Source organism: Lampris incognitus, chromosome 9 (assembly GCF_029633865.1).
Source record: "Lampris incognitus isolate fLamInc1 chromosome 9, fLamInc1.hap2, whole genome shotgun sequence".
Classification (NCBI taxonomy): Eukaryota; Metazoa; Chordata; class Actinopteri; order Lampriformes; family Lampridae; genus Lampris; species Lampris incognitus.
Window position 1 is genome coordinate 31,752,240 of NC_079219.1, and position 72,089 is coordinate 31,824,328.

At 44.2% G+C, this 72,089-nt stretch overlaps 1 protein-coding gene across 1 annotated transcript; it reads right to left on the reverse strand.

Moving 5' to 3' along the window:
• Positions 1-15,435: 15,435 nt before the first annotated feature.
• LOC130118069 (galanin receptor type 1-like) lies at positions 15,436-58,215 on the reverse strand. Its single transcript, XM_056286381.1, has 3 exons — positions 57,411-58,215; positions 57,234-57,299; positions 15,436-17,389 (listed from the first exon to the last, which is right to left on the reverse strand). The coding sequence occupies exons 1-3, from the start codon at positions 58,074-58,076 to the stop codon at positions 17,072-17,074; spliced, it is 1,050 nt and encodes a 349-aa protein (XP_056142356.1). The 5' UTR covers positions 58,077-58,215; the 3' UTR covers positions 15,436-17,071.
• Between the last annotated feature and the right edge of the window lie 13,874 nt (positions 58,216-72,089).

Here is a 72,089-nt window from a genome sequence, read left to right on the forward strand (position 1 = left end):
ATTAAAACATATCTACAAAATAATTGTGTAAAGAGCAATTAATAATGATGTGAAATAACGAGTGTGTGCAGCTGATAGGGAAGGCGTTTCAGCGATGGCTGTCTAGTCGATGCAGAACAGCATTCTATAAAAAAGTAAAAATTTTGAGAATAAAGTCTCCCCGCGACCCTGAGAGCAGGATAAGCGGTTTGGATAATGGATGGATGGATGGATGGATATATATGTTAACTTGTGCTTCGAAAGGCGCCCACAAATAAAATGTATCATTATTATTACTACTACATGAAAAACACCTTTACATATTACTTTAACACACGCCTCGAGCATAAAAGCGCAAAATTAATGGCTTACCTTCACTTGAAGATGAAGTCCATTCGCCTGTCTTCCTCCACGAATCACTCCGTGACGTGACCTTGTTGGCTCTGATTGGCTCGCACTCCCGCCATAAGCAGGGCCTTCAGTGCTTTTTCTTTTTTTTTTTAGCAGTACCTTTCCTCGTCCATTGATTTCCTGAAAAAAAAAAGAGCCTACCCTTCTGGTTGGAAAAAATAGGCAAGCTTGTGCACTGTTAGCGTTGCAGGATAAACACAGCTGAGGCTAATAGCATTAATATTGGATTTACTGGATGTGGGTGTACCAAAGAAACAACATTGACAATATTGACAATTGTTAGTGCTGGCTCTGTCTGTCTGTCTGTCTGTCTGTCTGTCTGTCTGTCAATGCTGATAGATGTGCCAACACACCTAAATCAAGCATTATTCATGTTTTTAGCTGCAGCTGTGTTTATCCTGCTATGCTAACATCATAGAATACCAAGACCAGCCTGCCACATTTTTAAAGACCACATAAAAGGAAAAATGTTTTCTACTGCTTTTATCTGCACCAAGTTTTCAATCGTCTTTCATCTGCGGGAAAAAAATGCACAAAAAACATTGCCTTTTTTATTTGCATCTACATAGTCCAGTGTTTTCTTTCCCTGGAGAAGACATCAAATTCGAGGTTACAATACTTTGCAAGTGTGCGCGACAATCAAGAAATATTATGTCTAGTTCTTATTTGATTTGAACTTCCCCACCCCTCCTCCAATTTATAAAAATCTGAATGGCCACACTCTTGTACTATGAGGGACACAGTTGAGTCTTCAGCTGTTCCCATTGAAAAACATTCTTTCCTTCAAACACTATGGCTACAAAAACAATGGTTGGCATTCATTCACCTAGAGGAGGGGGAGGCATTTATGCCCTCCCCTTGTTCAATCCCACCCCAACTGTTCCGTTTCTTCCGGAAATATATCATGTAACAGAAGTTCGCAACATCCTGAAGCCATTTCATGTTGTCTTTTTTTTTTTTTGTGGATCTCCCTCTTCTCCCAATTGTAGTTGGCTAATTACCCCACTCTTCCAAGCCGTCCCGGTCGCTGCTCCGTCCCCTCTGCCGATCCGGGGAGGGCTGCAGACTACCACATGCCTCCTCCAATACGTGTGGAGTCACCAGCCGCTTCTTTTCACCTGACAGTCGCCAGGGGACCGTAGCATATGGGAGGATCACGCTATTCCCCGCAGTTCCCCCTCCCCCCTAAACGGGCGCCCCGACCGACTGACCAGAGGAGGCGCTAGTGCAGCGACCAGGACACATACCCACATCCGGCTTCCCACCCGCAGACACAGCCAGTTGTGTCTGTAGGGACGCCAGAGCAAGCCGGAGGTGACACGGGGATTCGAACCGACGATCCATGTGTTGGTAGGCAACGGAATAGACTGCTACGCTACCCGGACGCCCCATTTCTTGTTGTCTTTAACCTTTACATGGTTTTAACCTGTAGATATCAGCAAACTCACTAAAATGGTCGAGGGTTAATTACTCTTTAATATGTCTTCTTGAATACATCATGGCTTATTCCTCATCCTCTCATTTTTGGGGGTCGCTGGGAGGGATATTTTTTGTTTTTACAAATTGAATTGTCCTCTGTCATAAAAACGTGTTTGTCCTTAAGTTGAATATTCCCTTTATGATACAGTCATGTTATTTCTTACATTCTATTGGCTTGCACTGTTTGTACTCTACACCAATGTAATTACTTACCGTTATGAGACGTTAAGACTTGTTTATATTATAGCCACATGTTCACATGTTCAGCCCTGACCAGCAGCATAGTGGTAAATCCATTTGTGTCAATAGGAGGTCTGGCCCCAGTTGGTCATGATGCCTCAAGTATCATCATTGCATTAGTATTCTTCTGTTTGCTTGCAGGCAGTATATATAGTAGGAACCCATATACTGGCTCAGGAGGCTTTACTTATAGCTTTTAGTCAAAGGCAGAGGGGCAAAGGAGCTAAACCTATTGTTGTATTGGACCTTTTATTGTCAGGATTATTTTTATAATTTTAATATTGTCAGGATTATTTTTAAAAATATCTTAGGTAGCCTATCAGAAGAAAAAACAAAGCTGGAGCTGAGACACCCAGAAGAACAAAGGCTGATTCAGTTAATTACTATATGTACAAACAAATCCCTTGTGTTTTGCAGTTTTTTTTTCTCCTGTGACAGTGAAATATGACAATTCTGAAAATCCTGGTAGGTAATGGGGGAGTATTTAATACAACAACAAAAACAAGAATAATAAATAAAAGAAACACCACGATATTTCATGAGACCAGTTTCTGAACCATTTTAAAACCTTTTTTTAATCCGTTTTCTTTCATTTATTAGTTATTGATTGTCAGGGGACACAAAAGAGTGCCATATTGTCATATTTCTCTGACCTGAAGATGAAGGTGGTAGTTGTTTTGGAGAAGAAAAAAACCCCTTTCATGATCTGGGTTCTGTTGTTCATTATGTTACAAGAAGAAAAAGGACAATAATGCTGTTGCTGTGGTAGTGAGGTCACTTGTGCCACTATTCTGAGGGTTATTATGCATTTGCAAGTCTGCATGTGCTCTCCTGTTAGAACACCCCATGCTGTTCCCCTAATGCCTTTCTGGGAATAGACACTCAGTCGAGGTAATTGGTTTTTTCACCCCAGAACCTTTTTGTAGTGTTCAGTGTGTTGCACAATTACAGCAAGGCCACAGCCTGAACTTGGAACGAGTAAGAAATGTGAAATAAGAAATTTAAAAACATAAAAAACCCTTCTTTTTTCAATATCATTTCATCACAGTGTTGACTAGAATTGAAAAAAAAATTACCAAAATGTTGCTTTGCAATTCACCCCTCACTGCTCCAAATCTGTCTCCAGATACCTGGATAAGGTTGTCCCCCCCCCCCCCAAAAAAAAAACACTGGTACTGATTCCCCCGAATACCATATGTAATTATCATTAGCAGAGGGTGAAGAAATTGATTACAAATAAAATAGTAACATGAATACATGAAGTATCATGAGGTTTTTCAGAGACGTGTTCAAGGAATATAATCCACACGAGAAGAACCCCGTTACAATGTAGCGGTTTGGTTATCCACCTGTCTAAATCTCCCCCCTCTTCATCCTGCCAGCTAACGCCTTCCCCCTGCCCCTAACCCCCCCCACTCAACTCCCTCCCCCCAAATGCTCAGAATCATCTGAAATGCCGAGAAAAGTGGTTTTTAGCCATTTTTAGAAAAATGCATATTTTGCATAATTATGCATAATTTTTATTTTCTGGGACTTTTCCCTTACTCTCTGAGACAATACCTACCACCTCCAAAAAGAATTAGGATCATCAGTGCTTTAGTTTTCGGTCCCACTATCTACCCTAACTAACACCACACACACACACATTACGAAAATATATGAGTAGATTATACACTGCTATTTCCTGAAAATAAATAGCTGTTCTCCAAGCCTCTATCGGTGAACAGCAGAGAAATGGATACAACGTTTTTTAACAGATACGTTTCATCAATCAGCTAAGTGACCTCTTCAGTCTAAATGACTGCAGGTCACCCGCAGCGTATTCTGTGGAAATGAGGCCAAGGGGGTCCGTATGTGGTTAGAGCAAACAATGTGTTTATATGAGACCGTTCGTATCAGAGCAGTGGGCAAGTTTGCCGCCTGGTGTTTTTTGGCAAGAGAGTATTATTTATCTGGGAGATTTTGGGGGATACAGGCCAAAAAACAAAACAAAAAAAGTGAGAAATCGAGAAAATCTGGCTATGACTAAGAGTTGAAAGTAATTTTAAGATATTGAGTTATAGCTACTGTATCCACAAACAGTATTCACAAGAAAGTGTCTTTAAAATTGAGAATGATAATGCTGTGGCAGGATGAGGAAAAACACAGGAGATGAAGGCGAGTTTGAACTTTATTCCTCAGCTCCAAAACCAAACTGAAACAGGAACCACCTTGCACCAGAGAGCCCGGGAACGTAAACCACGCCCCCAGCTCACAGCCCTGCTGGGTGAGAGGCGTAGTGTCCGCCACAATGCCATGAAATATACTGTAGCGTTGCAGGGTAGCTAGGTGGATGGAGGAGGAGGAGGTGATCCTACTGTTCGATAGCTTAACGGAGCCCAGATTTATTCCCTTGCTGCGGCAACAGCTAACGCGGGGCTCTTGTGTCCCCGCTAAAACAATAGAACAGGGTGGCTAACCCGCTGGCTCTCTGAGCTTGTACTCCTCGTTAGCTAATTCTCCAAACATGTTCCCCTAGTTAGCTAATTTTTTTTTCCAAACGATAAATTTGCAAGGCAAGCATTATAATTGAAAACTTTTCATTCTCTAGAAAACAATGAGCAGATGTAAAACATGTACACAAACATGTACACAAACAATACAAAAAGGCATAAAATACATCAATTAAGCAAAATAAAACGTAAAATAACCATAAAATAAATCAACCAAGCAGAATAAAACGTAAAATAATAAATTCACTAAATCGTAAATAAAAATTGTAGCGGTCTCAGAAAGTGAGACACTTTTTGTCGTGATTTTTGTTTTAGGTTCTGTTAAAAATTATACATAATTATTTTTGTTTAAGGCTTTTCAAACGTGATGACACTAATATTGGTTAAAAAAGTATAGGTCACTTGATTTCACAGTGAGTTCAGAGTTCATCTACATAATGCATTATGGGTAAATATCATTGGCGGAACAAGCTAAATTAAACAATCTCCAATCCCAATTGGATAATATATATTTGGAAAAAGCAAAGGGGTCATTTATTCGTTCAAGAGCTTGATGGATTGAAGAAGGGGGGGCGTCATATTTCTTTAGTCTGGAAAAACAAAGACAAACCAAAAAGAAAATTCAAAAGTTGCTTATAAATGGTGTTACTATTGAAAATCAAGACCAAGTCCGCGGTGGTGTAGCGATCTAAGCATCGGCTTTGTGTCGATGCAGTTGCCCACTGGGGTCTCGTCAGATCCGACTATGGCCGGACTCGATAAAGCAGCAATAATTGGCAACGCTGTCTTCGGGAGGGGGGCGAATTCGCCTTATCACGAAAGTGGCGAGGCGTCTCCTTCGAGACTGCCGGCCGGAGAGATGCAGTTGGCGAACGCATACTGTACGAGGGTGGGCGTTTGAACTAAAATAGGGATCGCTTGGTTACTAAATTGGGAGAAAAAGTGAAAAATCAGAATAAATGTATGTAAAAAAAGAAAATCAAGACCAAGTAAATGAGGAAATAGCTTTTTATTGTAACCTGTACAAATCCAACTTTTCCAAGGAAAATTGTCTGTTGCTTTTTGAAAAAATAAGAGAATTTAATAAAGTGATGGATGATGGATTTAAACAACATATGGCGGATAAGCTTAAGATTAAAGAGTTGGATAGAGCAATTCTACGGCTGTCTACTAGGAAGTCACCAGGACTTGACGGTTTAACTGTGGAGTTGCACACTTTTTTTGGAGGGATATAAGAGAACAGTTCTATAATGCCTTTTTAGAATGTATTTCAGCAAAAAAAAAAAAAAATTCTTCCCACTATGAAGCAAGGTATTATCACCCTAATTCCAAAACCCAACAAAGATAAACTTTCATTAGACAATTGGAGACCGATAACCTTATTAGGTAATGATTACAAACACTTGGCACATGTTAATAATCGATTAAATGAGGGCTTAACACAAATAGTTGATGAATGTCAACCAGCCTTTATAAAAGGTAGAAGTATACATGACCATACTAGGCTCTTACTTGATATGCTTGATTATCAAGACTTAATTTATACAGATAGTTTTGTGTTATTTCTTGATTTTTATAAGGCATTTGATATCATTGTGCTGACAAGTGAGGAGAGTGTGCTAAGAAGGTGGAAGGAATACTTTGAGGGGCTGATGAATGAAGAAAATGAGAGAGAGAGAGAGATGGTTGGATGATGTAGAGATAGTGAATCAGGAAGTTCAGTGGATTAACAAGGAGGAAGTGAGGGCAGCTATGAAGAGGAATGAGAGTGGAAAGGCAGTTGGTCCTGATGACATACCTGTGGAGGCATGGAGATGTTTAGGAGAGATGGCAGTGGAGTTTTTAACTAGATTGTTTAACACAATCCTGGAAAGTGAGAGGATGCCTGAGGAGTGGAGAAGAAGCATACTGGTACCGATTTTCAAGAACAAGGGCGATGTGCAGAACTGTAACAACTGCAGAGGTATAAAGTTGATCCGCCACAGCATGAAGATTTGGGAAAGAGTAATAGAAGCTAGGTTAAGAGGAGAGGTGACGATCAGCGAGCAGCAGTATGGTTTCATGCCACAAAAGAGCACCACAGATGCGATGTTTGCTTTGAGAATGTTGATTGAGAAGTATAGAGAAGGCCAGAAAGAGTTGCATTGTGTCTTTGTAGATTTAGAGAAAGCTTATGACAGAGTGCCGAGAGAGGAGGTGTGGTATTGTATGAGGAAGTCAGGAGTTGCAGAGAAGTATGTAGGAGTGGTGCAGGATACGTATGAGGGAAGTGTGACAATGGTGAGGTGTGCGGTTGGAATGACAGATGGGTTCAAGGTGGAGGTCGGATTACATCAAGGATCGGCTCTGAGCCCTTTCTTGTTTGCAATGGTGATGGACAGGTTGACGGACAAGATCAGGCAGGAGTCTCCATGGACGATGATGTTCGCGGATGACATTGTGATCTGTAGCGAGAGTAGGGTGCAGGTTTAGGAGAGCCTGGAGAGGTGGAGGTATGCACTGGAGAGAAGAGGAATGAAAGTCAGTAGGAGCAAGACGGAATACCTATGCGTGAATGAGAGAGAGGACAGTGGAATGGTCAGGATGCAAGGAGTGGAGGTGACAAAGGCATTTGAGTTTAAATATTTGGGGTCAACCGTCCAAAGTAACGGGGAGTGCAGTAGAGAGGTGAAAAAGAGAGTGCAGGCAGGGTGGAGTGGGTGGAGAAGTGTGTCAGGAGTGATTTGCGACAGAAGGGTACCAGCAAGAGTTAAAGGGAAAGTTTACAAGATGGTTGTGAGACCAGCTATGTTATATGGTTTGGAGACAGTGGCACTGACGAAAAGACAGGAGGCGGAGCTGGAGGTGGCAGAGTTGAAGATGCTAAGATTTTCACTGGGAGTAACGAAGAAGGACAGGATTAGGAACGATTATATTAGAGGGACCGCTCAGGTTGGACAGTTTGGAGACAAAGCAAGAGAGGCAAGATTGAGATGGCTTGGACATGTGTGGAGGAGAGATGCTGAGTATATTGGGAGAAGGATGCTGAATATGGAGCTGCCAGGGAAGAGGAGAAGAGGAAGGCCAAAGAGGAGGTTTATGGATGTGGTGAGGGAAGACATGCAGGTGGCTGGTGTGACAGAGGAAGACGCAGAAGACAGGAAGAAATGGAAACGGATGATCCACTGTGGCGACCCCTAACGGGAGCAGCCGAAAGTAGTAGTAGTAGATTTGATACCATTGAACATTCCTTTTTACTGGAAGCGCTACACTTTCTGGGTTTTGGAGAACATTTTGCAACGTAATTGAGATGTTTTACACTGACATATATAGTTCTGTATCTTTGAACACTGGAATGACCCCTAGAGTCAAGGTACAACGTGGTATTTGTCAAGGATGCCCAATATCTCCGAAATTATTTATTTTAACCACTCAGTTACTAATAATTCTTATTAATAACAATCCCGAAATTCAAGATATTACTATTTTTGACAAGGAATTTAGAATTAGTCAATTCGCAGATGACACATCAGTTTTCTTAAGAAATTATTCTATTGTAGGGAAAGCCCTTAACACAATTTCATTGTTCTCTAAGTTATCAGGATTATCCCTTAATATTAAAAAAAAATGTGAATTACTTCCCATTCATTCATGCACAGATTCTCAAATTGCTTCAATTAGAGTTGAGTCTGATGTTAAATATCTAGGAATAACAATTTCTAAAAATGTCATTAGAAGAGAAGACATTAATATTTCTAATCGCATAACTGATATGAAGAAATCTGTCAGTCACTGGCTAACCAGACATCTTACTATTTTTGGTAGAGCCATCTTATCTAAAGCAGAAGGTATCTCCAAATTAATTTATCCGTGTCACTCCCTATATGTTTCTTCCAATAATACTAAAAAAGGCAACTCAGTTATATTCCGATTCATATGGAAAAATAAAACCCATTATATAAAAAGATCACAACTAGTTAAAGAGCATGATAAGGGTGGTATTAAAGCTTTAGAATTTGAGTCAATGGTTTGAACTCTTAAGATTAAATGGCTAAAAGCATACTTGACACAACCAACTTCTATGTGGTTTACCATACCAAGGTCCTTGTTTAAACAATTGTTGGGCTTGATTTTGTTTTAAAATGTGATTTTGAGGTTAGCAAGATTCCTATCAAGTTGTCAGATTTCCATAGACAAATTCTTCAGTTTTGGAAAATTATATTTAGCCATAATTTCTTTCCTCATGGTTCAACTTTATGGAACAATAGAGTGATTACAATAAATAGGAAATCTATATTTAAGAGTAATTGGTATGATGAAGGGATTTTGTTTGTAACTGATCTATTGGATTGCAACGATAACCTTTTGAACTGTATGGCCTTTTTAAGTAAATACAATTTCAATTGTACTCACAGGGAGTACAGTAGGATTTGCAAAGCAATCCCTTTATCACTGATTCAGTTAATCCAAAACACCTAACATACGCAAATGTTAAATCGATATTGCCAAATTTAGTGATTAACGATTGTACTTTATGTGATAAAAAATTTAATATTAAGGTGATCAGTGCTATTCTGAAATCCAAAGTGTTTCATTATTATAATAGAGAGCTGTATGTACATGGTCCTAATGTGGAGATCTTGTCTATTATGGTGAATGCATATTCTAAATTTATTAAATAGCCCATTTCCTCAAACGTAAAAGAAACCCACTTTAAAATAATTCATAAGGTCTACCCAGTTGCAGATTTTCTTAAGAAAAGGTTTAAATGTGAAGTGGATCCCTGTACATTTTGTAATGCAACAGATGAAACTTAAGAGAACATGCTCTTCTATTGCCTCGTGTCTAAAAGATTTTGGGTCAATTTAAAAATTGGATATCAGTTAAGGTAAAAGACATTCCTTTCTTTGACATTTCTCATATTTTGTTTTACATGGATAAACTAAACTCATCTGTTCTTGATATGATTAATATCATTATTCCTCTTGGTAAATATTATATTCATTGTAGTAAATGGAGAAATAGTAAGCCCTCTTTTGTTTGGTTCATAAATGATTTCAAATTATTTTTCTCATCTCTTAAAAGAATGTATTCAAACAAAATGCCAAGAGATATTTATGGGGATATATCTCATTTATTGTTGTTTTGATTTGTGTCCCCATGGTTTAAGCCTTTTGCTTCTTTGCCCAGTGATTTAGAAATTATTTTTGTCTATAAACTTGTATATGTACCTTTGTAGACCCCCCCCCCTATTTTGTTTTGTTTTGTTTTGTTTGTGTATTCTGTCACCATTTGTTTTGATGGTAGAAATATTGTGATGTGTTATATGGCTTATGTTTCCTCTGCGAGTAGTTGTATTTTTATTTTTTTTTGAATGTGTCAAAAACAAAACAAAACAAGACAAACAAAAAACCAAAACACACCTGCTAGCTTCAGTTATGCAACAACTAAAGTGGTGTATATTAACAATGACCACTAGAGGCGCTCAACATCATGAAATTATACCTGGAGTTGGACAAATTATATGAATTACCAGCACACTAAACGATTGTTAGTTTTAAGATATTATGTCGGTCAGATCATTTTCTAGTAATCCATAGAGATCTTTAGCACATTTTGATTTCATTGATTTCAGGGACTTAATATAGAGTTGAGTTTCATTACAGTAGCACATGAAGATGGGTGGAGTCTTAATACATTTAGCCTTATGAATAAAACATTTTGCTAAATTAATTTAAAACATTGATCAGCAGGTCCAATCGTTTATCTTCTAATAACACACCAAAATAATACTATCATGATCTATAATATGCATTGTTGTGTTTTTTCTTCTTAACCAAGTCTCATAATTTTGCCGCGAAATGTAGCACATTACACGCCCACCCCTTTGCCCCGCCCTGCACCACCTCTCAGCCAATCACACTACGGTGGACACCTCCACCAATAAAACCTCTGCAAAGCAACGGCACATGGAAGTTATACCCAGCGTTACAATACCAATGAAAGCTCAAAAACTCACAGAAAAGACAATGAACTGTCGTTTGTGACAAAATTTTGTTTGCGACTGCAGTTGGAAAGCAGGTCAACGATCGTCTTATATTTTTCTTCCTCAACTCATTGCATTGAATGTATGGCGATGATGCAATGCCTCTTACAGTGTGTGCTTACAAATGGGGGTTGAATTAACTTGTTACGCAATGACAGCAATGGGCAAGTCTCACCATGTTAGATAGGCGGTATGAGCTTTGGTTACACTTAAGGTTTTCAGCAAGTCTATATTCTACTGTAGTATTATATTACACAGTAGGGTATGTTAAGATTTTCCAAGGCTTTTTGGGAGAAGTGTTTTTTGATTAACTTAATGTCAGGAAATGTACTCCATCGTGATATACAACCACCACAGCTTAACTCAGGATGTAGCACCTTTTTCGGGTGTCCTCAGCCCATAACGCGAACATGGACTGTGCAGTACATTTTCATTTTATTTTTGTTTGTTTTGTTGTTGTTTCTATCTTAGATTAAAATGTTTCCCTAAAACAGACTTCAGTTAGGGCCTGAGGTTAAAAAAGAACAAGATAAAATCTTTCAAAGAAAACCATTTCTTTCTTGGGACAATGTTTTATAAGATAACATCAATGAATTAAATATCTTCTGATTATTTAGAGAACCAACATATTTAATTAGTGAAATTAAACAATGTTTTAATATCCAAAATTAGTGCTGCATAAGGACACAGCCAAAGCAGACTTTCTTCAAACTAACATATCAACATGCAATACAGAAATGAAACAAGTCGGTCAATGGGAGGAAAAAGGAGAGGCTCGTTCTTTTTCCTCATCTGTAAATTATTTTAATTCAAGCAACCCTACTGACTGAGTTGTTGCAGGGTTTTAGAAGACAGGCTCAGCATTGCATTTCAGGCACTGAAACAAGGCTTCAAAAACAATACACTCTACATGACAGGATATACAAGTAAAATGTCTACTGTAAACAATTTTTTTTCAAAATATTATCGGAAACTCCTATTTTGTGCATGTAGTCATATTTAGTATAATGCAGAAATATCTATGTTTGTGTGTGAATTTGAAAAATCTGCTGGTGGATGCTAATTTGTAATCAGTTTTGAGGGAGATGTGATTTTATTTTGCTGAACCAACAGCCAACTAAAAGGTCACTTCAGCAAGTTAGTGCCACACCAACATTCCAGGGTATCCATTCTGTTGGCATAAACGATTGCTTATGTTGTCCCTACATAGGTTAAAGACACACACACACACACGCACACACACACATGTTGATATATTGATATATTGATCTCATTTGCTGAGACCTCACCATTGTCACCAATACATGCACTGTACAACAAGATTAGGACATAAAGGTAGCCTGCAGTTGATACACCTATGAAGCAGTCTGGGTTTCTGTATCATCCCTGTGGTCTAACCTCATGGCAAAAAGGCCAGGTCCCTTGCCATTCATGCCTTTCTTGCCAGTAGCTGAATTTCATCCTTTGACATTTTGATTTCTATCTCAGATGGGTATAAAAGGGCGCCTCTGTCTACCCTATCATCCAATAAAGTCGTTTATACTGCAGCAGTTTCTGCAGTGAACAAACACAATGATTCTGTAGTGCTGTCTTATGTGAAAATATAATCCTTGATTCTTATATCTGAGATCCCCGAATGCTTTAAATGGTTGATAGAGGAGTTATGAGGAGTTTTGAATCCAAATGTTTATTTGAAAGCCCACAACCCTCACAAATTTGATGCAGCAACATTTGTAAGCAAGAGCAAGAAGTCGATACAGTTCAATATTTCATGAACTGAAGTTGACACATCACAGTTTGGCACACCATATTATACTGTTATTTATTTTCAAAGGACCATCCATCAGATTTTTTTTTTTTATGTCAAGTGAGATGGGAATGGTACTGGTACAACGGAAAAAGGAGCAATGCGTCAATAACAACCAATCTTAGGAGTAGTTTCAACACACATCACATCTCAACCCGGATGGCTCAGTGAATAGCTTTTTACATTGTACACACTCTTAAAAGCTTTTAAGGCTAGCAATAGTAAAATAAGCTGGAGGTTTTTCCAGATTAATATAATTACCAGTTTTCATCAGAATGCCATTGCCAAGTGAAAGATGCAAACGACATACTTTGCATGTATAGTGTACATATGTTTACAACAATATGTACAAGCTTTCTTACATTGAAGTCTCTATTGTAGCAATCACAAGATGTGCACCTGTGATTATTTTTCTGACGGAAAAATTTGCACTTTACAGTCCAGTAAATAAATTATATACAACTTTAACAAATACATTTTTGACAAGATAACAATTAACAATAACTTACCCAATTAAACATTGTGGAAAAGCCTTTGCTTCTTCAGCACAGATATTTTAAGTCTCTTTTTTTAACGTCCAACATACACGGAAAGACACAAGTCAATATCAGGATTTTAATACGTTGGTTTTTTATCAATAACTAGAATTTCAAATCAACCATAAGATGGTGCATGAAAGACGATGATGGGCAGCAATCAATGAATGTACAACTAAAATATCAAAATTACTTTCAAACGAGAGTGCAAACTCGTTTCCAAAGTTTCACTCAGCAGACTTTTTGAATGAGAAATATGAATTGAAAAGACGGAGACTCATTACAGAGGTTCTCTGTCCCCGACCAGTGGCTTCGGTATTGGCGGGAAGACCCCAAGGCTTGTCTCACGATGTGAGACAAGTGGGCTACATTTGGATTTTAGCTTGGCACGATGGCTAACTTTAGAAACCGGGCATGCTGCCATGCTTATACGTATAAGCAGCATGGCTAACATGCTCTGAAGCAGGTTATGTTTAGGCTAACACTCTTCTTCACCAATCGAGTTTTATCCCACCAAGATGGGGGACAGATGATGTGATGAAAAAAGATCAATGTAACATTCACCTGCGGTCAACAACATCAATATTCTAGTTAAATATTGACCATGTAAGCATAAGCATACTGTGTTTATTCCTGTTAGCTGTTCTTGCTTTTAGCATTCTTCCTGTTTGCTTTTCTTACTAGTGCAGCTCATACATAGTAAACCTATATATCTGCACATTTTTTCCTGTATGTTTAATTCATTTTTATAATTGTAGCGCTATCTATCCCTTTTAACTGTCAAGGACAACGCTCCCGAGTTCTCTGTACAACTCGGTATCCAATAAACTATTGAAGTATGCTAACTTCGCTTCTTATGTGTTTAAAGTATGTTCTAAAGGCTCTAAATGTCTTACAGTGTCATCTGGTAACTCCAACTAAAAAGGTTGACTACCCCTTTAAGGCGCTTAAATATAGCATATGACCCCTTTAAGGCAATCTAACATGGTCTAGACACCTCAAAGTGTCACCGAGTAACTTATATTAAAACGGTGGACTAGCCCTTTAAGGTTCTAAAATATGCTGTATTAGCCCTTTAAGGTTATATACTATGGTCTACACATCTCTGGGTGTCGCTAGGTTACTTCCAGTAAAAAGGTCGACTAGCCCTTTAAGGTTGTAAAAATATGGTGGACGGCCCCTTTAAGGCTAACTCAACAAGTCACTTGCCATAGCCTAGACACCACAGGAATAAACACACATGAACAATCCACACTCACACAGGTACATAGAATTATATATACAAATGTATTATGAGTAATAATTATTAGAATGAATGAAAGTAATAAGCCTCAATGGCTAACAAGCATCTGCATTCATATACACACAAATGAATCAGACCAACACATTAGCATACAGCTCAACAACCCTATAACTAAGCCGGCAATAAAAATAAAAGAAAGTCAACCCCCAGTTGGAGGCCTGTTTCTTTATCGGGTACGTTGGGGCCCTAAACAGCCCTCTTCGCTCCCCTTGGGAGCCCGCACATCCAGCTTATACTCACAATGAATGAATGCTCCTCTTCGTCTCGCGCTTCCCGCCGCAGCGCAGCAGCGAACGTCAGGCCGGCAGCCCTCCTAGCTAACTGGCTAGTTAGCCGTTAGCACCATCTCACGGTCGAACCGTGCGCTCGCCTCGGCAGCACAACACGGCAACAGACGACTCCTTCTGCGTTCCTCGATGGTCGCATGAACACAACACTACACTGTAAATGATAACGTTACTTCGCTAAACAAGAAACGGCCCGACTCACTGTGGGGCAAGCCCCTTACCGCATCCGGTCCATTCGCGCGTCTTGCTGTGCTAGCAACGAACACCGACTGGCTAGCTCGCTCCGTAACGTCACTGACGAGTAGTCAGTTTGTCTCCCAGGTCCACACAAACAGTTCCCGGGATGGGTCTCGGTCAGACACCCGCACACATCACTGTTCACTGAACTTCAATTACATTTCTCTCACCGCAAAATAGCATATAACAACTCGACATCAAACTGCTCCGTTTTGCTCACACAAGGGACGAGTGACCTCCTTTCTCTCCAGTTCAGTCTGCTCGCGCTGATGTTCCCCGCTGCCCTCTCAACCAATCACATTCAAGGTAAGTTATTCTCTCAACAGCCAACCAACCACAACAATGGTAAGTTTTCAACAATAAAAGTAAATGCATTTCACATTGGTAAACAACTGTTTTGCAGAACAATATCAACAATATAATATATTGATATTCAAAAGGTAAACAAAATAACAAACATAGGCCAAACTCTTATCTAATAATGCAATATAATATATCTAAGGCCTATAATTTAACCACAGGGTTACATAATGAACATGAATAGTTATTTCATGTTTTCCTCCCTAAATTCCTTTTCTAACTTGACAACAAATCTTAGATATTCCTCTTGAATGAATGAATGAATGATTTATTTCAGTCATATATTTGTGTTCATATGTGACAGACAGAAAAAAAGAAAAATATCATCGTACATATTTACGTCAGTCCATCTCACACAACAAAACTCAATCAATCAATGACCAAAAAAGGAATAGGTTGAAGATCAAGGCTTATTGTTGCCTATCCTATACAGTTCTTAAGTTGATATAGAATATCAGAGTTACAAAAGGAAGAAAAAAAATATATACTAAGTTGTAATCCTTAATTATTTCACTTTTTAAAGATTTTCTGAAACTCAACAGCGAGCGACACAATTTCAACTCATTAAGACCATTCCATAGCTTGACTCCTAAAACTGAAACACATCTGTATTTTACATTGGTTCTCACTTAGCATGTTTCAAAAACACACAACCCTCTTAAATTATAGTTATAGTTATAATTATAGTTTCTCTTGTATGGTTGAGAAGTTTCCATGTGTTCCAGATGAGCCTCCCACCAAAGTGTATTTTGACTTATTGTGCAAACTTGACTGAAAAAAGGTTTCCGATTCTGATTTCTAGATCTGACTTTCATACTGTTCTCCTCCTGTTCATGGTCTTTAGAAAGGGATAAGGATATAGCTGAAAAGAAAGGAAGCTCTTATCCTTTAAAAAGCTGATGGAAAATACAATCTTTTGTTTAAACATCTAGCTGTTTAAACAAAATATTCTATTTTCCATGAAAAGATTAAGGACAATAACAAAAGAGAAAGCTTTCTCTTTTGTTCTTGTCCTTAATCTTTTCAATGAGCTTCTTTCATTGAGCTTCTAACTAATGTTTAAGTTTCATTTAAGCTGTTAAATGTTAATATTACATGCCCAAATTGTAATTTTTGACCATATACATCTGAGGTATGTTTGCATATATAATGGAAGATTTGAAGTAATAGATGAAAATAAAAAATGTGTCTCATTCTCAACCAATCATAATTGAAAATAACAGCCTGTTTTACTCCAGTGGTTACAAACATTACTGATGTGAGCAAACCTTTTACAGCATTGGAAAACATTAGAAACCCAGATTAATTGTTGTCTAGCATTAGTCCAGAAATGTGTCAATCAATTTGTGTTGTAAAAAGTTTCCAGTCCTGTGTTTTCAATTACCCTTTGGTTTATATTTAGATTACAGATTGTGCCTTTATTATCACATGAAATACAAAACACTTATCTGGATTTGTTGCTGTGGAGCTGCTATAATGTTCAACCAGATAGCTTCATCAGTTCTAATTTCCAGTGGGAAATGTGCTGATAGCTAGATTAAGAAAGTCAAGGTTGGCAGAGTAAGATAATAACCCCCATCATGAGACAGGTTACTGTGACTACCAGTGCTAGCTTTTGTGTAGCTAGCTACAGCAGGATAACCTGACAGGTTTGAACACCCTTCGTGAAACAGTCCCCCAGGTTCAGCAACAGTACAAAAGAGTGTATCTGGACTGGTTCATCTGTAGCTCATAGGCCAGTTTTTCCCACTAATTTTGTTATTTCATTAATCACCTGTTTGTACAGACTGTCTCAATTGTCAGTTTTGTACGCTGTTGTATAGTCTATAAATATTCTAGCTAATAACCATCAGAAACACAACACCTTGTCATAATTTATTAGTCACTGTAACATCTCCTGTCCATACCTTGTCAGTCAGACATTGATGCAGTTAGTAGAAGGTGGCATGTCCGCCTTGCTGCGGATCTCCTTGACATCATTGAGCGGCAAGGCTGCTCTGATTTGGCACTTGAACACTTGCTTGTAGGCCTTCCTGAAGTTCTCTGACAAGAAGGCGTAGATGACTGGATTGACGGAGGAGTTGCTGTAAGCCAGGCAGTGGGCAGCCACCCGCAACACAAAGGAGGCCTGGGTCAGTGGGAAGGTCCCAAATTCAGCCCAAAGATGGACGACATGATCAGGCAGCCAAGACAGGCAGAACACTACCACCACTACCAACACTGTCTGAGCAGTCTGGGATTCAAAGAGAGAAAGGGAGGAAACAGGAAATCAAGAAAGTAAAGCACAAAGGGTAAAAGAGTGAAACAGAATCAAGACAGAGGGCCCTCAAGGACGATTATTGATAAATTTCCATCTCCCTCTTTTCTGATGAGGAGGACCTTGCACTGAACTCCCCTCTTTGCCCTACATGAAAGAGGGCAGAGCTGTCTTTAATTAAAGTGTAACTAAATCCTAGAACATTTTGGTGAGTTCTCTGATATTTACAGGTTAAAATCCATATAAAGGTTAAAGACATGGCTAGTCTTGGTACACTGTGATGTTAGCATAGCAGTATAAAGACAGCTGCAGAAAATAGCATTAATAATGGATCTGTGGGATGTAGGTGTACCAAAGTAGCAGCATCGACAGTATTATTGACAATCATTAATTTTGGCTGTCCATCTGTCTGTCTGTCTGTCTGTCAATGCTGATAGATGTGCCAACATACCTAAAACAAACAGATCCATTATTAATGTTATTATATGCAGCTGTGTTTATCCTGCTATCCTAACACCATAGAGTACCAAGACCAGACTGCCATGTTTTTAACCTGTAGATGTCAGCAAACTCACTAAAATGGTCACAGGTTTAGTGAAAGACCGTTACCCTTGTTGCCATCAACATCTGCCAACAATACTTGCAAATCAAAAATGTTCTCGAGATTTTCATTCAGATAAACTGTCAAGAAGGAGGTAAGGCCTGGTTTGCACATCAGGTAGAGGCCAGCAGCACAGGATTGGCTCTACTGCCAGACCTTCATGCTGGTAATTAAAGCACAGAGAGTAAAAGTTGTTTTAATGGTGTGGTTTCAGCTGGGTGATGAGTCTTGAGACGTGATACCTGGCACACACACACATGGACGTGCACGCACACACACACGTGCACACGCACACACACGTGCACACACACACACACAAAAAGGAGCTATAACTCCAGTCCAAAAGTAGAGCTTGAAAGAAGCTGATAGTGACCTATGGACATTTTATGTAGAAATACAAAGCCTTTGTGTGTATCAAACCTAGTCTCTCCATCTAAACGTCCCTGCATTCCCTAAAGGTTTTGCCACAGATGGTTTTATCAAACCCCTGTATTCAATTTCTAGAAGGGTAAAGGAAAACATAATTCTTTCCCTAGAGCAGGCAACTAATTAAAGTCAAATCTTAGGCTGAAAAGTGGGATGGAAAAAGCTGACTAAATGCCCCCTGAGCTCATTTGCCTCTTTCCCGCATTTCTAGGTATCATAGCCAAGTTCATTACTATGACATATGTAAAACCCAATATCGCAGAACTCAGTTAATTGGAAAAATGCCATGATAAATTGCATTGACATTCAAAAGTGAGAATAATCAATAGACACAGAAGTGAGGTGGCACTTAATAAGCAGAGAGACCCCCCCCCCAAACACACACACACACACACACAAAATGAGGCAGTAGCTAGATAAATGTTGACACTTTGACTAAGAAAACATACAAACACTTTGATAGCCATTAGTTTGCCTGGTGTTGCAATAGAAAGAAAGAACCAAAGCCATGTCTTTCAACTGCTCTCCTCATCAGGGCTGTCATGGGGGGGGGGGGTGTGAACTTGATGTGCGAGGCCCTGCATGTTGACATGTATGCACATGAGTCAGTCACACACAGCTATTCTAGTTCTACTATATGTCTATATGTGTAATCTCAATATATTTTAACAAGTAGAATAATACAGCATCGTCATGCATCCTATTCAACAGACAACAATGTGTCATGTTCAATGGAACTTTATCAAGTAATAAGACACTAAAATGCAGCGTTCCTCACCTTTACTATACTCAATATTTGTAAATGATATGCCACATATTTTAAAAAATGCTCACATGGCAGTTTACGCAGATGATACTACAATACATGCTTCCGCAAAGAATGCCACAGACTCGAACAGTCTACTTCAAGATGAGTTAATGCAGATTTCTGATTGCGTCACTGAAAATAAGCTGAAACAATATATCCAAAACGAAATGTCTCGTTATTTGCTCAAATCATGCTCAAAGAAAGGAACACAGACTATGTATTTCTTTGCAATGTGCTGATATTGAACAGGTTAAGGGGGCCAGATTGCTGGGAGTTACAATAGATGAAACACTCTCTTGGGCTACTCACATTGATATTGTAACAAAAATTAGCAGAAGTATTTCAATTATTAGAAGGAGTGCCTACTTTCTACCTAACACAACTACTAAGCAAGTCATACAATCCCTGGTCTTGTCACATCTTGACTACTGCCCAGCAATCTGGTCAAATGCACCTAAACAAGAACTAAATAAAATCTAGCATACCCAGAATAGAGCTGCAAGACTCGCTCTGCGTTGCTCAATTAGAAAAAGTGTTGAAAAAATGCATAAAGAATTGTCATGGATGAGAGTCAATGAGAGACAGGCTTGTAGCCTGATTCTGTTTATGAAAAACATTTATACGCTACATAAACCTGCTTGCCTCTCCTCTCAGCTGTTGCTTACTAGTGATGGTCATGACTATGGCACTAGACATGCCTTGAGGGGTCATTTCACCTTGCTTAAACCCAGAACTGATGCCTTAAAGAAAGACTGTAATGTACAGGGCAATTACCTACTGGAAAGGACTTCCGCAACATTTGGTTTCAATTACCAGCAGAGTTGGATTCAACAAGAGGCTGAGAAAATATATAAATCAAAAAGAGATTGTTTTTAGATTAGGTCTGTTTTTTATGTCTGTTTACTGTATTCTGTTATGAGTTATGTCTGCTTTATTTAATTAATCTTTTTTCTCATTTACAGTAATTGTTTTTTGTTTTTGTCTAATTGGGTATGATGGGTATACAGAATTTCGTGTAGTGCTCGAAGCTGTTTGATGAGTTTAATCTTGTGTGATATTTCTGTTTATTGCTGTTGTATTGATATATGTTCCTTTTTTGCTTGTTGACTTTTAAATTAACTGTTGTACTGTTAGACCCCAGGATGAATAGTCGCTGCTGAGGCAGTGATTAATGGGGATCTGAAAAAGAGAATAAAGAATGCACATAGTCTAAGCTATGACATTTCGCTATTAGAGTCTTTCAAAGGAAAAAAAATCCACTGTAAAACTATTGGTTTTACATCATCAAGTCAGCTTAGCTGTCCCTTTTATTTTGGCATGTTGAAGTATGACAGTATGTTCAGTTCAATTTGTCTTCAGCAGCTTCTCTGGGGTAGGGTTGCGGTGGCAGCAAGCTAAATATGGCACTCCAGACGTCCCTCTGCCCAGTAACTCCTTCCAGCTCCTCCTGGGGGATCCCAAAGCGTTCCCAGGCCAGATTGGACATGTAGTCCCTCCAGCGAGTTCTGGGTCTACTATCTTCAGTTGGAAGATAGTATTTGTGATGGTGAGGCCATGTTCTGAACAGAGGCCAAAGAGAAGGCTTCCGTTTGAGTTGCATTTACCGACTCCATGCTTCCCAATGATGTTGCTCCACGTTGTACTGTCTCTGCCAATGTGAGCGCTGAGGTCACCCATAAGGATGAGCTTGTCAGCTGCTGGAACAGTGGAAATATAGTTCTTGATAGGGTGTTGTAGAAAGCTATTTTCGCCTCATCATCAGCATCAAAAGTCAGAGTATAAGCGCTGATGGCAGTCAGGAAGTATCCATTTTGGAGTGGTAATCTGATGGCGATGATGTGTTCGTTAATACAGACAGGTGTTAGATTCAGGTCACGGACAAGTTTGGATCTGATCGCAAAGCCAACTCCATGAATTCGGCGGTCCGTTTCTGGTAATCCTTTCCATATGAACGTATATCCGAGACCTTTTTCTTCGAGTTGGCCTTCATCTGCAAGTCTTGTCTCTTGGAGCGCTGCAAGATCGACGTTGAAGCGACAGAGTTGTTGTGCAATAAGGGCAGTTCGTCATTTTGGTCTATCAGAGTCATTCTGATCAAGAAGAGTCCTAATCATCCAGGTTCCAAAAGTCAGTAGTGTAAAAACTTCCTTATTTCGCCTGCAAGAAATGGGATTTCCCACTGGACGCAGTATTCCAGTCAGAAGACGTGGGAAACAGCTGTTTTTAGCTCACATTTTTTTAGGGGCTTCCCCTGAGTGGGGAGAGCAGCAGTGTCCCTAAAAAGGGCTGCTCCGTCACAAGGTTGCTGCCAAATCCACACAAAGTTTCCCGGGTTCATGTAGCGATGGCCATCATATCCTTGCCGCCAGTTGTGTGCCTTTGGAACTAGGAGCTTCCAGGATGATCAGTTCCTGCTCCCGTCGCTCCGCTGCATCGCCAATGGACTTCATGTGTGTGTGTGGGGGGGGGTGAGGGGGGGTAAAGCACGGTCCTCGAAAAACTCACGGAGCCATTCGTTAAAGCCTTGATTAAAGTGGTGATCAGGTCGCGATGTTGGTCCACACTGTTTGGCCTGGGAGGATCTAGTTCCATAGCAACACAAGAGTGAAGATGATAGGATCCACCACAGGTTGTACCCAAGTAATGGTCGGATTGGGAGTCTGGACTGCCCATTTGTTAGGCACTTACAAGCCAGGGATGTGTGGGATTTTTATAACCGCCAGTCCGTGGTCCCATTAGGCTTTAGCCAGCTGAGTGCTGCCCAGGTTGCGCCAACTCCACGAGTGAAGTCTGGTCACCATGCAGGAATCGGTAGCCTGTACCTTTCGGCCTACATCAGAAGACGCTTCAGCAACCCCGTAAATTTTATAATTCCATTATAATTCTGGTATCCTCTTTCAATGTTGTATTCTGTAAATTGTGTAAACCCAACATTAATTGCACATTGTCTGTCTGGGAGAGAGATCCCGCCTCTGTTGCTCTCCCTGAGGTTTCCTCCTATTTTTTTCTCCGTCAAAGGTTTTAATTTGGGAGTTGTTCCTAATCCGACGTGAGGGTCTAAGCACAACATGTTGTGTTGCTGTAAAGCCCCTTGAGGCAAATTTGTAATTTGTGATACTGGGCTATACAAATAAAATTGACCTGACTTGACTTGACTTGACTTGACTCCTCCATAGCCTCGCCAAACTCCTCCCACACCCAAGTTTTTGATTCCGTGACCGCCGAAGCTGCAGCCCTTCTGGCCTCCCGGTACTTGTCTGCTGCTTCAGCGGACCCCTGTGCCAACCAAGCCTGCAAGCCAAGCCTCCTTCAGCCTGATGGCTTCCCTCACCGCCGGTGTCCACCAGCGGGTTCTTATGTTGCCACCCCGGCAGGCACCAATGACTTTGACCACAGCTCCTGTCTGCCACATCTACAATAGAGGTGTAACCCCTCCCATGTGGGCGGGGCCTGAGTTCTTCTAATGAATACTGGGCGCTATTACCAGAAGTGATAAACTATGTAAATCTGACGCTTAGTGCCTCCATCCACTAGAGGAAGTGGTTAGAATAACTTCCTTATGTACCTTTAATATAACGTGTACCTTTAATACACCATGTGTACCTTTAATATACCTTGTGTACCTTTAATGTAATTATATTTTAGGATCTTATCTATTTAATTAAGGATGCAACACTTTTGCTTTAAATACAAATACCAATGGCGAATATTTATTAACCACACAAAGGTTAATAAAGAAAGTATTTGTATTAATTAGTGAATGAACATAATAATAGAAAGATCACAATAATTTACAATATACAAAGTCCAATTAAACAAATAGGCTACAAGCCTATTCCAATTCTAATCAATAATCAAAGTAATTCCCAAAATCAAGTCAACTCAATGTACAATCAATATGTGCATGTATCACAAATAAAAGAAAATGGCCGGCCCATTCACGCACACACTCACACACTGTAACAGTCCGTCACCGCGGTTACCGTTGCAGGCATGTTGTTGTTGAAAGTGAACGCTGGCCTAAAAACTGTCCGGGCCACTTCGCTTGTTTACTGACCGACCAAGCATAAATAAAAGCACGTGCAGACTTGGGATGGGTACCGGTACTCACGGAACCCGGGCCAGGGTGATGAGTAGCCAAAGCAGGCTGGGAGAAGAGAAGAGAGCTGAAAAGAGGCAGAGATGAGGGGGGGAATGGCGACAGGCGTATTAAGTTTAGAAATCACGTCAGGGCACAGCGCTGTCGCTCGACACAACCTCTCCGTGGCATTCTTTATTTAGACTGACACAGCATCAAAGGCAGACCCGATCAAACAACCCAGAGCCTGCAGGCATCACCAATCGATCCCAGCACAATAGAACAGCACCAAATCAAATGCAGCACTGTCGATGTGTGCATACATAACATTCCCCCCCCCCCCGGCAGGATTTCAAACATGAAAGGTTGACACAAAGTCCTCTAGGTGGCCAGGGCGTAAACGTGTGCGAACAGGTCGCGGGGCGGCCTGAGGCTGGGCAGGCCGAGGTGGGGAGGGAGATGGCAGGGGGAGCTGAGGCCCAGGAATGTCTGGGGCCCGTGTAGGAGCTGCATGAAGCCCCGGGGCGTCTCGCCATGCTGAGGGAATGGCTATGGTTGTGTCACCAGCTGTGTGTGGCGGAGCTGACACCTTCCGTAGACGACTGGAGTGCCACCGAGTGCCATCGCTGAGGAGGTAAGTGGCTGGGCCCAGCTGACGGGTGACTTGGAGAGGAGAGGACCAGTATGAAGCCATTTTATTGTCCCTGTGGGGCCTGCGGACCCTGACCCAGTCTGACACATTGATGTCTGGCACCCTGGTTCGTTTTGACTGGTCAAACCGTTGCTTCATCCGCGTCTGCTGACGAGTGACTGAGGCTCTGACCCCAGCGGGAGGTGCCTGAGGTGTGGAGGGGCGGAGCCTGTCAAGGGGCATGCACAGTTCCCGGCCTAGCATGAGAGAGGCTGGGGAGACGCCTGTGGTCGAGTGCTGTGTGGCCCGATAGTGTAGCAGAGTGTGACGGATGGCCTGCGTGAAAGAGCACCCTTGGGCCATGTGTGCTCTGAGGCCGTTCTTCAGTGACTGGTGAAAACGTTCAACGCCGCCATTGGCCTGGGGGTGGTAGTACGCAGTGCGTATATGACGGATGCCCTTGCTTTCGAGATAAGCAGTGAACTCAGCAGAGACCAGCTGAGGGCCGTTGTCAGTGGTGATGGCCTTTGGGAGGCCCCAACGAGAGAAAAGAGAGTCCAGGAAGTCGATGATGATCTGTGAGGTCACAGTGCCGGAAGTGGTGAGTTCAGGCCATTTTGAGTGTAGATCGTAGGCGACCACCATGAAGCGTTGGTGGTGGGGAACTCCATGGATCTCACCACAAATGTCCAACTGCAGGTGTTCCCAGGGCTGAGAGGGCCAGGCGAGAGGTTGCAGGGGTGGGGGAGCCTGGTGGCCGGTTTTGCCACTCACAAGGCAGGCAGAACAGTCCTTCACCAGAGCCTCAATATCTCTGTCTATCCCCGGCCACCACACCAGGTCTCGGCAGCGCTGTTTCAGTTTCACAATGCCCAGGTGGCCTTCATGCGCCGTATTCAAAACACGTGCACGGAGAGCAGCTGGGACCACTGTGCAAAACCCACGTGCCACGCAGGTGTTGTTCCAGCAGGAGAGCTCCTGTCTGACTCGGGCGAACGCAGCCAGCTCCTCTGGGACCTTGTGAGGCCAGCCGTTCTGGATGTAGGTGCGGAGCTGGGAGAGGACAGGGTCCTGTTCGGAGGCTGCCCTCAGCTCCTGCAGAGAGACAGTGGCCTGGAGGGGTGTGTGTAGCATTTGGACAATGTCCTTTTCCACACAGTCAGTGTCCGTCTGTGGAGCTGGGGTGGAGACAGAGCGAGAGAGCAGGTCGGCGACAACATTGTCTCTGCCTGGGGTGAACTGCAGGCTGAAGTTGTACTGGCGGAGGCGGTCAGACCAGCGGTGCAGCCTCAGGGGTTTGTGGCCTGTCCCAGATGTGGACAGCAGCGCTGTCAGGGCCTGGTGATCTGTCCTGAGGGTGAAGGAGCGGCCATAGAGGTAGAGGTGCCACCTTTCACAAGCCCAGATACAGGCTAACGCCTCACGCTCACCCACGGAGTACCGCTGCTCGGTCAGGTTGAGGGCACGGGAGGCGAAGGCAATGGGCTTCTCCACACCGTTCTGGGTTTGAGACAGCACGGCCCCTATCGCTGTGGCTGATGCGTCACAGGTCACAAAGGTGGAGCTGGAGATGTTGAAGTGAGCCAACACTGGTGGTGAAGTCAGTTGAGTCTTGAGATCACGCACAGCGTCACTGCATGCCTTTGACCACACCCATGGCTCGTCCTTACGCAGCAGCTGGCGCAGGGGGGCTGTGGTCGCAGAGTACTGGGGAAGAAACCTCAGGTAGTAACTTGTCATACCCAGGAAGGAGGCGACCTGGGCGGCCGAGCTGGGCTCAGGGATGGCCTGAATGGCGTCCACGTTGGATTGTAGTGGAGTTACACCGCTCGCTGACAGCCGGAACCCCACGAAGTCGATGGCTGGCACAGAGAGGACACATTTCTCAGCATTGAGAGTTAGCTTGTGCTTGGACAGGGCTGCGAAGACCATGTTAAGGCGCTTGTCGTGGATTTCACTGGTGGGCCCGTGTACCACTATATCGTCCAGATAAATGGCCACGCCCAGTATGCCAGCCAGCACGGAGACCATGATTTTCTGGAAGCAGCTAGGGGCGGAGCTGAGACCGAAAGGCATCCTGGTGTAGCGAAACACTCCTGCATGTGTCACAAAGGCTGTGAGGTTTCGGCTGCTGGGGTGGAGGGGCACCTGTAAGTACCCCTGTCTGAGGTCGAGCTTGGAGAACACCTCAGAGCCATAGAACTGAGCAGTGAGTTCTTCTGAGGTGGGCAGTGGATACTTATCAGGGACCACTGCCTTATTTACTGCACGTAGATCGACGCAGACACGCAGGCCTCCCGACTTCTTCTTAGCCACCACGAGGTTTGAGACCCAAGGTGACGCGTCCACCGGTTCAATGATGCCAGCTTCCAGCAGTTGTTGCAGCTCGGCGGAGACCCCATCACGGAGAGCCAACGGGATGCGGCGCAGTGGTTGGATGACAGATTTCACAGCAGGGTTGAGGAGAGGTTGATGGGTGAAGGCGGAGAGGCAGCCCAGCCCCATAAACAGCGATGGCCACTTCTGCTGCCAAGGTGTGGCGACAGTCAGGATTGCTGCCCCCCTTGTGTCTAAGAGGGAGAACCCCAGAGCGGAGAACAGGTCCAGGCCCATCAGGTTGGCCCCACGGCGTGCCACATGAAAAACTGCATTAGGCACCAGCTTGGTTCCATAGCGGACAGTCAGTTGGAGAGAGCCAACCAGATCGATTTTGGAGTCACCATACCCACAGAGGACAGCTGAGGGTGCGGACAGTGGCAGTGAACCGAAAAATTGACTGTAGGTATCAACATTCAGGAGAGACACACTTGCACCGGTGTCCAACAGCAGGGGAATGCACACATCATTAATGTTGACTGTGCATGATTTGAATGACACTGGCGCAGAGCTCACCTTGTGAATGACGGCGGTTGAAGACTGGGGGGTGTGGCCCTCTGACCCAGCCGGGGAAGATCGACAGACGTTGGCAAAGTGATTGTGCTTACCGCAGCTACGGCATGTCTGGCCACGGGCAGGGCAGTTCTGAGCCCTTGAAACATGAGACCGAGATCCACAGTTACCACAGGACTGTTGAGGGCGGGGCCGAGAACGCCGTCGTTGCAGTTGCAAGACGTCCCCAGTGGAGTCGGCGCCCGCCTCGCTCTGGCTAGGTTGCGTCCCGAGGGGCAGCCGTGAGTAGAGGGAGGAGTCGTTGGCAGCTTGACTGGAGGTGGTCACTTGCTGTGTATTTAGCATAGCAGCACACTCAGCTGCTACCTCTACCTGTAGTGCGATGGTAATTGCTGTGGACAGCAGCAGACCGTCTTTTTCCAGCAGGAGAGTCTCACGCACCTTTGCGTTGTTGGTGTGTTCGATTAGCTGGTCGCGAACCATCTCGTCCTGAAGCGCGTCAAACTTGCATGAGCTAGCTAGCCCTCGCAAATTAGCTACGTACTGCTGCACAGACTCACCAGGCAGTTGGTGTCGCTGACGGAATATAAATCGCCGAAGGAGGGCACTCTGTGGAGCAGCGAAATGGGTGCTCATAAGTCCCACAGCTTCGGCAAAGCTTGTGACGTTCCCCAGAGACCCGAGCACACGATGACCCTCTGCTCCCAAGCAGTGTATCAACAGAGCCGTCTTCCTAGCCTGGCTCACGTCGTCGAGCCCTGAGGCGATGATGTAATTTTCAAAACTATGTAGCCAGCGAGTCCATGGTACCGGAGGCTCGCCAGGTAATGCCAGGAAGGGGGCAGGTGGTGGGAGGGAGATATCAGCCATCCTCGTCGCCAATATTAAGTTTAGAAATCACGTCAGGACACAGCGCTGTCGCTCGACACAACCTCTCCGTGGCATTCTTTATTTAGACTGACACAGCATCAAAGGCAGATCCGATCAAACAACCCAGAGCCTGCAGGCATCACCAATCGATCCCAGCACAATAGAACAGCACCAAATCAAATGCAGCACTGTCGATGTGTGCATACATAACAAGGCGCTCCACCGTGAGCGCGGGTCGGAGAAGTAGAGGCGACGAATGGCGCGAAGAATCCTCACACACACAGCAACACGATCAGTCACAGGCACCAAGAAGAGAAACGGTCTCCGTTGTTGTCCACCCGAAGAGCTTTCCTTCACTGGTCCACACACCACGACTGTCGATCCTGAATCAACAGCATAGACTAAATGACCAAGTCCAAATACCAGCTCTTTTTAACCTAGCAGCAACTTGTCACTTAGCTTGCGATAGCAACACTTGTTAGCTAAAATAAATATGAATGAATCGGTAGCTAGCCTAGCGGCTAGGCTAACCGCTAGCCGCGATTAGCTTATAACACTCTTCTAACACCACAACGAGTAGTCACAGTTTTACACAATAGTTCCAGAAACATGTATTTACCTCTGGGATATCCTATAAGTACACACGAGTCCACAGGAGTCACAATCCGTTGATCCAACGTTGTGTACAAACAGCTAACGTTACAACACAGAGAAGCTTCGGTTCATTCGTCTTCGTCGTCTAGCTTTTTGACCGCTTTACCTCAAATCACCGATGTCAAACTTCTATGTCCCGCCCCTTATCTCAGCATACATACGGGTTGGCTAGTTACAGTAAACAGTGACCAATGAAAACAAAGAAAAGGGATGAATGACATATTCATCCAGATAGAGGAAAAGATTAGCAATGGGCAGCAACCATACTGTAAACACTTGAAATAAACAAGGCCCATGAGCGAACTGGCATTAGGGCTTACTGTATAACTGATACACTCAACTTGTAGCCATTGTAAATAGCAGTGTATATAACCATGAAGAGAATATAGCTTATTTATCAGATGAACTATAACTTATTTATTTATCTTATTTATTGTAGCTTCATACAGTAGCTCAATTAAGCACTGGGCTACAGAGGCTTTGAACATGGCCCGCTCAGAGTCCATGTCCCCAGCCTCCCTTGGGATACACAAGAACTTCTTCCGGAGGTGGGACTTGAAGACCTCATGGACAGGGGCCTCCGCCAGACATTCCCAGTTCACCCTCACTGCACTTTTGGGTTTGCGAGATCTGTCCAGCAGCCTTGCCTGCCATCTGATCCAACTCACCTCCAGGTGGTGATCAGACAGCTGTGCTCCTCTCTTCACCCGAGTGTCCAAAACATACAGATCTGATGATGCGATCACAAAGTCTATCATCAATCTTCGGCCTAAGATGTTCTGGTACCAAGTACACTTATGAACTACCTTATGTTCGAACATGGTGTTTGTTATGGCCAATCCATGACTCGCACAGGAGTCCAATAACAAGGCACCGCTCGGGTTCAAATCGAGGAGGCCATTTCTCCCAATCACGCCCCTCCAGGTTTCTCCATCATTGCCCACGTGAGCGTTGAAATCCCCCAGCAGAACTATAGAGTCCCAAGGCGGAGCCCTATCCAGGATACCACCCAGAGACTTCAACAAGACCGGATATTCCAAACTGCTATTCAGTGCACAAGCACACACATCAGTCAGACCCTTGCCCCCAGCGACTCGCGGTCGTATAGAGGCAACCCTCTTATTCCCCGGGGAGAACTCCAACACGGTGGTGCTCAACCGGGGACTTGTGGGTATCCCCACACCCGCCCGGCACTTGTCACCTTGGCCAACTCTGGAAAAGTAATGAGTCCAGCCCCTCTCCAGTAATTTGGTACCAGAGCCCATGCTCTGTGTGCAGGTAAACCAAACTATATCTAGTTAATACCGTTCCACCTCCCGCACCAGCTCAGGCTCCTTCCCTGCCAGAGAGGTGACATTCCGCATCCAGAGAACCAATCTGTGATGCCAGAAGTCGGCACGCGCCGGTCTCCGCCTTTGTATGTTTTCCAGCCTGCATTCCACTCTATCCTAATGCTCATCCCCGCGTGTGGTGGTTCCATGTTGTTTTTTTGAGCTGGGCCCAACCGGGCCCCATGGGCAAAGGTCCGGCCACCAGATGCTTGCCAGTGAGCTCCCTTCCCAGGTCTGGCTCCAGGAGGGGGCCCTGGTTTCCCTTTTCCAGGTGAGGAATGACAGTATGTTACAAGTCAATATTTCAGGTCTATAGCCTACATTTCTTACATACGTCGCATACCCACAGTGGGAAGATGGCGGTGCGAATTCACATTTGCAGTGGCCTCACCCATAAATAGTGTGAGAAGATGGTGGCGTGAATTCACGTTTGTGGCGGCCTCACCCAGTACCATCCATGTAGAGTCTTTGTCCATGTCTGCGTCTATGTTTGTCTTCGTTTGATGGCTGGGAGAGCTGGCGCAGGATCGACTGGGAAAGCTTGGTCTGCTGCGTCTTGTGGGCCCAAGGACCACAGCCCTGCCTGGAGCTGTGCCAGAAAAGGGAGCACCGAAGGCGGTCTGACAGGAGGCAGAAGCGGAGCAGGCTAAACTAACTGCTAGCCCATGCAGACCGGCAGCTCTGATAGCACTGTTCTGGCGGCGGCTTGGCGTTGACTGTGGTGTTTTGGTGTCATTGTGTGGAGTCCGAGGAGGTGTGTAGAGGGTGTCTGGCTGGGAGAGCTGGCGTTGGATTGGCTGAGGCAGCCTGGTCTGCTGCGTCCGGTGGGCCCAAGGACCACGGCCCTTTCCTGGAGCCCCTGTGCCCGAAAAGGAAACACCTAGGGTGGTGTGACAGGACACAGAAGTAGGGCAGGCTAAGCTAACTGCTAGCCCATGCAGACCAGCAGTTCCAACAGTCATCGTCTGGCGTTCATTCCCTTGGACAGTGATTTTTTTAATTATTTTTTTAGTTTGGATATATATGTTAGTTTGGTTATCTGTGTTGTAGTTCTTTTAGGTTTTGGATGTGTTTTTGTCTTTGTGCTGTACTGCTGCTGTGGGCTGGGGAAACGACGTTTCATTTCATGTGCGGAAATGACAAATAAAATGCTCCTGATGGCACGATCGCTGGCCAGAGGGTCGGCAGCCAACGGGTGTGGCATCTCCCTGTCGGCCAGTGTGAGTGGCACCTGCCCTTGATTGGTCTGTGATTAGGTGCACCTGTGCTGGGGGCTATTTGACCGGGTGCTTTGCAGACATACGCTGTCGAATTTTGGAAAGGCTTAGCGTCGGTCTGCGGATGCCCGTGTCTCCTGAACCCTCATCTGCTTCCTCTGTGTGAGCGAGTGTTTAGTATTTTATGTAAATTCGTGTTTGCATTTTTGCCTGCCCTGTTTGGCAGTGGTTTTTGGTTATTGTATGTTTTCCGGAGTCCAGTAAAGCGCCTTAGTATTGTAGCGAGTTCGGGGGGCAGTCTGGGAGACCGTCGCCACAGCCGGGACGCGAACCCGTGTCTCCCGCTCCGCAAGCGACAACGTTAACCAGTCTACCAAAGGGTCCGACCTGCTAGTCAAGGACCAACGTGTCTACTTATACATGCGCGTTACACTACCCCCCTCCTTCGGGAAGCGCGTCCCCGCACTTCAGCATATCAGCTCCCTCACGCCTCATGCGCTTCCGATGACCTCACGGTCTCACTATCCCACTTCTGACACCAATGTAGCGAATTCGGGGGGCAGTCCGGGAACCGCCACAGCCGGGACGTGAACCCGTGTCTCCCGCTCCGCAAGCGACAACGTTAACCAGTCGACTAAAGGGTCCGACCCATTAGTCAAGGACCAACGTATCTACTTATCCATGCGCGTTACAGTATTTAACAACTGCCTTTGCCTCGTCTCTGCAATTGGATCCAAACACACGGCCTTACACCTGATTCCTGATTTCTTTCGGATTTTAGATAATTTTTCAGACCAGTCATTACATGTAAACTACGGTCACAGTTTCAGTAATTTATTTAACTTATGCAAGTCATTTGAAGGCACACTAAAGAAAGATTTGGACAGATTATTTTTTTTTAATCTCTTGGTTGTGTTGGGTGGTTGGATACTCTAGGGGTAACTAAAAACATTTAAACATGTGATGATGAGAGAAACCTGTCATTCTTGCCTTCCTTCATTCTTGCCTTCCTTAATTAATTAATTCATTAACACGTTCATTTCGTCAGTCATTGACCAGTCAATCACCTACTAATTAATTTATTCATATTTTATTGAAGGCCCTTTAATTGAAATGAGTTCTGTCAGAGAAAGATTACACTTAAGTTTTAAGATTTTCGATGCTATCTGTTTCACTGACGGTGTTAGCGCAAAGTAAAAAAAATAAAATAAAATGTTCCGCCCTGCGGGGTTTGATAGACGTTTCTAGTGGGACACTTTTCAGGGACGGACCAGCAGATTCTAAACTGCACGGTTACAGTTTAGAGTTGACTCCACTACGAGCCTCGGTTAAATCTTTGTAAGTACTGACATGTTCAAGATTGTGAATTATGATATTATAATCTTATCTAATTTAAGGTAATTTTGCTTGGTGCATTTCATCTCGTTTGGTTCATATTTTTGGCGATCGCATGTCATGTTGACTGGCTAATGTAGTGCTATGTGTATGGCGATATACGTACTCGGTTATATATTGCCATGTATCTGTTTAGATAGTGTAAAATTATGTGGAGACAGTGATATTGCATTATTACTGTAGATTTGTCATTTCATTTTATATGTATGTATTTTATATACATATTGTGTAGTAAAATACTGTAACGTGCATGGATAAGTAGACACGTTGGTCCGTGACTAACGGGTTGGACCCTTTAGTCGACTAGTTAACGTTGTCGCTTGAGGTGTGGGAGCCACGGGTTCGCGTCTCGGCTGTGGCGGTTCCCGGATTGCCCCCCGAATTCGCTACAATACAGTTGTGCGGTAAGCTCAAGACACAGCAGGGCAGTATATTTTTGTAATTTTTATTTCCTTTTGAGTGCCTTTGCAGTCTTACAGAAAAAGTACAAAGGAAGTAAGTAGTTATTGTTCTGTTGAAGAGAAGAAATAAAGCGGAGGAGAAAAGAGACGTAAAGATAAAACATCAATCCTCGACAAGCAATGCTTCTGCATCATTTCCTTTAGTGTTAACTATCTGTCTAGCAGTATAAAGCTGTAAACGTGATGCGAGGGCAGAATAAAAACAATAATTTAAGACTTATGAAAATGATTGTTTTCACAAGTATCCATAATCATCTGTGTGTTCAGTCAGATTACCTGGCTCTCTAATGTGAACAAGAGAAAACTCTTAAACGGTTGTTGCAGCTGCCATCAGGACTGTGTAGGTAGCATATAGCTAGCAGAAAGCACTATTAACGGGGACAAACTGATACACGGTAGCCATCGGATCTCTGGTCTCACCGGAATGCCAAACAAGGGCAACCGGCCGTTTATTTATTGAAAAGCATAATTGGCAGCACCCGTAGAGTAATCACCCGCCCCCCTCTGCACAGTGACGTCAGCATAAGGGCATTCAAGACAGACAGTGTTCATTGGTGTTCAACACCCCCACTTGCTCTTAGGCTGATTACAGTATGCAGTTGTCAGGTACATCTAGCAAAGAAAATAAAAACATCTTACATACCAAAAACAAAAGAAACAAACTTGTCAAGCAGAGCTTTAGTTACAGGTTTAGTCAAAATATCTGCAACCATGTCTGATGTGGGGCAATACTCAATAGTTATCCTTCCATCACTAAGTACAGACCGAACAAAATGATATTTGATGTCAACAGGTTTACACCTTTGACGACATACAGGATTCTTGGACAGAGCAATGGCACCCTGGTTATCCTCATGGATAGTCACTGGTGTATAATCACACCCCATATCCATCCCATTCAACAGTTGAACAAGATACATACTCTCCTGTGTAGTAGCCGCCAAAGCCATGTACTCGGGTTCACATGTGGATAAAGCAACAGTGGGTTGTTTCTTAGACTTCCAAGAGATAACAGGACCCGTTTCAGAGAGGCAAAAACAATAACCAGTAATACTTGTCATTCTGGTCTGCAGCCCAGTCAGCATCACTGAATGCAAGAAGTTAAGGTTCACATCACTTCTCTTGTAACACAATTCATGGTTAACAGTTCCCTTCAAATATCTGAGCACATGCTTTGCAGCTACCCAATGCTGCTCTCTTGGGTCAGACAGGTGTTGTGACAGTTTACTTACAATGAGGCTAAGGTCTGGTCTAGTACTTGTCATTACATAGATCAAACTGCCAACCATTTCTCGGTACCTCCTCGAATCAACAGGGTTACCTTCATCATCAAATTTCAGTTTGTTCTCACATGGGGTCGATCTTGGTCTGCAGTGAGTCATGTCAAACCTCTCCAGGATTTTTGTGACGTACCTCTTTTGGTTCATCTTTATTTCACCATCTCCCTGTGTAAAGTCAATACCAAGGAAATGTTTTAGTTTACCAAGATCTTTCATCTTGAATTGGTCTCCCAATAGCTCTTTCACATTCCTGAGGGTTTGACTGTCACTCGCTGCAATAAGAAGGTCGACCCAGATAATCAAAATGATTCTCTCACTCCCAGTTTGTTTGCTGTAAACACAGTGGTCAGCTGGGTTCTGAACAAAACCATTTTGGCAAAGGAAATCATGCAGCATTTTATTCCAGTTTCGTCCTGACTGTTTCAGGCCATAGAGTGACTTGTTGAGCCTACAGACTAGTCTCTCACCAGTTCGAGACTTAACCTCAAAACCTTCTGGCTGTTCCATGTATAGCTCACCGTCAATGGGAGCATGTAAATATGCAGTTTTTACATCCATTTGGTGCAGCTCCAAACCATATTGTGCAGCAACCTGCATTAAACTGCGTACAGAGGTCATATCAGCGGTTGGGGAAAAGGTCTCACTATAGTCTATCCCTTCAATTTGACTATAACCTTTAGCTACATATCTTGCTTTATATGTGGTTTCAACTGGGTTTTCCTTAACGCTGTAAACCCATCTGCCCCCCACTGCATGTTTACCTTCTGGCAATGTTGTTAGGGTAAAAGTGTCATTTTCCCTCAGGGAACTCATCTCATCCTGCATAGCTTTAGCCCATAGTGAGGACTCAGGTGAGCCTAGGGCTTGTTTCAGGGTTTGGGGTACATCACAAATAACCCTGTAACAGTAGTCAATGCTGGTTAAAACCTGGTCATCACACTCATAATCATCTAGATACGGGGGAGGTCTCCGGTCTCTCCTTGGACGACTACCTTCCCCACTCATGTTGGTGTCTGACTCACATTGCTCTACATCTTGTGTACTCTGACTCGTCATCTCGATTTGTGGTTGGGTCTTAGCGCCCTCTCTAGGCACAACACATTCACTGGTTTCCTGGTCTGTCTGAGTCTGACATTCAGTAGCGCTCTTTGTAATGAACTTCACCAACCTGTTCTTAAACACTTTCCCTGTGTCTGGATAGTATACCAAGTATGCAGGACTGTTCCTGTCATAACCAACAAAAATACCCTTTTCACATCGGGGATCAAGCTTTTTCTTATTTTGTTTGTATGCATAGCACGCAGAGCCAAAAATATGCATTTTGGAAAGATCAGGCTTCTTCCCGGTCAACATGTAGTATGGAGTCTGCCCTACACGCCCATTATAACATCTGTTACGGATAACCGCAGCAGTCTGAACTGCATATGTCCACAGTTCTTTCGGTAGGCCACTCTCAAGCAACATACATCTAGACATTTCAAGCAGTGTTCTCCAGCTTCTCTCGGATGTCCCATTTTGATGAGGCGAGTAAGGGGCCGAGGTCTCGTGTCTAATGACATTTTTGCTAAGCAGTGACTGAAAATCTCTCGACATAAATTCTGTACCATTATCCGATCTGATACATTTGACTTTGCCATAAGGTGCAACGTCAGCAAAGAACTTTTCTGTGCCCTTCACTGTGTCGCTCTTGGATTTCAAAAAATAAGTAAACATTGCTCCTGAATAATCATCAGTGAATCCCAAAATGTACTTGAATCCATCTTTGGCTGTTGGCTCTATAGGGCCAGCTAAATCTGTGTGCACCAGTTCAAGTGCGACTTTAGCTTTTACATCTGCCTCTCTATTTCTGCTTTGGGCAAATTTACCTTGAATGCATATTTCACATGGCACCAAGTTACACTTAGCTTTGCCTTTAACACTCATTCCCTTAGTGACACTTTCCAATTTTAACACATCATCATAATTGCAGTGATCAAGGATTTCGTGCCAAGTCTGTACATCATAGCATGCATGACATTCATCATTTTCATCATTCTCGAGTTCATGCTCACCATTGTCGTAGGTGTTCAGGTAGTAGAGCCTATTGCGCTCGCTGATGTCGAACCTGGTACCGTCCTTATGGACGAGCTGGTCTCTGCCTTGTTGAAAGGTCACTGAGGCACCGTTTGCAGTCGCTGTCTTCACGGAGAAGCTGTCCTGTGGGTAGGAGGGAATGTGCAGCGCTCCCCTCAACGTCGCTTTCACCCGTCGGCCGTTGGTGTCCTCCAGAATCACCTCCGCGTCTCCTCTTCTCGTGGCAACACCCGTTGTCCTGGTCCCGTCAGCCAGCTCCAGGGTGTGTTTCGCTGGCTGGAACGTTGAGTCGAAGCTCTTAAACTTGCGTTGGTCGGTGATGATGTGGGATGTCGCTCCTGTGTCCACCATCAGGCCACCTTCGGAGCCCTCCCGCTGTCCTTCGCTGACCCGGAATGCGAACTCGTGCTCCTCTTCGTCGGCGGTAAGTATGGTGGCGCGCTTCACGTCATCCCTCCTCCTCCGTCTGCATGCGGCGTCGCTGTGTGTTGGGCTCCTGCAGAGAGTGCACCACTGCCTGGGCCGCTGGCCCCCCTGGTCGTTTTGCTGACAGGCCCGAGCAATGTGACCCCTCTCCCCGCAGGAAAAACAGGTAACGTTCGCTCTCCCGTCAAAAAACAATCTGCTCCAACGCGTTCCCACGTCCCTCCTGGGCCCATAACCTATTGCAGCTGCCATCAGGACTGTGTAGGTAACATATAGCTAGCAGAAAGCAGTATTAACGGGGACAAACTGATACACGGTAGCCATCGAATCTCTGGTCTCACCGAAATGCCAAACAAGGGCAACCGGCCGTTTATTTATTGAAAAGCATAATTAGTAGAGTAATCACCCGCCCCCCTCTGCACAGTGACGTCAGCATAAGGGCATTCAAGACAGACAGTGTTCATCGGTGTTCAACAACAGTAATTATGTGTATGTTACCCTCATTTACTGAAAATTCATTAAAACATTGAAAACAAAAGCTACACTCCTCCACCTTTTCTAAGGTCATTGACATATGAACTCCCGACAGGAAAAAAAAAGATTATACAAAAAATAGATTTTTTTTCTAGTATTCACAACACAGAACTTAATTACATAATAAATTTCATCCACTTTTTTTTTAAACTGACATCCCATTGTTGCTCCTGTGTACAGTATATTGGATTTACGGTGCTACTGAATAATAATTATAATTCTTGTTTTTTGGATTTTTTCCCCTTTTTCTCCCCAATTGTACCCGGCCAATTACCCCACTCTTCCTAGCCGTCCCGGTCGCTGCTCTACCCCCTCTGCCGATCCGGGGAGGGCTGCAGACTACCACATGCCTCCTCCGATACATACAGAGTCGCCAGCCGCTTCTTTTCACGTGTCAGTGAGGAGTTTCGCCAGGGGAACGTAGCGCTTGGGGGGACCACGCTATTCCCCCAGTCCCCCCCCCCCGGAACAGGCGCCCCGACCGACCAGAGGAGGCGCTAGTGCAGCGCCCAGGACACACACCCACATCCAGCTTCCCACCCATAGACACGGCCAATTCGAGATTCTTTATGTTGTAATATAGTAATTTGACAATGGGTGTCGATAATGCACTGTACTGTCCTCTAGTGTCTGCTTGTAGTTCCGGTTTGTGTCTGCTTGTAGTTCCGGTTTGACCTTTCTGAATAAACACGTGAAAAAGCAATAGCTTGTGGGCCCAGAGCGTCGCTAAAAGGCTGTTTTACATGGAGTTTTGTGTGAGATAAACGGTGTTGTGGAATTCACAATGGAAGATAAGCTGTTTATTGACAAGCTGAGCAGACCAGAGAACTGGGCAACGTGGAATGTTCAGATGGAACACTTGCTGAAAGCGAAAGGACTATGGGGCGTGCTAATGGAGATAGATATCCTAGCCGCAGATGCTAATGCACACGCACAAGCTTAATTCACGAAACGGAGAGATAAGGCATTCTCTGTGTTAGTGCTGAATGTAAGTACACCCCAGTTGTACCTGATAACAAGCTGCCAGACTCCAAAAGAGGCGTGGAACACGCTGAAAGGACATTTTGAGAGAGATACTTTGGCAAATAAACTGTTCCTGAAGAAAAAATATTTCAGATGTGAAATGAAAGGAGAAAGTTTAAATGAACATTTAAAACGAATGAAGGAACTGACAGATCAGCTAGGAGCAATAGGTTCTGTGATTGAAGAGGAAGACCAAATTATAACACTCTTGGGTAGCTTGCCACCAAGCTATGCTACAATTGTCACTACGCTAGAAACAAAGATCGACAATTTGACACTGCAGTTTGTTCAGCAAGCATTAATAAATGAAGAGCAAAAGCGAGTGAATGCTAATGATAACTCCAGTGGTGGTATGTCAGGTGGTGCATCAGCCATGTCATCACAATTTCGTGGAGACATGCAGGCTAACTCCAAGGCAGTGGGAGCTGAAAGACTAAGCATGTGGAGATGTTACAAATGTGGGAAAGAAGGACATAAAGTGCGACTGTCCAAGTGGGAAAGAGAAAAAGAAAACCCACAAGGCCAAAAGCATGATGTGTGAAGATGTAGAAGATTCGTCTGAAAGTGCCTTTGTCACTAAAGAGACAAACCCGACTGAGAGGCCACAACAGGTCGAATGGTTGATTGATTCGGAAGCATCAAAGCACATGACATGTACTAAAAAAAAATTTTTTCAAGACTACCAGCAATTCTCAAAAGCACAGTCTGTGAAACTCGGTGGCGGCAGGGTGGTTGACACCCTAGGACTTGGCAATGTCAAAATGAGAATGACTTTCAAAGTAAGTGATGTAAAAAAATGTCACAATGTATGACGTGCTGTATGTTCCAAAGCTATCTGGGAATCTCTTCTCAGTGGGAGCTGCTGCCAGAAAAGGAAATACGGTGCAGTTGAAGAAGTCTCGCTGATGGAACTCTTCAAGGAATGGGAACACAAAGATCTGACGGGCTGTATCAGCTGGACGTCAAAGGAAGTTCGTCTGTCTGTCATGGTGCATCAAGTGCATCAGTAGCAGCCAGCCTGTGGCACCAGCGCCTGGGTCACACCACCAAGCTGAAGGAACTAAAAGATCTGGTGAATGGAGTGGACTTCTTTGCAGAGAAAGAGATTCCTTTCTGTGAAGGATGTGTGGAGGGCAAGCTGTGCCATACAAGCCAGTTGAAGAAATCCGTTCCAAACGCAAGTTGCAGCTGATCCATTGTGCGGCCTGTGGTCCCATGCAGATTGAATCTATAGGTGGAGCAAAATATTTTGTGACTTTTATTGATGATTACTCTATAGATGCTGCAAAGTATACTTTCTGAAACAGAAGAGTGAAGTCCTTAGCAAATTCAAGGAATTTGAGAAAACATTCTCCAATGAGTGTGGGCAGAACGTTACGAGACTGAGAACAAAGAATGGTGGTGAGTACACATCAAAGGAGTTTCATGAATGTTTGAAGGCTCAAGGTATGCCCCATGAGATGACTGTACCTCACTCACCACAGCAAAATGGTGTTGCAGAAAGAAAAAATAGGACATTAATTGAAGCAGTTAGAAGTATGCTGTTTCATGCTAAGTTGCCAAAGATGTACTGGGCAGAGGCTGTAGCAACCGCAGCTTACATACAGAACAGGCTGCCCACACTTGTCCTGAAGCAAGAGACACCCTACGAGAGATGGTGTGGCAAAAATCCGGACATGAGTCACATAGAGTGTTTGGCTGTGTTGCTTATGCACATATCCCAGACATAGCGAGAAGAAAACTGGACAAGAAGGCTGTGAAGCTTCGTTTCATGGGATATGCAAACAATGCCAAAGGCTATCGCCTGTTTGTTTGATGATTGGAAAAGGAGGATTCTAATTCGTTGTGATGTCATCTTTAATGAATCAGACTTCGACTGGAAACAGGAAGTGGAAGTGACCTGCTCAGAGAACGAGGTAACCATGAACACAGATGAGAGTGGAACACCAGATGACGAGGTCACTGTCGATGAAGCTGCTAGAGAAGGCGGCAGAATCAGAAGGGCTCCAAGGAGATATGGATATGATGAGTTTGCTGATATAGTGACTGTTGATCATGTCAATGTGTGTCGTGTCATAGAGCCAAGCACATTGAAAGAAGCAATGATGAGTACTAATGCAAAGGAATGGCAGGAGGCGGCTGACTTGGAAAATGAGTCACTGCTGGAAAATGAGACGTGGGACTTAGTGGATTTACCAAGGGATAGAAAGGCCATAGGATCAAGATGGGTGTTCAAAGTCAAGCATCATAGTGATGGACGAGTGGAGAGATACAAGTGCAGACTTGTCGCCAAGGGCTACTCACAGTTGTATGGTACTGACTATGATGAAACTTTTTCACCCATGGTACGATTCAGCTCAATTCGTACATTACTGTCCTTTGCCATCCAGAACAATCTATATGTGCACCAGAACGACGTAGTAACTGCATTCCTTAATGGACACCCAGAAGAAGAAATCTACATGGAGCAACCAGAGAGATGCATCAAACCAGGGCAGGAACACCTGGTGTGTAAACAGAAGAAATCAATCTAAGGACTGAAGCAGTCTCCTCGCTGCTGGAGCAAGGCTTTCACGGAGTTCATGATGAAAATTGGATTTAAACACAGCACATCAGACCCCTGTGCGTTTGTGAGATACAGACAAGAGCTTGAGATACTCGCTGTTTATGTGGATGATCTGATTCTGATTACGGAGTCGATTGCAAGCATGAACGAGTTGAAAATGGCTCTCAAGAAGTGCTACAAGATGAAGGACATGGATGAGCTGTCCTATATCCTGGGCATCTCTGTTGTCCAAGACAAAGAAAAGAACTGTATCTTACTTCATCAGAAGCCTTACATTGAAGCCATTCTTCCGAAATATGGGATGGATAATGCAAATCCTGTTGCAACTCCTGCTGATGCCAACGTCAAATTGAAAAAAAGTGATGATGTCAGTAAGCCTGTGAACCAAAGTACCTATCAGTCCATGGTAGGAAGTCTGCTGTATGCTGCGATGGCCACAAGACCAGACATAGCTCAAGCAGTGAGTGCTGTGTCAAAGTTCAACGCAAATCCAGATGCTGCACATCTGACCGCTGTGAAGAGAATACTTCGATACTTGAAAGGTACAGTGAGCCTTGCTCTCAAGTACGAGCGGTCAGAGTCTGGAACTTTGATCGGCTTCTCAGATGCTGACTGGGCCGGTGATCAGGATGACCGCCGCTCAACAACCGGCAACATATTCTTACTGAGTGGAGGAGCAGTGAGCTGGCTCAGCAAGAAACAGGCAACAGTTGCACTTTCAACAGCAGAAGCCGAGTACGTCGAACTCAGTTAAGCTGCTCAAGAGGGTACCTGGCTGAGACGATTACTGAATGATCTCGGAATGGATGCTACGCCCACAGTGATCCTGGAGGACAACCAAGGAGCCATTGCAATCGCGAAGAATCCAGTGGATCACTCAAGGACTAAACACATAGACATTTGCTACCACTACATCTGTGAATGTGTGCAGAATAGACAAATAGAACTGCAGTATTGCCCAACAAATGACATGAAGGCAGATATCTTGACCAAGCCACTGACTAAACAGACGTTTGAATATCTTAGGAGAGAGATTGGGCTTTTCCCTATGTAATTCTGTTTACTGTAATAGGCACTGTTTTTCTGTTGAAAATGGTAAGAAAGCTGTAAGCAAGGTAAAAGGAGTAAGAAAAGGAATCTTGCAAGTTTTTTTTCAGTTTAAAGATTTATTATCGTGACATTATTTGTGAAGGAGGGCATGGCTCTTAGTAATATAATTTAGTGTGAAGTGCTTTAACGCCATTGTAAAATTTAGTGGGAGTGTTGTAATATAGTAATTTGACAATGGGTGTCGCTAATGCGATGTACTGTCCTCTAGTGTCTGCTTGTAGTTCCGGTTTGTGTCTGCTTGTAGTTCCGGTTTGACCTTTCTGAATAAACACGTGAAAAAGAAATACTTTATTTATTATGTCTTATTATAAAAGTATAAGAGAGTAAAGTTCTTGAGTTTCGGCTCCTCAACACTGCAGCAACAATAGTAACTGAACAACAACAACAAAACAGAACAAAAAAAAACAGCAACAATTATAGTGTGTGATGTAAGGTGCTGTGCTTGTGTGTGTAGGCCCAGCCCCAATAAATGTGCACATGCGTGTGTGTGTAGTTGTCTGCATATCCGTGCGCGTCATTGCATGCCAAGCTACCTGTGTGTGTGTGTGTGTGTGTGTGTGTGTGTGTGTGTGTGTGTGTGTGTGTGTGTGTGTGTGTAAACTGATGATCCGCTGAAGACCGTAGGTCAGTACCATCAGTCTGGTACCAGGCTTAGTGTCTTTTAATGTTCTTTGTTCAAAAGCCTGGTTGCTTGGTGGAAAAAGCTGTTTCGGAGCCTACTGGTCCGGGCTTTGAGGCTGCATTACCGCTTGCCTGATGGTAGCAGCTGGAACAGTCCATAGTTGGGGTGGTTGGGGTCTTTGATAATCCTACAGGCTTTGCTGACACAGCATCTATTGTATATGTCCTGGATGGAGGGAAACCCGCATCCACTGATGTCCTGGGCCGTCCGCACAACCCTCTGTAGTGTTTTGTGGTTGTGACCAATACAGTTCCTATGCCAGGCGGTGATGCATCCAGTCAGGATGCTTTTGATTGTGCCTCTGTAGAAGGCCCGTAGAATCCTGGGCCCCATGCTGAACTTCTTCAGTCACCTGAGGTGAAAGAGGCATTGCTGTGCCTTTTTCACTACATGGCTGGTGTGTTCATCCCAAGTGAGGTCCTTGGTAATGTGGACACCGAGGTACTTAAGCTCTTGACCCTCTTTACAGCAGTACCGTTGATGGTGATGGGGTCCAGCCTCCCCCCTCTCTTCCTGTAGTCCACAATCAGCTCCTTGGTTTTGTCGATGTTGAGAGAGAGGTTATTCTCCTGGCACCACTTTGTTAGACTGTTAACCTCTCTCCTGTATGCCGTCTCATCATCGTCAGTGATCAGACCCATCACCGTCGTGTCATCAGCAAACTTTATCACCAATTTGGAGCTATGTGTGGCCACACAGTCATGGGTGTACAGGGAGTAGAGGAGGGGACTCAGGACACAGCCCTGGGGGGCTCCTGTGTTGAGGGGCAGAGGTGTTGGAGCCCATCCTCACCACCTGGCGTCGGCTCGACAGGAAGTTCAGGATCCAGCTGCACAGGCTGGGGCTGAGTCCTAAGTCCCTGAGCTTGGTGTAGAGTCTGGAGGGGACTATGGTGTTGAATGCTGAGCTGTAGTCTACAAACAGCATTCTCACATAGGAGTTCCTTTTGTCCCGATGGGTGAGGGCGGTATGGAATGTAGTGGTCATTGCGTCATCAGTGGATCTATTTTGTCGGTAAGGCAAATTGGTGGGGGTCAAGCGTAACATGCTAAAGATTAGTCCCTTAACAAGCCTTGCAAAGCATTTACTCACTATGGGAGTGAGAGCAACAGGGCGCCAATCATTCAAGCATGTTACCTTGGTCTTCTTCGATACTGGCACAATGACTGATGATTTAAAGCAGGAGGGGACTACACACAGGGAAAGGGAGAGGCTGAAAATATCCGGGAATACTAGTGTTGCCACCCATTCCGGTTTCCGATTGTTCTCTTTTTTGAGTGACTGTCCCGGGAAAGAAATATTCTCTATTCATGTCCCGTTTTTTTGTGAAAATGTACTTCTAATTTAGAATGTCATAACTCTGTCATGTATCTGGAAAGAACCCAAAAGCAGACGGGACAACCAGGTAAGGGAAGAAATCAAGTCTTTATTGAAGTGGCCGATCCCAGGGGTAGAGCAGGAGTTGGCTCAGTGGCAGGTAGACTGGCAGGCAGAAGTCCATGAATGGCTACATTCCAGCGAAGACTGGTCCACAGTGGAGGCTTTTTAAGGGTGAGGGCGATTGCTTGATGGCCAGCTGGTGTGCCGGGGTGAAGGAGGGGTCAGCAGGTGTCAGCTGGTGTGCCGGGGTGAAGGAGGGGTCAGCAGGTGTCAAGGGAGGCCAGCTGGTGTGCCGGGGTGAAGGAGGGATCAGCAGGTGTCAAGGGAGAGAGGGCGATTGCTTTGATGGCCAGCTGGGCGATTGCTTTGATGGCCAGCTGGTGTGCCGGGGTGAAGGGGGGGGGGTCAGCAGTTGTCAAGGGAGAGGGGCTGTGACAGTACCCCCCCTCTGAGGGGCGCCACCAGGCGACCTACCAGGCCCGTCAGGGTGCGTCCTGTGGAAGTCCCGGATGAGGTTCGCGTCCAGGACAAGGTGACGAGGTACCTAACACCTTTCCTCTGGGCCATATCCCTCCCAGTCAACGAGATACTGCAGGCCGCGACCGCGGCGACGAGAGTCCAGGAGACGATGAACAGTGTAAGCAGGATGATCGTTGATCATACGATGAGGCGGGGGCGGGGGGGGGCGGAGGAACTAGAGGGCTGGTAGAGACAGGTTTGAGGCAGGACACATGGAAGGAAGGGTGAACCCGGAGAGTGCGGGGCAGCTTCAGATGGACCACAGAGGGGTTAATGACTTTGACAATGGAAAAGGGACCAATATACCTGGGGGACAGTTTTTTAGCGTCCGATTTCAAGGGTAGATCCTTGGTAGAGAGCCATACCTGGTCACCAGGGGAGTAGTCCGGAGCAGGGGTGCGATGACGATCCGCCAAGCGCTGGTAACGGCCGGAGGCCCTGAGCAGTGCAGCACGGGTTCGCCGCCAGGTCCGACAGCACCGACGGACATGGGCCTGGACAGACGGAACCGGAATGTCTAACTCTTGAAAAGGAAAAAGGGGAGGCTGATAGCCGTAAAGGCATTGAAAAGGGGACAACCCAGTAACAGACGATGGCAAAGTGTTATGGGCATATTCTACCCAGGGAAGTTGTGAGGACCAAGAGGATGAGTTGGCAGACACCAGACAGCGGAGAACAGTCTCCAATGCCTGGTTGGCCCTCTCGGCCTGGCCATTGGTCTGAGGATGGAACCCCGATGACAGGCTGACGGTGGCACCGATGGCAGAGCAGAAAGCCTTCCAGACAGCAGAAGTGAACTGGGGGCCACGGTCAGACACTATATCACGGAGAAGACCGTGGACCCGGAAAACCTCCCTGATCAGCAGATCCGCAGTCTCTCTGGCCGAAGGCAGTTTAGACAAGGGCAAAATGTTAACAAATTTACTGACGCGATCAACAACAGTCAGTACAACGGTGTTACCGTCGGAGGTGGGCAGACCAGAGACGAAATCCAAGGACAGATGCGACCAGGGACGGTGTGGAACAGGCAGGGGGCGCAGCAGACCGGCACTGGCCCGAGTGGAGGGCTTATTCTGGGCACAAACAGGACAGGCAGAAACAAAAGACCCAGTATCCTCCGTCATGGAAGGCCACCAGAACCGCCTACGGAGGAAGGCTAGGGTACGGGTTACTCCAGGATGGCAGGTAAGTTTGGAAGAGTGAGCTCACTGCAACACACTAGATTTAACAGCGTCTGGAACAAACAAGCGCCCAGGGGGACCGTTACCTGGGTCAGGCTGAGTCTGTTGTGCTGCCATGACCTCCCTTTCAATGTTCCAGCTGACAGCCGCAACCACACAGGTAGAGGGAACGATGGTGTCAGGTTGGAGCTTGGGCTCAGACTCCTTCCCATGCACACGAGACAGAGCATCGGGCTTGGCATTCCTGGAGCCAGGTCTGTACGTCAAAGAAAAATTAAAACGACCAAAAAAGAGCGCCCACCTGGCTTGGTGCGCGGTGAGTCGCTTTGCTGACTGGATGTATTCCAGTTTCTTATGGTCAGTCCACACTATAAAAGGAAGCTCAGACCCCTCCAGAAAATGTCGCCATTCCTCCAGTGCCAATTTCACCGCCAGGAGCTCACGATTCCCCACATCATAGTTCCTTTCAGCTGGGGAGAGACGGCGAGACAGGAAGGCACAGGGGTGTGTCTTGCCATCCTCACTGGAGCGCTGAGAAAGGACTGCCCCCACCCCAATCTCAGAGGCGTCCACTTCTACAACGAACTGCTTGGTTGGGTCTGGCTGGATGAGGATAGGAGCTGTGGTGAAGCGGTGCTTGAGGGCTTGGAAAGCTGCCTCTGCTACAGGGGTCCACAGGAACTGTCTGGAGGTGGAGGTAAGAGCGGTTAGTGGGGCCGCAACACGGCTGTAATTGCGGATGAACCGTCTGTAGAAGTTGGCAAAACCGAGGAACCTCTGAAGCTGCTTACGGCTTGTCGGGCTTGGCCACTCAAGAACCGCTCTGACCTTGGCAGGGTCCATTCTCACCTGCCCATCGGCCACGATGTAGCCCAGGAAGGTGACTGAAGGGGCATGGAATTCGCACTTCTCTGCTTTTACGAAAAGGCGGTTCTCCAGAAGCCGTTGAAGGACTTGGCGGATGTGCATAACATGCTCTGACAGGTCTCTGGAAAAAATCAGGATATCATCCAGGTAAACAAAAACGAAACGATCCAACATGTCACGTAGGACGTCACTGACCAGACTCTGGAAGACAGCTGGGGCATTAGTGAGACCAAATGGCATCACCAGATATTCAAAATGCCCCAGGGGGGTGTTGAAGGCAGTCTTCCATTCATCTCCATCTCGAACCCGGACCAGGTGGTAAGCATTGCGGAGGTCTAGTTTAGTGAACACTGTGGCTCCCTGGAGAGAATCAAAAGCAGAAGTCATGAGGGGCAGAGGATACTTATTCTTGACTGTGATGTTATTGAGGCCTCTATAGTCAATACACGGACGGAGGGTCTTGTCCTTCTTGGCCACAAAAAAGAACCCCGCACCAAGGGGTGACGATGAAGGGCGAATAAGACCAGCAGCCAAGGAGTCCTTGATGTACCTCTCCATGGACTCCCGCTCAGGCTTGGAGAGGCTATATAGACGGCTGCTGGGGAGGGGCGGGTCCCGGGCTAGCGGAGGCACTAAGTTGGGTCTGGATTCCGGAGATCTTTGAGCCGAGCTCACGGAGGGCGTCAGCCATCCCCTGTAGCACCTGGCTGTGCTGGCCGAGTACCGATTCCTGGTTGGCTACAGCCTGGCAGACCGTGGCCAGGTCTGTGGTGGAATGGTCTGCTGGATCCATAGCGGCTGGAAACGTACTGTCACATATCTTGAAAGAACCCAAAAGCAGACGGGACAACCAGGTAAGGGAAGAAATCAAGTCTTTATTGTAGTGGCCGATCCCAGGGGTAGAGCAGGAGTTGGCTCAGTGGCAGGTAGACTGGCAGGCAGAAGTCCATGAATGGCTACGTTTCAGCGAAGACTGGTCCACAGTGGAGGCTTTTTAAGGGTGAGGGCGATTGCTTGATGGCCAGCTGGTGTGCCGGGGTGAAGGAGGGGTCAGCAGGTGTCAGCTGGTGTGCCGGGGTGAAGGAGGGGTCAGCAGGTGTCAAGGGAGGCCAGCTGGTGTGCCGGGGTGAAGGAGGGGTCAGCAGGTGTCAAGGGAGAGAGGGCGATTGCTTTGATGGCCAGCTGGTGTGCCAGGGGGAAGGGGGGGGGTCAGCAGGTGTCAAGGGAGAGAGGGCGATTGCTTTGATGGCCAGCTGGGCGATTGCTTTGATGGCCAGCTGGTGTGCCGGGGTGAAGGGGGGGTCAGCAGGTGTCAAGGGAGAGGGGCTGTGACAAATTCTCAATAAAACCTAATTTGGGTTCATCTACTGCTGTTCTGTTTTCTTGCTGTTTACGTTTAGACATCCAATCCTGTGTCTGTAAACAGGTAAAAATTGGTAAAACAGCAATGATTGACCATAGGCCTATGTATACTTTTATTTCATTGGTAGCAGAAATAGGAAAGCGTACCTTATCACCTAGCAGCTGCCTGCCTGTCAGTCTGCCGCGCGCATCCACTTCAACGAACCTACCGTGAGTGAGTTCAGCTAGCTAGCCTACTAGCCTATAAACCTTCAATTTATTTTGTCATTTTTGTGAAATGGGGAAGAGACGGACGATGAGGACGAGAGAACAAAATCAGACAAGCCACCAGCATCAGAGAAAAAAAAACTATTTACAACGTACAACTCAGACTGGGCAAAAAGAGAGAACTTTTCTGAATGGGTAAGGCCAACCCAAGGAGACCCCTTCTCCGCCACGTGTGTTTTGTGTTCAGCCAAAATTTCAGTTAAATATGAAAGGAAAACGGCGCTGGAAAACCATGCAAAAACAAAGAAGCACCAGAATTCTGCATCAAGCAAACGCAAAACTATAGCCATTGCAACCTTTATGACAAACAAAAAAGGTTCACCAGAGGAAGACAGTGTAGCAGTTGCGGCGCTTACCAGTGTATGCCACAGTGTAATTCATGGCCACAGCTACTTAAAAACGGATTGTGGCAGTAAAGTAAGTGCAAAGATCTTTCATGATTCGAGTATTGCCACAAAAATGTCACGTGGAAGAACAAAAAGCGAAGCTTTAGTTCAAAATGTGCTAGCACCTTACAGTCAAGAGGGTTTAGCTACAGAACTGAAACAGACCCCATATTTTGCTGTCTGTTCTGATACATCAAACTCGGGCAACGCCGAACTATATCCATACACAGTCCAATACGTCCATGAAGACGAGGGTGTTAAATATGGACAATTGGAATTTTACGAGGACCCCCATGAAACGAGCAACGCTATCTACGAACAAATTGTGGATATGACAGAAACAAATGGCCCGTCTGTCAGCCAGATGAGGGCATATGGAGCTGACAATGCATGTAATGACAATGCATGTAAATTTTGGCAAGCATAATTCAGTTTTTCCAAAATTGAAAGAAGTCAGCCCACACATCATAAAGGGCAACTGCAAATGCCACTTGATCCACAACACCCTGAAAAACGCGAACAGACTTCTCAGCGCTGCAGGTTATGGTGTTGAATGCACTGTCCTAAAGATCTACAGCGAATTCTCATGCTCAGCCAAAAAAGCAGAATCTCTGAAAGAGTTTTGTGAGTTTACTTCAATAAAGTACAAAGAGATACTGAGGCTTGTACCAACCCGTTGGTTAGCTCTCTTGCCTGCAATTCGGCGGATCTTGCTTGGAGTGTTGGCCTGCCCTGAAGTGTTATTTTTTTGTCACTGGGAAAGAAGGACTGTCCTGACATTATCTGGAAGGCTATGTGCAGAAGTGGTGCTGATGCTGCCGATAGCAGTGATGAGGATGAAGCGACGCTGCTTGAATGTTTCCTGTTGCTGATGCACAACGTCATGCAGGAATTTGACAGCGCAATACGGAAGTTGGAAAATGAGAGCGCTACTCTACTGGATGTTCACGGAGTGATGAGCCGATTGCGCAGCCAATTAATCTCACGCCGTGCAGACAGATTTTATGGTAGTAAAACGAAGCAAGCATTCCGAAAACTGACGGCAAGAGCACAGACGGAGTTCACAACACTGGCCGACAGCTTCTTTGAAAAGGCTGTTCCGTACCTAGAGGCAAAATTCGATTTTGAGGATCCATTTATGTCTAATGCTGGCTGTCTGCGACTAAGTGGCCTTATGCAATGGGATGCACTCGAGCGATTGGTCGACAAACTAGCTCTGGGCATTGATGAAGACAGACTGCATCAGGACTACACTGTTCTGAACTCTGTATTTGAAAGCATCCCAGAAGAGCTGGCACCAGACAAGAAATGGGCTTTTTTTTTAACAAGGAGAAAGAAGCAACTGCATTGCTCCAAGTGGTATCTTTTGTCTGCCCTCGCCAGCAACACCTATGCTGAGCATGTATTTAGCCACACGGAGGATGTCTGGTCAGATAAAAGGAACAGGATGTCAGTGGGGTTGCTTAAAGCAGAGCTTCAAGTCAGACTAAACTTCAAAGTGTCATGCTTGGAGTTTAAAACATTAATCAAGGGACAGCAGAGACTCCTACAAGCAGCAAAAAGGAACGACAAGTACACATGGAAAAGGTGAGAAATGTCAGTGTTAGGTTTCCCAAATTCATTAAGTTAAAAAGTTGTTTATAATCTATTAGGCTATAATACATCTAATCATGTTTTCCTCTATATTTTTTAAATCTGTATTTAATGTAGAAAGGCACAGCAGCAGGAGTCCAGAGTGAGTGCAACTGCGTCAGGGTCAGCCAGTGCGTCAGGGAGTGCATCTGCATCAGGGAGAGCGTCTGTGTCAGGACAAATATAGGTAAGAGAGGCAATAGGGAGTCCTACAAATGTTAACATAGTATATTTGCAAATATGGTTTAATCCCCCGCGCCGCGCGTCGAATGTCCCGGTTTTTCACAAATCGAATGTGGCAACCCTAGTGAAGACACCCGCCAGCTGGCTGCGCACGCTCTGATCACCCGGCCTGGAATGCCGTCCGGGCCGGCTGCTTTGTTGGTGTTCACGCGCATGAGTGACCTGCGCACGTCGGACTCGGCGATGGCCAGCACGCTGTCCATATCGGCAACGGTGGAGTGTTCTTCCGGGAGGTTGGTGTCAAAAACCTCAAACCGAACGAAAAAACTATTGACCTCGTCTGGGAGGGAGGCAGCAGCATTGGCTAAGATGCTGGGTCCCCTTTTGAAGTCCGATATTGTGTGTAATCCCTGCCACATGCTACATGGGTCGTTAGCACTTAGTTGTTCCTAGATTTTCCTGCTGTATTCTCGTTTGGCTGCTTTGATCGCTTTCCGGAGATCATAGAAGGCTTTCTTCTTCTCCGCTTCGTCTCCCGTGGCGAAGGCGGTGTCTTGTGCTGCAAGAGCAGACTGAACGGAACTGTTTTAGTTGGCACTGTAGTAACTTGAACGACACGTATACTTTATAATAAGAAAGCTTTGCTTAACGGAATGGGACCGATAGCCGAATTGCAGTGCACTAACCGTCCGCGAGCACTGACATGGCACATACGCAATGGACTGACGGACAGAACACATTTACTTCCTGTGTGACGTCCTTAAGGGTCCGGGGACCCCGTAAAAGAATAATAATAAAACTAGTCCTGTTTAACTCATTATAACACTTACAAAACTTATCCCCCCTTAAGCTAAATTTCCCCTGTGGACAGAAAAACATTTAACAACAGAAGTCTTGTACACCTCATGGATCTCCTCCATTACTTGTGAGCGCCCCTGAGGTGGGACCACCACTCTGGAGCCCCAGACAACACAGCCGTCTTGGACGCCTAGTTCATATTTTCGTTTAGCATAAAGCCTTAGTCTCTCATCCTCTACCACAGGGGGCCAACCCTGCATGAGGAATCTTTTCACCTGAGACAGTACCGTGCCCCTCTCTGTCCACTGTTTGATTTGTTTGGCAGTCACAGGAGAAGTTAAAAGTCTGTCCAGCCAGAAAACTGTCTCTGGAGGCACCACGGTCTGGGTGGGTGTGTCAGGCAAAGGGAGCCAACTCAGCGCATCCGCGTTTGCGTTGTCCTCCCCTGCTCTGTAGACTATAGTGTACTGGTAGGCTGACAACGTCTCGCTGATGCCATGGAAGGAATACACTTAAGCTCACTAAAAAGGCTCATTAGCAGTTTGTGGTCAGTACATATGGTAAATGCCCGACCGTAGAGGTACTGATGAAAACGTTTAACAGCAAACACAACAGTTAGACCCTCCTTGTGTAGCTGGGAGTAGCTCTTCTCAACTCGTGTCAATGACCGTGATGCGACTCTAACACGTTTACTTCCTGTGTGACGCCCTAAAGGGTCCGGGGACCCCATAAAAGATTAATAAAACTAGTCCTGTTTAACTCGTTATAACACTTACAACAGACACCAGCTCCTCAATGCTCTTCCGGATGAACTCAATAACTGCTTCCGTGTACTCGTCAATGTTGCGATCCGACGAATCACGGATCATGTCCCAGTCGTCCTGTAATACGGCATCCGATTGGTTAGAACAACAACGTATCGTCCTCACGGTGGGTGCTGCTTGCTTCAATTTCTGCCTATAGGCAGGCAGGAGCAGGATAGAAGAGTGATCCGAACGGTGGGCAGAGGAGGGGTTTGTGGGCATTGCGGAAAGGAGAAAAAGCAATGATTAAGTAAGCTATCTCCCCGTGTGCTAACACTGATGTGTTGAAGGTATTTCGGTAATACTTTCCGCAGAGATGCTTTGTTGAAATCCCCAACCACGATAAAAGCAGCCCCAGGTGCAAATGTTCCACGTTGCTGATTGTCCTGTACAGTTCCTTGAGTTCCAGGTCCGAGTTGGCATCAGACGGGATGTACACAGCTATCACAACAACAGCTGTGAACTCTGGGCAGCCAAAATGGCCGGCACAGTAGCGCGAGATATTCGAGGTCCGGGGAACAGAAAGACTTGAGAGAAAGAATGCTCCTAGGGGGTAGTGTAACGTGCACGAATAAAATGTAGCGAATTTGGGGGAGCAGCCCGGGAACCGCCACAGCCGGGACGCGAAACAGTCGCTATCCTCCGCACCGCGGGCGACAACGTTAACTACTCGACTAAAGGGTCCGACCCCTTAGCCAAGGGCTAACGTATCTACTTATTCGTGCACGTTACAATAAGTAAAAAGCGGCAACGTCCTTATACGGGTGTGTGTGGCCTCGGATGAACTTTGTGTCGAGTGTGTACAGAGGTCCATCCATGTGTGTGGATTGGTCACAAGCCTTATTGTCACTACTTATTGGAGCAACTTTGCTAAGTTGTGCTAAGAATATTCCTTGGTCAAAAGTGTAGTCATTGACTCACAAATACGTTATTACTGATAAGATAAGAGAGGTTTCCTTTGGAATTTTACATAATTTTTACCCTGCAAAGCATTTTCTCAAGAAATGTAAGGCCAATATAAATATAAATTGTTGTTTTTGCTCGGCTCATCCAGAAACTGTGCCCCCCACCTTTTTTTGTGGCATTGTCATTATTCTAGTCATGGAAAGATGTTTCAAAATGTATTTCAAAATTTATTAGTGACACCTTATACGTGGATTTTGCATTGTTTATGAGTATTGTGGGAGTGCAGGAATGAGGAGACAGAGCGATGGAGTCGAGTCAATTCCGTTTACTCGCCACACAAAACGACACCGAAACAGCACAATCTCTCGTGGCAACCCGCTAATCGCTAGGCTGCTGCAAACATGGCTCCACCCCTGAAACTCTAAGCAGTGCCTACGTCAGCACTCCGAACGTCTGCCTTAAAGGAGCAGCAGCCCCTGGTGAATCTACCCTCAATTGTGTATCACCACAGTATAATATTTTCGGATTCTTTGCCTATGACAAATTTGAGGAAAGAGCATATATCATAAATCTATTGATTATTCTAGCTAAATTACATACGCGTAAGTGCAAGTTTATAAACCAAAGACCCCTTTTTATTGTTTTTTTAAAGGTTTTGAACAGTGCATACAAAGTATTAATTCTAGTGGCAATAAAAAGGCCCAAAAACTGTAATGGCACGTGTTCACTGTAAAATATGTATGTAAATGAATTGTGATCTTAGCGGCTGTCTCTTAAATGTTTTTGTTTTCTTTTCCTTTTTTATTTTTTATTTGGCCTACCCTCCTGGCATGTTTGTTTGTACTGTAGTCATTCATGTTGTAAAAATGTGACATGTTTACAACTTGTTGTCAATTAGTCAAGAAAGGAAGAAAAAAAAGATTAAAGAAAAAAAAATGACGTCCTTACACGGCGCCATCTTGTTTAAAAAAATGTTGTCTGTAGGGACGCCCGACCAAGCCGGAGGCAACGCGGTGATTCGATCCTGCGATCTTGTGTTGGTAGGAAACGGAACCGCTACGCTACCCGGACGCCCCAAATAATTACACATTTTTGATGAATGTCGAAAAAAATGTTCAAAAATACACAATTATAATTTTATTAAAAAAATCAATTTTATTTTGCTGATATATGGATGTCTGTATGGTACCACTGTTCTGCTCTCTCTCTCTCTCTCTCTCTCTCTCTCTCTCTCTCTCTCTCTCTCTCTCTCTCTCTCTCTATATATATATATATATATATATATATATATATATATACACACACACCTCAGTAGTCCTCGAGGATGGAAAAAAAGAACCTCTATGAGTACATATAAATCAGAAAGAGCGCCCTCCAGGATGAACTGCTGAGTGAGTACCTCAGGAAGCGGAAGACAGTGCGGAGGAAAAAGAAGAGGAGGTATCATGGAAAACCAAGTCCCTCCATGCGCTGTACCATCAACAGACAGAAGATGTGGTTGATAGGGAGAAATCCTACCAGTAGCTAGAAAAGGCTGGACTGAAGGACAGAACAGAGGCTGTGATCATAGCAGCACAAGCACAGGCACTCAGGACCAGATCGGTTGAGGCAGGGGTTTACCTCACCAGACAAGACAAAGTGCAAAGACGCCCCTGAAACAGTCCAGCACGTAGCCACAGGGTGTAAGATGCTAGCTGGGGAAGCATACACTGAAAGGCATAACCAAGTGGCTGAGATAATGTACAGGAACATCTGTACTGAATACAGCCTGGAAGTCCCCAAGTTCAAATGAGAGATGCCACCAAATGTGGTTGAGAATGGCGGAGCTAAGATCCTGTGGGACTTCATTTCAGAGTGACAAGCAGGTGCTGGTGTACCAACCAGACATTGTGGTGGTTGACAAGGAACAGGAGACAGCCATCGTGATCAGTGTAGTAATCCTGAGCGGCGGCCACATCAGGGAGAAAGATTATGAGCAGCTAGAGAAATACCAAGGGCTGAGAGAACTAGATCAGATGTGGAAGGTGAAATCCACAGTAGTCCCAGTGGTAATAGGAGCACTAGGGGCTGTGACCCCCAAACTGGGAAAGTGGCTCCAGCAGATTCCAGAAACAACATCTGAGATCTCTGCCCAGAAGAGTGCAGTCCAAGGAACAGCTAAGATACTGCACAGAACCCTCAAACTCCCAGGCCTCTGGTAGAGGACCCGAGCTTGAAGAAGACTCGCACACCACCTGAAAAAGGGTGAGAGGGAGATTTTTTTAGACCTTGATTGTAATGGGAAATAAGCTTTTCTTCAATGAGCTTGACAAATACAACTGCACATACCTTTTGATAGAGGATTATAAAAGTCATGCATCGTTTTAGAAACAGCCAAAGAGAGTAACAGGATCTGTCTCCTTCCTGTTGTGTGCTCCTGGGGCTGATGAAAAGTTGTCTAGCTATATTTTAGGACACTTTGTAGTTTACCTTGTTCATCCAGCTGTAACGGACATGTAGTTTCGCACAAATGGTGCCACAGTGATCTACCAAGGCCAAAGCTAAAGCACACAAACTGATTAAGCGTTACTCTGAACTTTCCTTCCTAGAAAGACGCTGCTCCTGTGTGAATCATTTTTCTCACAGCATTGTCGATGTGTCCACATGTGCATTTTGAGACAGCAAATAAATAAAAGCTTGGAGACGCAACATCATAACGATTCCCAAAAAAAAAAAATCAACAGTTTTTTTGTTGGAGGTTTAAACAAAAAAATGTAAAGCTCATTCTCGTGTATAAACCTTGATTTACATCCAAGACATTTGTGGCTACAGGAGATCACTGGGTATTTGCGAATGTGTACTTTGTTTAGCAACTGGAAACATTTGCTGTGTGTGTGTGTGTGTGTGTGTGTGTGTTGACTATCTTTTTTTGTGGCATTTTCCACCTTTATTTGATAGCGATAGTAGAGAGAGATAGAAAAGGCAGGGGAGAGAGAAGGGATGACATGCAGCAAAGGGCCTGGGCCAGATTCGATCCCAGGCCACTGCGGTAAGGACTCAGCCTTATATGTGGTATGCAGTCTACCAGCTTAGCCACCGGGGTGCCCCTCATTTATATTTTTTATTCAATTGCCAAGTTCAAGACAGCAGCATTGGCTTGGTTCAACATACCCACAGTATATGCATTGTTTGCAAAACATTCATCATCAGGTAATTTGTGAGTTTGTGTATTATCTGTGTAGAATGTAAAACTGAATTGCCCTTCTGAGATAAATAAAGTCTGTATCTGAATCTGAATTAATCATAAAGTTTTCAACGTAATCCTTACATCCCTGCACACCACTTTAACCTCATCAGTGCATCTTTGATTACATGTGTCCAGCAAAACCCTAAAACATCTCCTTTAACATCCAGCCCTGGTCTCTGTTAAAGTGCTCAGCCAAGTCTACGTATTTATATCCAGGTGCAGGTAAGCTGCATGCTGGTTATGTGGCCAGCTGTGAGACCAATGACCAGGCAGAGACATGTTTTAGTCTGTGGCCCCAATCAAGTGAGCAAAGGAGAGACACTGGCACCCTGGGAGCGAAATAACCACATCTGAGAATGATAACAACAACAATCAGCATCCTTTCGTTCTTTCTCTGCTCCACTTTGCTCAAATGTGCCAAGATAACAATGAGAGATTGCTCGTGTAATGGCTATTTAACAGCAAACATGCAATTGATGTACCAGAAGGTTCTTTCAGCAAAAAAACAAGACGACTGCCTTCACCCTGGTTGGTTTTTGTTTTGAAGTTGTGTAATTTAATTGAGGGTTTGTCTCCTTTGAATAACATGTAAAGGTGACACACCTTCCTTAATGGCCCTGGTGGTTTCCCTTTGTCTGCCAAGAAAACAAAAGTCTGCAGGTCACTGTGCTTACTGTGTGCTCGGTAAAGGTCAAGCTCTAGACAGAGAAAATGCATCAAGGGTAGTACGAGGATAGGACCCTCCCTGCGTCTGGGCTCCATTAGAGCCTTGACGTTTGTGTATGCAATGTTATCATGGTCAACTGTTGTTATCGCCATTATCAATCATCACTATTATCATGATCATGGACAGGAGTAACACACACACACACACACACACACACACACACACACACACACACACACACACACACACACACACACACACACACGTGTGTGTGTGTGTGTGTGTGTTACTTTGTTACTTAGTGATCAGTTGGACTCCAAACTCGTTATTCTCTTTTCCAGATTCCACATTTTGTGAGCTTTATCAATGCACCTGAATAAGGACAGTCATTTTCCCCTCAGACCTTTTTCTGAACGATTCAACAAGTGACAGTGGATATAATCGAAGAGTTCATGCCAAAGAGTACAACTTTCAGAGTGCATTCTCTATTCTGTAAACTTATTACTTGTTGCCCTCTACCTTCCACTCCTCCCCTTTTTGGCAAACAGAATCAACGAGTACTACTGTGTGAGTAAATGGTCTACATACCTTCTTTTTCGATGCTTCTGACTTTTTTGATATGTTTCTTAGTTTTTTGTGCAAGTGATTTAAAACCTGTCAGCGAAAAAAATATATATAAGTAAAACATATCTAAAATATTCAATGGATCTTTGTTCGTCATAAATAAATCTGCGCAAATGCAAACCACCAAAGAGATGAGCTTACCTTTGCGTAACAGAACGAAATCAGCAAAAGGGGGAACACGTAACCAAAAACGAACGTGCACACGACATAGATCTTCTTCTGGTTTTGATCGGGCCAAACTTCCCAACAAAAAGTGAGATTCTCCCCACTCTGAAACAAGTTCTGGTAGTACATGACGGGTGCTGCCATCGCCAGGGACAGCATCCAGATGACCACCACGCCGATGAGAGCGTGCCTCGCTACGCGGATGGAGGAGGACTTTCTGGAATGCACGATGGCAATATACCGGTCCACGGACATGGCGGAGAGGGTGAAGATGCTCACCAGCATGGACACGGTGAAAAAGTAGTGGATGAATTTGCAGATGAAGGCGCCCAATATCCATGTCGGCATCATGTAGACTGTGGACTGGAAGGGGACGCAAAACAGCAGGTAGGAGAGGTCTGCTATGCTGAGGTTGAGGATGAAGATGTTGGTGGTACTGCGGGGCTTACCGGGTTTGCTCCGGGCCAGCACGGTGATGACCACGGAGTTCCCCAGCACGCCCAATGTGAAGATGAGGCCGAACACCAGCAGCGTAATGAAGTTGTCCGTGCCAATCCCGAAGAGAAGTTTCGCATCTTCTTCCTGCGCCCCGGTGCAGTTCCACGGCTCCGGGAAAGGACCGCCAAACTTGGACAGGTTCATGTTTGCCTTTTCTTTTCCCTTCCTCTTGCGTAACGGGGGGATTTTAGCCAAGATTAAGTCACCAGTGTGAAATTTTGGCTTGCGTTCATGGCACACGCACGCCTGCAAGTCGTCCTTGTCCTGCCGTTGCTGTTGCGGGTCTTTGTAGAGCGGGTCTCATGGCGCATCCCCCCCCCCCCCCGCGGTTCCATGGACGCGTTCAACGAGCAGCCTCTTCTTACTGGTCAAAACACCACAGAAGCATGATTCATCTGTGCAGTGTTCGTAATACCACTGTGTGTGAGTCGTGGAACCCTCTTGGTGAATGATATACTTCCGTCTAAATACTCGGTTTAATCAGTGTCGGCGCCAGAACAAATCTGACGGCCGGGCCTACGGTTTTCACGGGGTGGGGGGGGGGGGCATGAGCATTAAGGCTGTCAAATTTACATTCTATATTTGAATATTCTTCGATTGTGAATTTTTATTAATTATTAATTATCAATTGTTTGCTAAATTAACCTTCGAATGTGCGCTTAGAATCTTTACTCGTGCTCTGCTCTTTTCCCCCATTTTTTTCCATTCGCGCACAGACGCTACAAGCAGATCGCGTGAGCTTACTCGCAGCAAAACAGCCCTGTGTGTCACACGCAATTACCACCTGAATGGACAAAATCACACACTGATGTTCCGCTCCGGTGTCCTGCTAACGCCGCTCCTCCACAATCACGAAATTTAAGCATTTTATTTCACTGATTATTATTATTATTATTATTGATTATGAATTTAAATGTGCTATGTGCATTAATTAATTTTAATTTTTACATGATGTTTAAGTACTAATTTTCACATCATCACTGGGTAATTGGCGGGGGGGGGGGGCACAACGTTCATTTGGGGGGCGAGGCCCGGCCAATGCCCCCCCGTAGCGCCGACACTGGGTTTAATCCACCCAGTTCGCTGCGCAGCCTGCGCTTTACCCGGTGTCGGTGCGCACCTTGACATGTCTCTGCACCTGTGCGCCGCGCGAACTGACAATTTATCTGCCTCCACTCACCGCCGGATAGGCAGGGCTGTGCAATGTAGCGTCAGCAGAAAGCACAGGGCTGTAACGTCGCCCGAAAAGCAATGAAAAGTCAATGCTTGTGCATCTTTAATTAGTGTGAATGCCCAGCATTCACACTATTGCTTTGCAGTTATTTATTTATTTATTTATTTTTCTTCCGCCCATTTTTTGACACTTGTAGCTCCTTCATACTTTTAGCTACTGAAACCATTCAACTATCAACATGTTCAACTCATTAAGGACATTATTGCTCCCCTTTCAGATTTTTCATACCTTTTGAACTTTTTGAAATATTCAACTTTTTTCAGCCATTTTTTGAATGGGAGTCAATGGGGGACTTTTGCAACCTTTCCACCTCTTTTACTCCTTCATACTTTTAGCCACTGAAACCATTCAGGTATCAAAATGTTCATCTCTTTGAGCCCATTAAGGCTCACATTTCGTTTTTTTTAAAATCTTTTATACTTTTAGACATATTAAGCTTTTTCTACTTTTTCAAAACAATGTAAGTCTATGGGAAAGGTTGAAACCCTCATCACCTTTGAACTGTATCTCCTCCTTCATTTTTTGAGCTAGAAGCCCCATTTTAAGCTTAAACGGTTCAGAACATTCAGCTCTTTTAGAATCCTATTCAGATTTTAAAAACATTTTATAGTTTTTTAACAATTCAGCTCTAAAGTTTAGCAATTCTGCCGTACACTTTGCCTGATAGAATGTTCAGTCCTATTGTGACGTCACATATCAATTTGAAACTCAACTGCCAGCCTAATTAGTATGAATGCTCACTATTGCTTTGCAGTTCTTCATTAGTGGCACCACTTCCACTTTTTCATACTTTAAACTACAGAAACCATTCAACAATCAAACTATTTATGTATTTAGCACATTATGGCAAATCTTTCAGTGTTAATACCTTTAAAACTTTTAAAATATTCAGCAATTTCACATTTTAGTTTCCAGGTATTTCAGGTAGGCTAGTGACTTTCTAACTTTTCCTTTTTATCCATTTTCAGCAACGCTTTCGCGATTTCTTTCAGCAGCTCAGCATTCACACGCTTTATCTGTGGAAAAGCATTTTTCTAGTTCTCTTTTTGCTCCTTATCTTTCAAAAACCAAACATTTGATTGACACCGGGTTTCACCGAATCAATCGCTCGGATACATTCGGAAATAAATTCTCACAATGTTGTGCCAATGTGGGCAAATTAGAAAAGTCAACGCCGACTACTGATATTGTGGAACATCTGCTGACAGGTTAATGACGAAGTTTGAAAGTTTCAGAGAAGTGGTTTTCCGTGACGTGCGCTGAGAATGTGTGCTTAATGTTGCGTTTCATTGCACGAGTCTTTATTGCTCCGCGCACAAGGGCATTTGTTGTCACAGTTTGCACGTTAAAATATTCCCCCATACATATTTCCATATATACATCCATACAATCACACATTGATACACTCCCACTACTAAACGAGTCAAGTCAATGTTATTAGTATAGCCATAAATCAGAGCAGGACGACATTGAAAATATCATCACAATCATTGATAATTTTACATGGTACTAACATACACATTGGTGACAAATTAATGGAAAAACTGAAGAAGAAAAAAATGAGTGGCGAAACATAACGAATGCAGGTGCTTCCGTACAGGTGTAGTAAATAATAAAATTAAGCAATTAACATTATATCATGCTCTGTAGCATCTATAAAAATGCTGAGCAGGCCCAAATGACCCCGATTTTGGATCAAGATGACAAGAAAAGAAAAAAAAGATCTAAGTGAGCTTGAAAGAGGGTTCATTACTCGAGCACGGATGGCAGGAGCTTCAGTCACGAAGCTCAGCTGGCTAGTGTTTCCATAGCGGAAGTGACTAAAGTGACATCTGCATTTAGATCTATGGGACAGACGTCGGTAAATAGGGTTGAGGATTGTGGTCGAAAGCACACATGCGATTACCGTCATGTGTTGGTGCGCTTTGTAAGGGAAAACAGAGGAGCAACGCTCCCTCAGGTGACTGAGAAGGTCAATGCAGGATGTAATAAGATGATATCAACAAGAACAGTCCGTCAACAGCTACATATACTAGAGGGATATTGTAGTAGGATCACAGTGCATAAACCCCACATTACAAAGACAAATTCATGTTTGAGATTTCAGTGGTGCAAAAACCCATAGGCACTGTTGTACAGACATGTGGACAAAAGTGATGTGGTCAGTTTAGTCATCCTGTGGCTGAGTGCATGTTAGGCGTACACCAAGAGAACAATAAGGGCCTGAATGCTTGAACGCTACAGTGAGGGGGTCTGGGAGCTGATAAACTGTGTGAGGCATTTTCCTGGCATGGTTTGGGTCCACTTGTCCCCTTAGAGGGAATTAAGGGTCAGTGCAAATTAATACAAAGTTATTCTGAGTGATCACCTTTATCTTATGATGAGACATTTCTATCCCCAGGGGGCGATGATTAATATGTGAAGGCAGGTTAGTGTTAAGGTTAAGGTTAGGATTAGGGTTAGGGGAGGGATTTTGGAAAATGATGTTTGCTTCTTTTCCTCCGTGAGGAGTTGCTGGCATTGAGTTAATCATCGCCCCCTGCTGGCACTGCCCCTTCATACACATGTGTACTTTTCACGCCTGAGCGAAGCAAACCATGACACTGACACGTTGGACCGGCGGGTGTATTACACGCTTTGGCGTGATACTGGGCTGTCCGATGGGAGTGGTCTCTTCCAGGATGACAATGCCCCCATCCACAGGGCACGAGGGGTCACTGAATGGTTTGATGAGAACGAAAATTGTGTAAATCACATGCTATGATCGAACCTCGGATCCAGGAGGAACAATGCGGAATCCCCCCTGGCCGTGGAAACGGACCAACTCTTCACCCTTGCGGAAGTGCTGAGGGGGGCATGGGAGTTTGGCCAGCCAGTCTTCTTGTGTTTTGTGGACTTGGAGAAGGTTTATGACCGTGTACCCCGGGGCACTCTGTGAGGGGTACTGCGGGAGTATGGGGTACCGGGGCAGTAGCTACAAGCCTTCCGATCCTTATATAACCAAAGTGAGAGTTGTGCCAGCATTCTCGGCACAAAGTAAAACATGTTTTCAGTGGGTGTCGGACTCCGCCAAGGATGTCCCTTGTCTCAGATTCTGTTTGTGATATTCATGGACAAGATCTCAAGGCGCAGCCCAGGTGAGGAGTGTGCCCATTTTGGGAACCTAAGAATTGCATCTCTGCTCTTCGCAGATGATGTGGTTTTGTTGGCTTGGTCAGAACGCGACCTCCAGCGCGCACTTGGGCGGTTTGCCGCTGAGTGTGAAATGGCCGGGATCAGAGTCAGCACCTCCAAGCTGAGGCCATGGTTCTCTACTGGAAAATGGTGGATTCCTCCCTCCGGGTTGGGGATGAGTTGTTGCCTCAAGTGAAGGATTCAAGTATCTCGGGGTCTTGTTCACGAGTGAGGGTAGGATGGAGCAGGAGATTGACAGGCGGATTGGTGCAGCATCAGCAGTAATGCAGACGTTGTACCGGACCGTTGTAGTCTCCCTTCTCCCACCAAGAATGATCTTTTCCAGAATTTCACATTAGACTGGCATCATCCAGGGTGCTCATTTCATTTTGCAGTTGTGCAACTGGGTTTGCAGATAACTGAATGTGATGTGTCCCCTGATGCAATAAGTATCAGTAGTTTATACAGCTGAGGCCAGACTTCATATATATGTTTGAAATATTCACTCTCTCTCACACCCACACACACACACACCCACACACACACACACACACACACACACACACACGCACACACATGCACGGATGTATGCGCACACTCATCAACTTGAGCACATCAAATTGTCCTGCAATGCAGGTATAAGGAGACCTCAGTTTGTTGATTGAAATGATAGAGGAAGCACTCGCTTCCTTGACTTCACTGAATGACTTTACACCAGCTTGGTAAGTGTGAATGGGTACAGCTATAGTGTTCAAATGCCACTCTCTTATGGAGAGTTTTCTGACTGAAAGCTCAGATGTCATTGTGTACATGCCTTCAGGACTGAACAATCATGACAGTCAACAAAAAAGTAGCAGAACACGTTTCACAACACATAGTGTATGGTTACTTAGTGTAAATACAGCCCATGGCAATACCATAAATCCTCCAGGAGATCTGACTCTGATTGATTTAAAGTCAGTCTTATGCCAAACCTCACAAGTGATACACAGGCTCATACATGGGAGGGAGGAGGGTGGGGGGTTGGGCCCCACTGTCTTCAGGAGGTTTAGTTCCAGGTTGTTCTGACTGCACCAGGAAGCCAGGTGGTTCAGCTCCTATATGTGAGCAGACTTGTCACCCTCAGAGATGAGTCTGGTGACGGTGGTGTCGTCCGCAGACTTCAGGAGCTTGACAGATTGATGTCTGGAGGTGCAGTCATTGGTGTAGAGCAAGAAGCGCAATGGGGCGGGGATGCAGCCTTGGGGGGGCATCGGTGCTGATGATCTGAGGTTCCGAGACATGCTTCCCCATCTTCACGTGCTGACTCCTGTTGGTCAGGAAGTCAGTGATCCACCTGCAGGCGGAGTGGGATATGTGGAGCTGGGAGAGTCTGTCGTGGAGGAGAGCAGGACTGATTGTGTTGAATGCAGAACTGAAGTCCACAAACAGGATCCTGGCGTAAGTACCAGGAGAGTCTGAGTGAAGGAAGATGGAGTGGAGAGCCATGTTGATGGCGTCGTCTGTGGACCTATTGGCTCTGTATGCGAACTGTGGCAGATCCAGGAGTGGGGTGATGATGGACTTGAGGTGGGACAGCACAAAGCGTTCAAAAGTCTTCATCACTACAGAGATCAGAGTGACTGGGCTGTAGTCATTTAGGCCTGTGATCCTTGGCTTCTTGGAGACAGAGATAATGGTGGAGGTTTTGAGGGAGACTGGCACCCTGCAGTCCTCCAGGGAGGTGTTAAAAATGTCTGTGAACACTGGAGAAAACGGGTCTGGGTCTGCACAGTGTTTAGGGGTTGAGGGGGAGACAGCATTGGGTCCAGCTGCCTACCTGAAGTTCAGTCTTCTGAACAGCTTGTTATCATCCCTCTGCTGAAGGTGTGTGTGTGTGTGGGGGGGGGGGGGTCGCTCAGGCTGGGAGATGTGGAGAGAGATGAGTCATAAATAGAAAAACACCATTATGAGTGCTAGGATAAATGATACTGTCTAGAAAATATCACATTTGTTAATGGATTTAAAAAAGTGTAATGATAGCTGCAAAGTTTTACAATAAGACTGATTCAAGGTGATGTGGCACACAACCACATAGTCACATAATTTTAACAACCCATTCTTCTCCCTTTAGATATGACATGTCCATTGAGACAAACATTTCTATGACTACCAATAGTATTTCAGCAGTATCAGCATCAGATTCATGTTTATTGGCCATGTAGGTTTGCACTACATGGAATTTGTCTCCGGTTTCGTGACAACACTACAACATAACAATCTTTATATTTATATATATACTTGAAGAACCCCGCTACAATGTAGCGGTTTGGTTATCCACCCGTCTAAATCTCCCTCCTCTTCATCCTGCCAGCTAACCGCCTTCCACCTGCCCCTAAACCCCCCCCCCACTCCAACTCCCTCCCCCCAAATGCTCAGAATCATCTGAAATGCCGAGAAAGGTGGTTTTTAGCCATTTTTAGAAAATGCATATTTTGCATAATTATGCATAATTATGCATAATTATTTTAATTTTCTGCTATTTTTCTGGTCCTCTCTGGAACAATACCTACCACCCCCCCAAAAAATTAGGATCATAAGTGCATGTTTGCAAAAATGCATATTTTGCATAATGCCAAAACATTTCTAAGTCCCAGAAAAATCTACTCCTATCTACTCCCATATTTTCGGAATGTGTGTGTGTGGTGTTAGTGTGTGTGTGTGTTAGTTAGTGTAGATAGCGGGACCGAAAACTAAAGCAATTACGATCCTAATTCTTTTTGGAGGTGGTCGGTATTGTCTCAGAGAGTAAGGGAAAAATCCCAGAAAATTAAAATTATGCATAAATATGCGAAATATGCATTTTTCTAAAAATGGCTTTAAAAAACACTTTTCTCGGCATTTCAGATGATTCTGAGCATTTTTGATTTTTTCACCTAACATTTTTTTCTGGGACCCCCCCCCCTTAACCTGGAAAATGTGACCCCCTCCCCCTTTAATGTTATTATGTATGCAATGTAATGTATGTGAAATATGCTTGGTTGGAACAGCTATTGGCCTCAAAGGGGCAGTTAGGGCACAGTTAGTGACAGGTAGCAAGCAATTAAAATGCTCTGCTGTGATTGGCTCTGGATATGTCAGGTGATATGTTATGTGGCCTGCTAGTGGTTGCTGTGAACGTCATATGATGTTTACACTGCACAGTTTAGGGTGTTTTGGGCTCTACTCATATATTTTCGTAAGGTATGTGTGTGTGTGGCGTTAGTGTGTGTATGTGTTAGTTGGTGTAGATAGCGGGACCGAAAACTAAAGCATTTATGATCCTAATTCTTTTTGGAGGTGGTAGGTATTGTCTCAGAAAGTAAGGGAAAAATCCCAGAAAATTAAAAGTATGCATAATTATGCATAAATATGCAAAATATGCATTTTTCTAAAAATGGCTAAAAACCACTTTTCTCGGCATTTCAGATGATTCTGAGCATCTTTGATTTTTTCTCACCTATATAAAAAAACTAGAAGAACCCCGCTACAATTTAGCGGTTTGGTTATCCACCGTCTAAATCTCCCTCCTCTTCATCCTGCCTGCTAACCGCCTTCCCCCTGCCCCAAAACACCCCCCACTCCAACTCCCTCCCCCCCAAATGCTCAGAATCATCTGAAATGCCGAGAAAAGTGTTTTTTTAGCCATTTTTAGAAAATGCATATTTCGCATATTTATGCATAATTATGCATAATTTTAATTTTCTGGGATTTTTCCCTTACTCTCTGAGACAATACCTACCACCTCCAAAAAGAATTAGGATCGTAATTGCTTTAGTTTTCGTTCCTGCTATCTACACTAACTAACACACACACACACACACACACACACACACACACACACACACACACACACACACACACACACACACACACACACACTAACACCACACACACACACGTTACGAAAATATGGGAGTAGATTTTTCTGGGACTTAGAAATGTTTTGGCATTATGCAAAATATGCATTTCTTTTTTTTGCAAAAATGCACTTATGATCCTAATTTTTTTGGAGGTGGTAGGTATTGTTCCAGAGAGGACCAGAAAAATAGCAGAAAATTAAAATAATTATAATAATTATGCATAATTATGCAAAATATGCATTTTCTAAAAATGGCTAAAAACCACTTTTCTCGGCATTTCAGATGATTATGAGCATTTGGGGAGAGGGAGTTGGAGTGGGGGGGGGGTTAGGGGCAGGGGGAAGGCGGTTAGCTGGCAGGATGAAGAGAAGGGAGATTTAGACGGGTGGATAACCAAACCGCTACATTGTAGCGGGGTTCTTCTAGTAATAATAATATTAGTGCAACTGATTCAGGATGTCCTTAAGATTAAAGGGCACCAACAATTGAGTTGACAATGCATCCAAAACGGATTTCTGTTTTCTCAATTTTAACTATATTCTTCATTCCCAACATCAGCTCTTCCACTTGGGTGAGATGTCAATTGACAAAACGCATCATCTCTCCTCCACCCATTATCCAAGCCGCTTCTCTGAATCAGGCTCGCAGGATGCTAGAGTCTATCCCAGCAGTCACTGGGTGGCAGGCGGGGAGACACCCTGGACCGGCCGCCAGTCCATCACAGGACCCCCCACCCACCCACCCACCCATCCATCCATCCATACACCCATCCATCCATCCACACCCATCCACACACACATTCTACACCTAGTCACTCATATATTTTCGTAATGTGTGTATGTGTGTGTGGTGTTAGTGTGTGTGTTTGTGTTAGTTAGTGTAGATAGCGGGACCGAAAACTAAAGCACTTATGATCCTAATTCTTTTCGGAGGTGGTAGGTATTGTTCCAGAGAGGACCAGAAAAAAAGCAGAAAATTAAAATAATTATAATAATTATGCATAATTATGCAAAATATGCATTTTCTAAAAATGGCTAAAACCACTTTTCTCGGCATTTCAGATGATTCTGAGCATTTGGGGGGAGGGAGTTGGAGTGGGGAGGGTTTAGGGGCAGGGGGAAGGCGGTTAGCTTGCAGGATGAAGAGGAAGGAGATTTAGACAGGTGGATAACCAAACCGCTACATTGTAGCGGGGTTCTAGTTTTTATATAGGTGAAAAAATCAAAGATGCTCAGAATCATCTGAAATGCCGAGAAAAGTGGTTTTTTAGCCATTTTTAGAAAAATGCATATTCTGCATATTTATGCATAATTATGCATACATTTAATTATCTGGGATTTTTCCCGTACTCTCTGGAACAATACCTACCACCTCCAAAAAGAATTAGGATCATAAGTGCTTTAGTTTTCGGTCCCGCTATCTACACTAACTAACTAACTAACTAACTAACTAACTAACACACACACACACACACACACACACACACACACACACCACACACACACATTACGAAACTATAGAAGAACCCCGCTACAATATAGTGGTTTGGTTATCCACCCGTCTAAATCTCCCTCCTCTTCATCCTGCCAGCTAACCGCCTTCCCCCTGCCCCTAACCCCCCCCCCCCCCCACTCCAACTCCCTCCCCCGGAATGCTCGGAATCATCTGAAATGCAGAGAAAATTGGTTTTTTAGCCATTTTTAGAAAATGTGTATTTTGCATAATTATGCATAATTATTATAATTATTTTAATTTTCTGCTATTTTTCTGGTCCTCTCTGGAACAATACCTACCACCTCCAAAAAAATTAGGATCATAAGTACATTTTTGCAAAAATGCATATATTTTGCATAATGCCAAAACATTTCTAAGTCCCAGAAAATGTTTTTTATATAGGTGAAAAAATCAAAGATGCTCAGAATCATCTGAAATGCAGAGAAAAGTGATTTTTAGCCATTTTTAGAAAAATTCATATTTTGCATATGTATGCATAATTATGCATAATTTTAATTTTTTGAGATTTTTCCCGTACTCTCTGGACCAATACCTACCGCCTCCAAAAAGAATTAGGATCATAAATGCTTTAGTTTTCGGTCCCGCTATCTACACTAACACACACACACACACACATTACGAAAATATATGAGTAGATATATATATATATATGTGTGTATGTGTGTGTGTGTGTGTGTATGTATGTACGTATGTGTGTATGTATATGTATGTATGTATGTATGTATGTATGTATGTATGTATGTATGTATGTATGTATGTATGTATGTATAGCATTTTTTTACGAATCCGTCAATGGTGTTGTGAGTGCTCAACTAATGAGGAGCGGAATATCAACTCGGATACAGGAAAAAAGATTTCAATACATTGCAGTACAGGCCTTTTTCGTGCGTCTCGCACTCATCGGCTTCTAATGTGTTTAAACAAAGAATCATTCAGTTTGCGTTGCTCAGCGTCACGCCCCTAATGGTACGGGGGGCTGCTTCGTTAAAGATGGCTTCGCTGGATGATAAACATGAGAGTCTTTTGTTTATGCTCACTGGGATATTTTTCAAAATGGAGGGTGGATGATTGCTTTCTCTATGGATGTATTGCAGTATATTGTTAGGCTTCATGTATGGCCTTGTATGTACCATTTCTAAGGTCTAATGAGATGTTGGGGAAGTCAATCTGTTTTTTGTAAGCCTCAATTTAAATTTTTAGTCCATTGTTTGCAAATATACTATTTTCTTTTTTATTCTCTATATTTTCTCTATATTTTCTTGTTTATTCTCTCAACTTTTCTTGCCGTTTTGTTGCAGACTGCCAGCCCATCATCTCTATATAGCCCCACATTTATGTCTAGGACCTGTAGTTAGGACAACAAGTACAAGCCCACTAACTCACAAGTCTCTGCCCCGTCGAAGCTGCCCATGCTCACGTCAAATTTGCTGTTACCTTGCTTTTGCCATGGTATTCCCTTGTGGTATAAGATTGACTCTAGCATGGGCTATTATGTCTTTGTCTTGGTCGGATATTTTGGTGCATTTTGGTGTATGTTTATTACTTACAAACATGTGGATATGATTTCAGACTTAAGTACAATCCACCACCAATTAGCGACAGCCAGCAACAACAACAACAAAAAGCACAGCAGAAGGCGGAACATCACCTGGTATAATCCTCCCTACAGTGACACCGTGGCCTCTAATATTGGAAAACAATTTTTCAAGCTTTTGGATGAGTGCTTTACCCCAGCCCACCAATTGAGGAAAATATTCAACAGAAACACAGTCAAAATGAGCTACAGTTGCATGCCAAATGTTCAGCAGGTTATTTCATCCCACAACACAGCATCATGGCCAAGACACACACCCCCTCACTGCAACCAAGCACCACCAACTGCAAATGCCATGTTAAGACATCGTGCCCCCCAAAAGGAAAATGCCAGATAGGGGGAGTCATCTACCAGGCATCGGTGACAAGAGAAGACAACTGCAATGTGGACACTTATGTGGGATTAACACCCATATGAGTAGCTTCAGAAATGAGCATGCGAAAAATTCAACGGCCTTAAGCCGCCACATTTGGTCATTGGTAGACAAGAATATCAGTTACTCTGTCCCATGGAAAATCCTTGCAAAGAGTAGTGCATATTCAGTGAGAGGTAGAAGATGTAACCTGTGCTTGGTAGAAAAGTATTTTATTATTTGCAGACCTGATATGTCCACCTTGAATAATAGAAACAAATTGGCCACCAGTTGTAGACACTGAAAAAAATATCTCCTTTGTAACTATAAGTAAAACGTCTTTATTATTCCCCACCCCCATTAGATGATACACATATGACATTTATTAGTTTTTTAAATATATAATTTTTTTTATATTTTAACTGCTTGTCCTTCCAACTGTGCCCCAACACCACCCCAATATATAATTCACATAAATTACTTTGTTATATTTTTTATGTACGCCATTTCAACAGTGCCCTGACCCCTAAATGCTTTTCAAAACAAACCCCAGTCCCATTGGTTGTAATGTTTTCTACCCCTCCATTGGTTGCTGTGCATCATAAGTACCCACCCCATTGGTTGTTATAGTTTGAATGTTTCCCCATCTGATTGGTCGCTGTCCAACCGAAATTTGGGGCGTGACGCTGGGCAACGTAAACTGTATGATTCTTTGTTGAAACACATTAGCAGCTGATGAGTGCGAGATGCACGAAACAGGCCTGTACTGCCCTGTACTGCAGTGTATTAAAATCTTTTTTCCTGTATCCGTGTTGATATATGTTAACACTTTATTTTAGGGGGTCGTAATAAAGTGGTAATTATCACATAATTTCTTAGAAATAAATAAGGTGGTTATATCCTAGTAATAAGGTGGTATTTTATCAAGAAATTTTATAGAAATAAGGTGAAAGTAAGCAGCAGTAATAGTCTAGTAATTAGGTGATACAATTCCTAGTAAATTGGTAGTAATTTCTTGGTAATTTCTTATGAACAGTCCCCTAAAATAGTGTGTTCCTATGGCATAACTTCCAAGTAATCTACTCCTGTATTTTCACAATGTGTGTCTGGTGTGTGGTGTGTGTCTGTGTGAGAGTCTATAAACGGCCAAACTAAAGCACTTGGGGCCTCGATTCTTTTTGGAGGTTATTGGGGATGATCAGGGGTACCTATAAAAAATAGCAGAAAATCAAAATATAATTATAATAATTATGCGTAATTATGCAAAATATGCATTTTTCTAAAAATGGCTAAAAAAACACTTTTCTCGGCATTTCAGATGATTATGAGCATCTTTGATTTTTTCACCTATATAACTTTTTTTCTGGGACTTAGAAATGTTTTGGCATTATGCAAAATATATGCATTTTTGCAAAAATGCACTTATGATCCTAATTTTTTTGGAGGTGTTAGGTATTGTTCCAGAGAGGACCAGAAAAATAGCAGAAAATTAAAATAAGTATAATAATTATGCATAATTATGCAAAATATACTTTTTCTAAAAATGGCTAAAAACCACTTTTCTCGGCATTTCAGATGATTCTGAGCATTTGGGGGGAGGGAGTTGGAGTGGGGGTAAACCACTTTTCTCGGCATTTCGGATGATTCTGAGCATTTGGGGGGAAGGAGTTGGAGTGGGGCGGGGGTTAGGTGCAGGGGGAAGGCAGTTAGCTGGCAGGATGAAGAGGAGGGAGATTTAGACGGGTGGATAACCAAACCGCTACATTGTAGCGGGCTTCTTCTAGTTTCTTGATAGTTTCTCATGAACAGTCCCCTAAAATAGTGTGTTCCTACGGCATAACTTCCAAGTAATTTCTCACAAACAGCCCCCTAAAGTGTGTTTTCCCTGCATGTCTTATTTTAAGCTACAATAAATTGCCAGTTACCTATAAATGTAACTTAATAATCAACAGTAATCATTATAAATGAATAGACCCTTTTCAAAATCTCATTCCTTCCTTGCTTATTGAGGCCTGATAATGTATTCACACCACTCAATAAGTTTATCACTTTTTATATATAGAAAAGATAATATACATACACAAATGATATAAATACACAAACACAGCATACAACATTAACATTTGTACAAATGCTCTAATATCCTTGAAAAGGCATCCAACCACTCCTTCCCTGTGTTTCTGTGCCAAGCAGTGGTTCCACTCAATGAATTTCAAGTTCATTCTGAGAGCTGCCTGAAACAACAGAAATATACATCGACTTACTTATACAGAAATTGTAAATGTATAGACAGATGTTTGCTAAAGCACTACATATGAAGCCAGAATTACACAAACTGTACTCAAAATATATTCAATTTAAACTATGGTATGCTACTGAGGCATGATGTACTAAACATGTCATATAG

Coding starts and splice junctions, on each gene's coding strand:
- LOC130118069 (XM_056286381.1), bottom strand. CDS start 58,076: ATGAACCTGTCCAAGTTTGGCGGTCCTTTCCCGGAGCCGTGGAACTGC. Junction 57,300..57,410: donor TTTCGTTCTGTTACGCAAAG/GTAAGCTCATCT, acceptor TTTCGCTGACAG/GTTTTAAATCACTTGCACAA. Junction 17,390..57,233: donor CAGAAGCATCGAAAAAGAAG/GTATGTAGACCA, acceptor TTTGAATCCCAG/ACTGCTCAGACAGTGTTGGT.